This window comes from Ambystoma mexicanum, chromosome 3p (genome assembly GCF_040938575.1).
Source record: "Ambystoma mexicanum isolate Mex_15411 chromosome 3p, UKY_AmexF1_1, whole genome shotgun sequence".
NCBI lineage: Eukaryota > Metazoa > Chordata > Amphibia > Caudata > Ambystomatidae > Ambystoma > Ambystoma mexicanum.
The window spans coordinates 416733096-416805184 of NC_090925.1; positions in this window are offsets into that span (position 1 = coordinate 416733096).

Here is a 72089-nt window from a genome sequence, read left to right on the forward strand (position 1 = left end):
TGGTACCTAGGGCAGTATGGGACAATAGTTTTGCCTTTTGTCCTCAGCAAAATGTTGCTAGGAGTTTAATTAACCAAGGTATGTTTGCTTTTATGATTAGAGCTGGCATGTTCTTTAGAAATAATGACAACACTGATTCTGGTAATGTTGTTTGCTTTAAAGAAGATGGTATGTCTTTATCTTTTATGCGAAATGCCATGCTGTTTTGGAACATAAGGATTGCTTTGGAGAAGCTAATGTGAAGATATTTGGAGGAAAATAAGGAAAAATAAAGTACAAAATAAAATGTGCTTCTGAAGCATCTGCAAAAAAAGGCTCTTTTCAGAGCCAACCTCAAAGGGGAAATGGGGTACACTATTTAAATTTTCATTCCCCACTCTCAGATTTTTCAGATTTGTCCGCGGACACCGCAGTTGTCCGTGGCCAGAGCTTATTACATAGGAGGATTTTGAGGCTGAGAGGCATGCAAATGAGACTTAGCAGGGTAAGGGATTGGTCAATAAGGTTTACTGGGTGTGATGTGTAAGGAGAGACTTTGTCAAAAAGTATTTTTCTTGAGAGGAGAGCAGATAGCTATGGCTGTGTGTTTCAGAAACCAGATTGTCTGGATTTTGGGAGACTCGTGGATAAATTGGTTGGAGGTGCATGTAGATCACTGTGGAGTGGCTGCACATCTTGTATTCCCTCATGAGGAAGTGCACTGGTATGGAGTACGTGGAATGAACTGGCTGTATTTGGTACCTCTTTGTGCTACTTTGGTGACACAGTGTTATCCAGACATTATTATTATTCATTATGGAGGGATCAGTTTAGGACATGTCTCTGGAATCTCTTTGCGATTTGCAAAGAAAGAAGGACTTGGGAAAGTCATGGACATGTTTCCAAAGTCCTGAGCAATTATTTCTCGTATTTCACATAGGCAAATGTGGCTGCGTTCTTCTTCATTTGGTCCACAAATGGAGAAAGCGAGGCGCAATGTCAACAAGGCTGTTTGTGCCTTTTTGAGAGATGTTGGCATGTCCTCTTTTAACAATGAATATATTATGCTGGCAATCAGATTTTTCTGCAAAATATACAAAAAGCATGGGAACCCTTTTTGGAATTATAGCAATCCATTTTGCAATAGGTGTTGACCATATGAAGTTTTCGAAAACACAAAAAAATTCACAAAAAGGCTCTATGCAGAGCCACCACTTCCTTCCAGAGAAAAGTGCAATGGTTCTGATAGGGCAGCACCCCAAAATGTTTAGAAGTCCGCGGACTGTCCGCAGACTTCTAAAAATGCACAGGGACCTGCACTATCTACTTGCCACTTCTATTATAAAAGCAATTTCAACTGTGAAAGGCGGCTCTGAAAAGAGCTTTTTTTAATTTTTGTTGTTTTATATTTTTTTGGGTTTTTTAAATATGACACACAAGAAAAGCAAGGGAAAGGAGGGTAGGGAAGGGGCACCAACCACCGGGATAAGAAAGGGCAGGTGGAGAAAGGAAGATGTTGGGTGGGCCTTACTCAGGTAGTTGGCAATCCTCCAAGACCGCAGCCTCGAAAGGACTTCGAATGGTCTCTCCCCTGCAGAGTACTGCATCGCAGTACATACACAATACTGTGACCTTTGAAAGCTAAGGGTCTACAGCATCAGGATTGGCTGCAAGGCAGCTGGAGGTATGTGCTGCCCCACATGAGTGTCTCTTGTGGTGACAGGAGCGGAAACAGAGGATGCTGCAGGGGAACTCAACCTACTACGTTTATCGTAAGGTACAACCTTACGAATAGCCCCACCGTGGAATGACCTTAGTTGTCGCTTCATTGAGGTAGTACCGTAGCTGTACAAACCCGGTTTGCCACGGCTCAGTACCAACTGGCACTGAGTGTAGCGCACCTTGTTTGCACAAGCTTTCGGTACTCCATCAAGCGTGGCAAACAACCTCCACACCCAAGATTCACGGTGAGAACTAGTAGTAGAGACTTCCACTTCCTTATCCTCATCATCCTCTTCCTCACTCTCCCATGCATCCTCATTTCTGTTCCCCTCTGCAGGCCCTTGGGGAGGTGGTGGTGGTGGTGGAGGGGATAGTGCTGAAACAGCAGTAGCACCAGCATCAGCCATGGATGCCATCAGGACAGCTGTCAGGAATGAGGAATAGCAAAAGCAGGTCCAACAAGGAACAATCTCCAGTATTGCTGTGTCTTAGACAGAAAGACAGAATGAGGATCAGCTCTGGGGTGTGGTCTTTTATAGGGGTGCTGGGGCGTGCTTCGTGGATACCCACGCCATCTGTGAATACTGCGAACACCAAGAAAAGGCTCAAAAAGTTCCAAAAAGTATGTAGACTGCCAGGGACATTGTCTGGGACATGTCCAAGGGTGAACTTTCACTGGAAAATACCTTGGATTGCTCAAAAAATCTTTAAATGTCCAATCGCCCGGACTGTGTTCGCGAACAAGGAGCATGCTTAGCGTGGGTGCGGTCACTTGATGACATTGTAGACACGTTCACGAATGGGACGGCTGTCCGTAGGACACCAAATGCACAGGGTCGATTGTGTGCATGCACGCAGGTGTTATACGGGCAGTGTTCGGGTTCCCAAACTAATTAAAAGTGCGACACACGTGCGGCGGACAGTTACAGACAGGCGCGATGTTTGTACGCCCCAAGGGTGAGATACGCATGCGCGCGGGTGTTCTACGGACAGTGTTCAGGTCCCCTAACAAAATAAATGTATGTCACAACTTTGCAGACTGGATATGTGTTCTACGGACATATTCATTCTGGTTGCGGACAATGCGAACAGGGGGAATGTACTTAGGACACCTTAATTTGAATAGTTGCGGACATGCGGATGTATTTAGTATTCTGCGAAAAAAACCCATGTTCACTATGGACAGTGCAAACAGGTATAGTGTCCTTAGGACACCCCCATTTTGGTTAATTGTGGACATCCCCGACACCCGCGCTGTCCGCGGACACCCTAACTGCTTAAAAAAAAATAAGACACAGAGGATTATAGTAACACAACACATACTATTTTATTATTGTATACAATTATGAAAGAGAGGGGGAAGCAGAAATTGATACAAATACAGGGGAATTATGAATTTGTACATGTTGGATGGCAGGGGAGGAAGGGATTGAAGTCTCATCATAAGGTTTTTCTTGCTGGGGAGTTTTTGGGGACGGTGGGCTGAGACATGGAGAAGGGGTACAGGTACATGTAGGACAGTGATATTTAACTTTTTCCCTTTATATGGACCTCCACAAAGTTTTTTAAAAGAATGAAATTTGTCATTAATAGATCAATTCTTTTGCTCCATACGCTGCAGATGATTTTCCAAGGTGTCTGTTTCTGTATTATGTTTAATGTCTGTATGGTCTGTTACAAAAATATGTTAAGTACACATAAAGTAATGGTTATTAATTGGTTTATTTAGAGAAGTGTAGTGTCTACCATTAGTATCACTGTTTTCACTCATTTCATCCCGAGGAAAATTTTCTTCTAGCCATTCCAAAGTACTAGACATTTCTGTGTAGAAAACAAAAAAAAATACTTTTCGTGTACCTAATACAGAAAGTTCATAAATATATGAAGTTAATGTAGTGTACTTACTAGTTTCTTTTTAAGTTTTGCTGTAACTGCTGCGTAGGTGTGCTGTTGATTTTTGCTGTGCACTTTCTGTGAGGTAATTCTGCTGGAGGCATATTTATTTTGTTTTGGTATGTTCCATTATGTTGCATATGCTATGTAATTGGACTGTTGGTGTCTTACATATACAGTTTCCACTTCTCATTCATTATTTAATGTAATTTATTTATGTGCTGGTCTTTGAACATGTTCAGTGTTTTTATTGCATGATATAACAATCTAAGATACCCCCTGAGTTTTTGGATAGTGTTGCTGTTGACTGAGTCCATCCGCGGACATGCGCACGGTCCGCGGACATCACAACCTCTAGCATGGGACAGGGGGTTCAGTATGTTCTATGCTACATGTATTTAAACTAAGGGAATCCTACTAAATACCTATCAAATTCATGCTATCTATATCTATATATATTCAGTGAAAAAACTTTGTTAAAGGGGCGTTATGGTTCAGTTAAGATACTAAAAACCTATGAAATTCAGTAAAAAAACTTTCTTAAAGGGACGTTATGGTTACAAGTAAAACCGAAAAACCCCTGAAATTCGCCGGTTATGGTAAGCTAAGCAACCATAACTCGCGCCACCTCTGTGCACTGCTAAGACTAACACCCAGGACATCAAAGATGGCATCACAAATGTCACAAATACATATATGTACCTCAAAAGCACTTTATAGATGAGTGAAAATCCACTACGCACATGAGCAGAATTGAACAAAGGTTATTAAAGGTCTCAAGAGGAGAGTGTTGCAGCAAACAAATTGAGAATTAAGACGGAGAGAAACCCAGCTGAAGGTAACCATGCCAAGAAGCCAAGGTCATATCGGGCTGCAATAGGCCAACAGTGGATACAATTAAAGAGAAAAAGAACAAAGTATCCTGTTCAGAAAGGTCAAGATAAGCCACAGATGGTCGAATACTAGCAGAATTAAATCAAATACACAAAAATGCATGAAGAAGAGGCCGATTTCACGGTGTCTGAATCACATGACAAGGCAGGCAGGAAGGGATGAGACTTTCACACTTACGCATGGATCCCTGCCATACCCATACTCCTTAACTTTCTCAGACCAAGAAGCAGACTCGAGGCCAAACTACAAAGAAGTAATTGACACATGACCACTGAGGTGATGAATGATTGTAACATAATTGGAGGGAAGCTGAAGTGTAGACTAACTCCCTGCACCTGGCTGGCTGTTCTGCATGCTGCTAGACACAAGTGGAAAAGTATGAGTGGGGTTGATGCCAACCCAATCATAGTGGACCGTGTAATCTAGGGTTCTATAGTGTGTAGAACAAATGAGAAGTTGTACTTGTAGTGACATTTATAGTTGCCATTTTGAAGGAAAGACTTAGTTGGCCCACCTGCCATTGATTATCCAATCCCCTCTCCCCGTTACCACACACAGTTATAGCACCTATGTTAAAGTTACCTTCATATAACCAATCATATTGCATGCTAGGTTTTTGATATAAATATTTGTGTTTTTTCTGAAAATAAGTGGAATTGAAGTGAGAAGGAAGATCGAGCGGTTGCTGATGTTCATTGAACTCCCCGTCTTTTGTACTTGTGATTAAACGCACCCCCTTTGCCAAACTATTGAGTTGTCATAGTTATTTGGTGCATTAGTATGAATCTGCACCCTCATCTATCTTGAGGGTGCTGCTGCTCATCTTAAATGGCTGTTTGGAGACCCCCAGTCTTATGGGCCAGCTGGGGTCCATCCAGTTCAGGGTTCATCTGCTCGACTTTCATTTGGCTCCTCAATCAGTCGTAAGCATTTCTGGGGTGACAACTTTTGAACTGATTGATGTGGACCAATTTTTCTTCTGTTTGTTCTCCTTTTGGGATTCAGATCTTGTAGGCAAAAGGTGCTATTTTATCTACAATTTCAAAGGCACCACACCACGATGGGAGGAATTTCCGCTCCTTGGCCTGATTCCTTTGTAAATTGTACAGGGAAACTTGTCCCCTACCTCATATTCTTTCTTGGTGGTCTTTAGGTCATAAAAGGTCTTCATTCCTTCAGCCGACTTTTCTAAATTTCGCTGAGCATAAGCAAAAAGTATGCTGTAGGTGCTTCCTTAAATTTTCAATGGACTCATGAGTAGTGGATGCGAAGATGGTGTAGACCTAATAGGCATCAGGACAAGTGATAATTGGATGTCCCAACTGGGTCCAGAGTCTGCCACAAACTTTTTTAAGATACTCACAATTGTTTTGTTGTATCTCTCTACCCCCCGCTTGCGGCCATGCAGTAGGCAATGTGGAGTTTTGTTTTACCCCTAGATTCTCCCACATCTTCACCATGGCCTCACTGGTAAAATGGCTTCCTCAGTCCGACTCAATCCTTTGTGGGAGGCCAAAACAAGAGAAGATGTGATTGATCATTAGTGCAACAGCTGTCTCCGCCTTACGATTCAGGGCTGGAAGACATTCTACCCACTTTGTGAGCAAGCATGTCACAGTCAATGTGTACTTGGTTCCTCTAGAGGAGCAAATCACTGGCCCGATGCAATTGACTTGCAAATATGACCACGGCAGTGTCATTCCCCTTTATTGTAGATGAGCTCTGTGTGTGAGTGAACGGTTTGGAATTGAATACACACAAGACACCCCTTTAGGTAAGTGTCGAGGTCCAGGCCCATGTGTGGCCAGTAAGCAACCTTGGCATGTCTCAGCATCAGGCTTCGAAATGAGGTTGGTACCACCCATTGGTCACAGCCATATAGGTCTCTCCTTACCAACAAACTGTCTTGGATCCGGAACATCTTGGAAAACTTCATCAACACCCAGAGATTTGTACGTGACTTCAATTCAGCACCCCAACTAAGTCAATGCCTAGTCTGGTATGCCCAAGGGAAGCCCTTATTTATATATTTCTATGACAAGTTCATAGATCTGGATGATAAACCCTTGTATAACGCCCCTCTCTTTGAATCCCCCTGACCTCACTGAGCCAAGAAGTAGGTTTGTTTTGCAAATTAAAAGATTTATTTGAAAAATTAAACAATACATATATATCACACTTTTATAAATAAATTAATATTTGATAGCACACTTATGAATATGACAGTGATCAACAATGGATAATATTACACTAGCACACTTTTTAATTACTTAGGAGTTGGTATAGAGAGGATAAGGTAGCTGAGAATGTTTTTATGGTTTCAAGGAAATGCAATGATGGAAAAGAATGCAGCACAGAAATAACTAAGATGGTTTCCACAAGTGATAATATGATCACTTTTTCTTTTGACAATTCGCTCCCCCCCTATGCAATATAAGGAGATGGAAGGGGAGCACACAATTTTCAGGAATACATTCAAATGCAATACCAATTCAGTTCCCCCCTAGCAAAGCTTAGAGCAACCGGTATGCTTTTAAACAGGCAAAAATACCTTTACATGTGATTAGCAAAGAAGTGAAAAATATGCTAAAAATGATTTTAATTCCCTATAGGAGATTCAGGGTAGGTGACAGCTACTTTGAATTAGCAATGATTCATGAGGGATTATCAGGTTGAAACCGAATTTCAGCAATGCAAGCAAAAGACAACGATTTTTGACAGGTGGAGAAATTGAGTCAAATTGCAATTCGCTGCACTTTTTCTGAGTGCGTCGATCGTGATTACGGAACAACTATAGGGAGATGGGATGTCGTTTGGGGTTCGTTGGAAAGCTGAGGATCTTAGCTTTAAAATGTAAGTTAAATCACGTTCCTAGCACGTGCGGTTCCAAAGATACAGATGATTTAGTGGAGGTATATTCTCAGAAATAAAGTAGGATTCAAATGACAAATGACACTTTCACAGGTTTGAAATCACAGAATGGACACACAATTTCTATGCAGTTCTAAATAGGTGGAAATGGATGGGATGAGATTATTTTAGACTAAGAGATTGGTTCTGGACAGTTCTGGTTGGATACTCACACTATAAATTTGAAATAGGCCGTCAAGATCTGGCCAACAGGTTTAGACTGGACTTCTGCTCTTCTGGTCTGGATCTCTGGTTCTGGCAAAAGTTCTGGCACTGCACAGTGGTCTGGTCTGGTCTGCAGTTTGGATACAGCTCTGCTTTCTGGGTCTGGTACTGGGTTCTAGGCCAGAATCAAACAGTTCGCCCCGACTGTTGAATAGTTTGGTTAGGTTGCTGGATTCTGAGGCCTCTGAAGGATTCAGCTTGTGGACTAGGCCTCTCTGCTACAAGTTCTGAAGTCTGGATTCTAAGTTCTGGTTCTGGAGTCTTCTGGCAAAGCGCTTTGCAAGAAATCAGTTTGAAGTGGAAAATGAATGTGTCTACCTGGGTCTCAGTGGCTCTTTTTATGTCTCTTGAAAATGGGTGGGAAGGCCAACTTTCTATGACCAACCCTCTGAGGATCCTGGTAGGCTATAGGATTCTCTGTCGCCTGACTGGGGAACTGAATTGTGAGTCATCCCATGTCATCAGGCATCATTTTTATGGCATACAGAAAGAACACTCCCCTTGTCACTTTGCACACAAATCTATTTTTGACTTAAATGCATATTTATCTATGTACAATTTTTCTAATATTACATGTCCAGTTAACATATTTTCTGTAGCGCCAAACCATCCGATCCCTGTCTTTGTAAGATGTTGTGTTCACTTCTGACAGAATTCTGCCCTTTTCATCCAGAATACAACCTCTAAACTTTTCCAGAATTTACACAAATGTGTGCAAGGAATATGGGCATCAGATGATGAAGTGTCAGATTTTTAACATACATACATTTGGAATGATACCCTATTTTCCGCTACTACCTCCCAGAACATACCACAGAGACCTAACACCTCTTAAAATGTGCACAGAAAAATCACAGGAATTATGATATTATTGATATAATTTTGACAATTATGTACTATGAATTATCCATCTTTCTAAAATTATGCTGTGGCTCAGAGGGGTGTGGTTTCCCAAAGCACATGGGGGTGATTCTGGTTTGTCCACTTCCTCCAAGCTCAGCTAGCTCACAGAGGCAGTGCCCCTCCCATTTCCTTCCAAGAGGAAGCCATTTACGACCCCCTGATTTAACATTTGCCTGAGCCAAGGAAAGTTCATTGTTCTGTTTCCTGCAGTCCCTGGTACTCCTCCCCTAATTCAATCAGAGAGGTGTGATCTCCTTTTGGTGGGGCAGCAGAAGGGAGGCCAGGTCTGTGAATGCAGTTGCTGGGCAAGTTTCAACTCCTTTCGGGGGTAGTTGCGGGCTGAATTCAGTCCCTTTAAGCCAGGCTTCAGCCAAAGAACGCTGATTCTAAGTTCAAAACCATGACATTTAAGCAGTTGCAACCTATGTGACACTCAAAAGTGGGTCACTCATTTATTTTAAACATTTCGATTTTAGTGGCTTTAAATCCCATTTCACTTATGCTGCTGACATCCACAGCTCAGCCAGTTTTGTTATGAACATTATTTTAGGCTCTTCATCTTTCCAGATTTGGTATGCACACAAGACTTCTTTCTACCATACGTCTGCTGGTGTTCAGTAACATTTCTGAATATCTTGCAATGTTTGAAATAGGCATCTTGAGCTTGCAATTCAGAGAAACAAAGGTGATTTCAAAGCGCTTTTTGAGCTAACAGGCACTGCTGTTTTTTCTTTGGCATCACGTTTCACTCATGGCGCTTCTGGCCCATCACGCTGGCACTGGTGGGTGGCAGGTCAGGCGACCATTTTGGTGTGTGCAAAAACTGTGCGGTTTTCCTGGATTCTGGTGCAATTGTGGGCTTTTCGGGCATCTTGGATTTTCTAAACCCACAGCACCAAATGTTGCAGCATAATAACTTGAACGTGGGTCGATACACCTGACAGATTCTCTTTACCGGTATAATCCAACTCTGTTAACGGAAGCTCACTGGGAGTTTGATATGTCGATAACATTTCCCAATGATTGGGTCCTCTTTCTGTGCAGTGATCAAATCTGCATCTGGGGTATCTTTAGTCCACTGGGCAGTTGAGAATTCTCTATCCACAGGAGTGTGTGACCTGGTGACAGCAGCAACTCGGATTTCACCCAGCAGCAGGGGTGTTGCTAGGTCTGGAAAACATCCTGGGCTACACTAATGTCGGGACCGTCAGGACTTGGGGCTAGCTAGCCTTCTGCTTGTAGCCCTTGAGCTTCTATCCGGGGCTACAACCAAAAGACCCGGGGCTATAGCCCCCTCAACCCCCCTAGCAACACCCCTGCCCAGCAGGGATTCTGTTTCTATGAAATCCCCCTGCAGATCTCTGGTATTAGTCAGCTGGTCAGTCAGGTAATTCCCAGTCTTATCTGGCCCCTCTATTTTGGAATTACCCCTTATTTAGTTCCAATAGATGGTCATCTCATTGGAGGTCACCAGATCGTCTATTGACTGGATCAGTTTGGCATGCTTTAGGGGATTGTTGTTGACACAAAGCGTGCCTCGATTCTTCCAGTTAATCTGATGCTCCACGAACCCATTCCTGACTTAATCGAAGTAAGTGATTATGACCAGTTCATTGAGTTGGTGGTGCACTGCAGTGAGGATATCTTGATGAATGGCCATCAACTCTGCAACCTGATTACTTTGGGGTTCTATTTTACAACCAGCAGGCATTCCCAATGCCAGCCACCAGTTCTTTTTCCCCTTTGTAATTGGTTATTTATAACACGCTTAATACCCACAGGTTTCTAAGCGCAGACCCAGGGATTGAACATGTGTTGCTACACGTCGTTTTGCTTCCAAGGTGAGCGAATTGCCCCTGTGCTATCCTCCTGGCAATGTTTGATATCAACATGGTAGGATCACCCACCCACATAAACTGTGGGTATCCCTTGACATGTGTCTTCTTCATAGACCTTGTGTGGGGAAGTTAAGTACGCCTCATGCTGCTGTTGGTCGTTAGACTTTCTTCAGCACAATCATACAAGTCTGACAAACCTTGCACTAGGGGACTCTTCTTGTTTTGGCCCTATCTTACCTCCACAGAAATGCCTTGCATGGACAGAATCCAGGAAGTAATGCTGGAATTACTAACATTCCCTACCCTGATTCTGTAACTTTGGAGATATTGCAAGCGTTGGTGAGGAGTCTCAACAATGTTGTGCTCCCCATGGCTGAATGGGTAGTAATTTTTCACTGCCCACACTGTTGCCAGGAGAGCCTTCTCATAGTCATTAATTTTTTCCTCCACAGAGGATGAAGTCTAGCTCGCATACGAGATTACTTTGTTGACCTTGTCATGCTTTTGATACAACACAGCTGTTAGGCAAGTATCTGAGAACCCTGACTCCAAGAATAACTCCTTATTCTTTATGGGGTAAGCCAAACAAGATGCCTGGGAAAGGCTTCTTTTAAGTTATTTAACTGCCTCACACTGTTCCGGACTCACTCTCACTTGACTACGGCCTTTAATAAATGGAAATTGGGTGACCTTTGCGTAGTCTTCAATTAATTTCTGACTTGAATTAGTGATGTATAGATAACACTGGCTCTTCTGAGTCCAAGAAGGATTCTTAATTCTCGCAGAGTTGTAGGGTCTTTCAATTTCAATAAGGCTTCCACCTTCGTCGCCTTGGGATGAAGACCCTCAGGGGTGATCTCGTGCTCTAAGAAGTTCACTCTGGTTTTACACCACTGTACCCTCTGAAAGGACAGTTTTGCTCTGACTTTCTGCAACTGGGTCAGAACATAGTGGATCTCTGCTATATGTTCCTCCACAGTTGAGCTCTTGATCAAAATATCATCCACATAGGCCAGGTTTCCCCTTTTGCTCAAATCGGGCATAGCCTATGAAGGAAGATGTCAAACTCATTGCCGGAGTTTATGTATCCAAAGGGGGTTCAGGTCCACGTGTACTGCTGCCTCCGAAGGTAAAAGGCGTTTGGACTGGTCTTCTCTACTCACGGGTACTATCCAGTAACCGTTGGTCAGGTCAATGGCAGTGTACACCTTTGACCCTTGGATCTGAGCCAGTCCCTAATCGATGTAGGGAAGGAGCCATCTTGACATGTGGACCCATTTGTTCAACTTCCTCATGTCTGCACATAGTCTCCATTGGCCGTTTGGTTTGAGTATCTCAAGTACTGGGTTGTAGAAGGTACTGTTGATGGGACAAATTATCCCACAGGATTCTTAATTCTTATTCATCTCCAGTAGTGACTGCATGGACGCGAGAGGTCAACAGTATTGTTTTACAAATACTGGTGCCTTCTCGGGTCTGTTGGAATGGTGGTTGAATGAATGGATGTGCCTCCACAGTCGTATGATTCTACTGAAAAGATATCTTGGAATTCCAGGAAGACCTGTTTCAGCTTTTGTCTTTGCTCCTCGGTCTCACAGACATCAGCAAGATTAATCCTTTCCTCGACCATCTGCTTGAAATGTGGACAGTCCTCCGGCTTGGTAATTTCAGTGGTATCGTCCAGTTGGGTGGAGAGATCTCTTTTGATGGTGTTGACCTGAACAGGGGATTGAAGGTAGTGTTCCTTGACTCTAAACACTACCTCCTCCCTCCTAAAGTCACAGGTCACCTCTTCCACACCATAGAGGCAGGAAGAGTACACCAGAAAAGTCCCCCCATGCCTAGGAATAATTTTGTCTGGAGGAATACCGTCGCTTAGGCCGAACAGTCGTTTGGTATTGGTCCCATGATTTCATGACCTAAATCAATAGAATCATGTTGGGCATCAACCGCTACTCCAATAAAGGTGTCAGCGCCCAAAGTGATACTTCGAGGGTCACTATTATCCACCAATATTTAAAAGGTGTTGTGTTCTAGGTCTACTAGAGGTATTGGATTTAAATACAAACCTTGTTGTTTGAGATGGGAATTTAGATTTATGTAGGCGTCCTGATATTTGAGGTTCTGTCCTCACTTAATTTTGAGGGGAAGAGTAAAGTGGCACACCTGTCCTGGGATGGTAACCTCCTCTCACACTTGAACCTCAATGGCATAAGGCAGCAATTGAGTTGACCGGAATGCTTGTTCAATGTTGTCAAAGCCCATGGGGTTACCCCCCAGTCGGGACAAGGTTTATTATTAATTAGGTCCAAATAGTTTGCAAATCGGTTGAGAATGTCACATCCCAAATAAAGGCGAAAGGGACATCTCTCACGACCCAACAATTACCCTCTATGCTTTTGTCACCAATGGGCATTTTTAGCTAACTCTGGCTAGGCAGGAGATGTCTAAAATTTGGGGTATCCAGACCTACTTCCCATTTGTCAATCAATTTAAATGTGGGAATGATCTGATCTTTTGGGAGTTTCCTGAATAATTCTTCGCTGATGAAACTCCTTCCATTATTCATGCATACACTGGCATGCACCAGATCCTCCCCACATTTACCTGAATGGGTAAAAACAACTGGTTGCCCTTTTTCTGAATGTCCGTCAGGACTTTGAGGGGGTTCTTCCTTGTCTGGTTTCATGGGACTCAATGTTTCTTCTCATTTTGGACTGGTGTAAAATCTTAAGGTGTTCCCTTCCAGTGTGGATTGCCACTTAAAACTGTGAGGAAGGTTGATTTTCAAGAATGGTGAAGGGTTTCCATCACCAGTTTGTTCTCCTGCAGAGATGACAGTGATGCCTGGTACTTGGTTATTCCTGAAATGGAACTCTATATTCTCAGAGCGTTGATCAATTATGTGACAGGTACCATTCAGGCTTACATAATTGGTACTCATTATTAATTTTATAGGGCAGTTAGTCTCAGTCCATGGGACCTTGTTTTTACAGTCGATCAGAGGTGATAACCTCCTCAGGAGATCATTCCCCAGTAAACAAGGTGTGCTCTCTGCAGTCACAACTATCACCGGATGTTTCAGTTGATGCTGACCAATTTTTATTTCCAGATCCACAGTCCCTTCGACGGAAATATCATTACCATTGAAATTTTGCAGTTGTCCGGGAAGTTGTGTGAGTGGAATTTGGTGGCCCTCCCCCATGCTGAGTTTAATTGGTCAAATGCCTTTTTGGATATGATGGTGGCTTGGTATCCAGTATCCACGAGAGCTGATAATTCACACTGGCCCTGCATCATGACCGGTGCATAAAATAGGCCTTCTTTGTCCTCCAAGGTTTAAAGAACGTGTGAGATATTTCACAGCCCGGTGGTCATGTTCTTAATATTGACTTCGGATACTGTGTGATCATGGGCAATTTTCTGTGTCCGAGTTCAGGAATCTGTAAAAAAAAACATTGTAACTCGCAATGGGATTTGTTGGGGAATCCTCCTTTTCCCCGGCTCCTGGCTGTCCCCCATTACCTGGTAACAGTTCTCAGAACCTGTTTGGAGAAAGGACACCCCCTCCGTTTCATTTATGTCTGCCTCACGTGTTTGGGATTGAATATTTTCTGGTTCTGAGTCAGTCTCCATATTTACCCTGTCCCACTCAGGGTCTTTTGGGACCCCTTTTCTTTAGGAGGGATCCCACCAATTTTTGAAAGAGAAAGTGTGTTTACCTGAAGCCTCCAGAGATTTTTCTCTTTGAAAGTGAATAATCTGGTGTTCCTCCATAAAGTGGGTTCTTCTTTGGCCTCTCCTACTTACCCTTTGCTCTTTGGGTTCTAACATTTTGGGTGTAGAAGAGACTCTTTCAGGCTGAAAGGTTTTTAGGGGTTCTGTTTGGGTGAGAAAGGAAGCTTCCTCTAGGGCTTGGTATCTCCCCTCCACCGGGTCCCCTCCTCAGGGACCTGTGCTTTTTCAGAGGTTTCCTCTGGTCATTTCCCCCCTGTGGCATCAGACCTGGGTGTTGGGGAATTCTGGGAAGCAGGGTTAGGATGAGAGTTGGACTGACCCCTCAGCATGAGCCCCAGATCATCGGTCAGTTTCTGGACCTGTCACTCCAGTTATAAGGGAACAATGATTACAATTGAATAGGTTCAAGAGAAATAGGTGCCATCAGAATACTCCTGTTTTTTGACAAAAAACACGAGTATTCTGATAGCACCTATTTCTCTTGAACCTATTCAATTGTAATCATTGTTCCCTACTAACCCTCCTAGGTAGAATAGGCTACCAAACCAGGAGCCCTAACTTTTGGCTTCAGTTATAAGACCTTGGGCCTCGTCACGACTTTGGCGGTAACCCTTAAATCCGGCGGTCGCGCTATTACCGCTGGATTTAAGGGTCCGCCAAATCAGGACTTCGGCGGATTTTGCCCCAGCTCTTGGCTGGTGGGAAATCCGCTGAAAATTCACACTATTATCGCCGGCGGGAAATCCGCCGCGGTAAGAGCACGAATTTTCCCCATTGAGCCCAATGGGGAATGGGGCATTCCCGAATGGGCTCAATGGGGAATGGGGAATTACATTACCGCCGAACTCGTGATCCGGCGCTATTAGCGCCAGGGAGTTCGGCGGTAGGGCTAATACCGCCGGCAGTAATACTGCCGGCGTTACCGCCAAAGTCGTGATAAGGCCCCTTGTCTGGGTGGTGTGGAGGTCTCAAGTCATACCTCTGCTGCTCCTAAAAAGGGTAACTCTCCCTTCTCAGGAGTAGCTCAGGTACTAGAAATGTACTCTATAATTTTCTATCCTGAATCTCTTTTCTCCCGGGTTCAAGGATCTATTGTCCTGGAACTGGGGAGAGAGAGGATTCTTTTGGATTCTTTTGGAAGTTCTGGTTTGGAAGATATCTGGGGAAAAAGGTCAGATTGGGAGGAGAAGTGATACTTCTCTCCTGAGGGACGTTTGGAGGGAAGTTTCCCGGGGCATTGCTTACCCGATCATTGCCCACCACAAGGCTCTTTGCAAAGACAATGTGCCTGTGCCCCCCACTACCAGTTCAGAAACCAAAAGGACAACACTCTTCGAGTTCAGGGAAGTTTCGGAGACAGAAGTTCGTAACATCATCCGTCAAATCAAACCATCCAAATGCAGGCGAGATATCAGCCCAGCCAACTTGATAAAAGAATGTTCTAATACGCTAGCACCCCTCATGACAGCTTTCATTAATGCCTCCTTCAAATCCAATATTGTCCCTGGATGCCTCAAAGAGGCATGGGTCCACCATTGTTAAAAAAACAACACTAGATCCAGAGATACCTAATAACTGCAGACCTATAACCATGGTCCCATGCCTTTAAAAAATCTTGGTCAAAGGCGCCTATACTTAAATACAGCAGTTTCTGGAAGCAAACAGCATCCTGGGCAAGAGGCAATCCGGTTTGCTGCCCAGGCCATGGGACAGAGTCTGCCTTATTGGACCGCTAGATCCATCTTAGTGAGATAATGCACAAATGGAAGTCACCACTTCTCCTTCTTCTAGATCTCTCGGCTGTTTTTGACCTTGTTGACCATGATACCCTATGTAAAGAACTCAAACATGCTGCTCAATTCTCCCCTGATGCCACTTCTTGGATTGCCTCTGTCCTTAAAGGAAGACATATGAGGGTGTTCTCAGATCATGCCTGCGCAGCACCCACCACCATCCACTGTGGTGTTCCACAAGGATCTTGCACCGCACCCACACTCTACAACATTTTTACACTACCACTATTCAACAACCTGGATGACCATGGCATAGGGTACACAAACTATGCTGATGACACCCAAATCTTACCACCCCTTACGGACACTTATGTACAGGATTCGCCACCATAGCCACTATCTACACGGCGATACATGCATGGATGGCAGCGAACGGTCTGTGGGCCTCATCAAGAGTTGGGCGGTAATGCCGGCGCTCTTAGCGCCGGCGCTAATAGCCCTACCGCCAAACCCCCAGCGCTATTAGCGCCGGATCACAGGTTTGGCGGAAGGGTTATTGCCCACTCCCCATTGGGCCCATTCGGGAATATCTCATTCCCCATTGGGCCCAATGGGGAAAATTTGCGCTATTACCGCCGGTGGATTTCCCGCCGGCAGTAATCGCACCCAAAATCACCAATTTTGCCACAGATTTACCCCCAGCTCAGAGCTGGGGGGATATCTGCCACAGCCATGATCTGGTGGACCCTTAAATGCAGCGGTAATAGCGTTACTGCCGTATTTAAGGGTTATCGCCAGACTCGTGATGAGGCCCTATGTCTCAACAGAGATAAAACCGAGATTCTCCTGGTAGACTCCAAAGACACTCTCAATGAGCTGGACCCACAATACAGTACATTTAACATTGACAATACGATGATCAAAGTGTCACCAGCAGTCAAAACCCTAGGGGTCTTCATTGACTCCGCTCTTTCCATGACACGCCAAGTCAGCGCATTGCCTCATTGGCAGCGCTCACCACCAAAATCATCAATGCGGTCAAACCTCTTTGTCAACCAAAAAGTTCCTCACAATAGCCAGGGCCACCATTGGGACAAAATTGGACTATTGTAATGCACTCTTCATGGGTACCTCTGCCAGAAACCTCAACAGGCTACAAATCACTCAAAATAATGCCTTTAGGGCACCGCTAAGCATTCCTAAAAGAGAACATCTTTCAGAAGCCAAAAGAGGTGCGCACTGGTTGCCAGTAAAAGAGCGCATTCTATTAAAAACCATGGGCATCACACACAAGTGCCTCGCTCGCTCTGCCCCCTCTTACCTAGCATAGAAAGCAATACCTACCACCTCCCCCAGACCCATTCAAGCTCACCTCTCCAACCAGATCTATGTCCCCACATTCAAAAGAACCAAAGCGGGGGGCTCAAGCTTCCAACACTTAGCACCGAAAAACTGGAGTGCCCTGCCTACTTCACTCAGAAATTAAGTTCTTACAACGTCTTCTGTAAAGCCCTCAAGACAAAGCTCTTCAACTAAGACTAGCTTGCCTACTAAGACCTGATTCCACTGTAATCAAACAACAGCTTGCAAATGTTAACATGCAACCATATCTCTCACTGTAGTTACTAACCTTATTGTTAGGTATTACCATCTTTTATTCCTACAAGTAACAAAGTTAGCATTCTGTAACTAATTGCAAATATTAACTGCTGTCTGTCTGCCAAAGTGAACTCTCGGGGTCACTCTCCCTGGAGTTCCTTTTATGCGCAGGATAGAACACTGTTTCCTCATCCCTCCGACCAGGGGATGGGGAATTCCCCTCTTCCCCTGACTATACAGAGGTTTTTAGAATGCCCTTCCTAGGTTCAAGGTCTGGCTTTTCTCCTTCAGAGAAGCAGGCAGGGTGTTCTCTTTGCAGTTGCATCTTCAGCCAATCTAACTCCCTGACGTTCTCCTCATAAGAGATTGCATGGTCTGAAGTACTTACAGTATTATTCCTTTCTGCCCAGGACACACTGGTCCAGCCCCTTTCCCTTCTCTGTGTATAGATTAATATTCATCCTTATCAGACAAGGACTGGCCTTCTGGATCAGTCGGGCTAAACCTGGGTATGTCCCACTGCCTCATGTTTCGCTGTTCTTTGTCGGTGGCATACATGAGGTCAGTTCCCATTTGTATTTGGGAGGTTAGGGATTCATTCTACCTCTGTGAGCCTGGTATTCTGCATGAATATTCAAGGCGCATTTCCTGCAGGAGACTAATCTCTTTCTCTTGCTCATCCCTACAACTCGCTGCCTCAGATAGTTCAGCTTCTATTTGTCTCACATGCCTTTCTAGCTCATTCCTTTGTTCTCTAATTCTGGTCAGTTCCTGAGAACCTGACCGTTCCTGTTCTACCTCCATTTCCAACTGATTTATCCTTTGTAATAGGAAGTGGTTATCCTGATTCAAGAGGTCTTTTTCCTGAATCAGCTGCTCACTCTATTGTTTCAGAGTACTTATACCTTGGTGCATTTCATCAAACTCCTTTTGTGAGTCTGTTTCTTTAATGATAAACTGACTATTTTCCCTTTCTAAGTTATTGATCTGTTGCTTGAGTGCCACAATTTCATCTAACTACCATCTATTATGACCAATGTTGTCATTCAATTGGCTTTGGAGGGAGTTTACGGTATCTGTGCCCTCAGTGCATACATTATGCAGTGCAGCAAACTGTATCCCTCCCTCTGCACTGGCTTGCTGTTGTGTTTTCAGCTCTTTTTAGAGTTGTTGAACAAGATCCATGTGGGGCCTGTGACAGGTCTCTAGCCTGATTCATCCTACTAGCCTCACTATTTTGCCAATGCTCTTCCACTAAAATCAAATGAAAATATAACTGAGCAATTTGTATCTGTTCTTCACAAGCATCCTGGGTCATGTAAAATGCCTCTAGTGCTTTGTGCAATATTCCACCTTCAAGCCAAATGTCATTGATTACTGAAGTAACCTCCTGCACAATTCTAGTTTCACAGTTTCCAGCATCGCCCTCAACCAATTCTCCTTTAAGAAATAACGTAGGTAGGAGATGCTCCTTGGTGTCACCAATTTGTACAGTAGTCCTTTTCGCAATGGCTTTTTGCACCTTAGTAAAACTTTCATTTATTCCGGGGCAAAATCACCCTCTTCCTGCTTGATTTTCTCACTCAAATCAATTCTTACACAATCTTAATTTTTCACCTATACACCTCCCTAGAATTCTTGGGTCAAGTCCTTGTTGCACTTTAACAAAACAAAGATTACTTTCCCTGCACCTTAATGCAATTGCATCAAAATAAATAGACTGTGACTCTACTGTTCATGGGTCAGGAATAGGCAGCTAAATCCTGGACGAACACCTAATTTGTAACATTTTATTGGGAGGGCACCTTCAACTCGGGGAGTTCCTTCCCTCCCCACTCAAGGTGTCATGCAACAAACAAACAGATTTTTTATTCAGCCATACTTCAGATGCATATCATGCCCCTTGGATCCCCCCTCCCTTGAGCTATCAATGAGTCCAGTATTAAACTGGTGTACAGGAAATATATTTGTATTTATTTAAATTAAAAGTAATAGAAATCACACAACTACACATGCCACCTTCTTTGTGGCTCACCAATAACTCATTGTTACACAAATCAATTACAAATTAGTTAAGAAAATAACACAAATAACAATTCTTTACTTTCTACCAATTTCATTTCAAGAAATAATCAAACTGAACAATAACCAAAACAATTATAAATGTAGTGCTGTGCAAATCAGATGTTCCTGTGGGCCTGACAGGTTACTATTAGGATTTCAGGATTATTACAAATACATATGGCAATTATGAGTTCACCCAAACGTTTGGTTTAAAATAAACACAGGGTGATTTAGCTGTTTGTTTTTCAGACCACCCTACCTTGGTCTGTGTTGGGGAAGTCAGACAGCAAGATTGGAATGATTTGAGGAACTTTTGCATTTCAGAACCCGTCCACTGAAAGGGCTGTGATAGGGGAAAGTTGGACGAAAAGATTGGACTGATTTAAGAACACAGGCATGCCTCTTCCTTAAAGAAGTCAGGATCAACAGGACAAAAATGATAACTTAATTAAATTATAGGCTATCCTTTTTTAGCGTACACTGGGAAGTGAGCTTTGTTAATTTTGAATTTTAACAAAAATAGCCCTGTAGTGTTCCACCAAATGGAGAATTAATTTAATTAATCTTTTTAGTTAAGTAGGCTAAGGATCTACAGAGTTTTTCCCCCACCCACTATAGAGGGAAAAGTATTTAAGGCAAACAAACTCCTCACCTTTTGGTTTCCCAGGGCTCAGTTATGATATGATATGATATGATATGGCATTTGTAACGCGCCTATACACAAGTGTTTCAAGGCGCGAGTTCTACTTACATAGAAATCCTCTGTTTAAAGTTCAGTACAGCCAGCTACATGCCAGGACCCTCTGGAAAGATAGGGCAGAGGTCTGGTCACTCCACTCTCAAGGATGGCCTCCTAATCTCCACCATAGGACCCAGTCAGCATTTAGGCCTTCCTAGCAATAGACAGCTCCACCCAGATGCACTATCAGCAATTTCCTCTCGTGTTTCCTTGCAGCTGTGAGATTGTAAATTGCAGCAGCAATCTTTTGAGGGTAAATCTCAGCAGCTCTGCCCTTCCTCCTAGTACAGTCCCCCGTATATAGCAGAAATGACACCACCAATTTTACAATCTTGGGGGAGTACCCTGCAAGAGGTTACACAAATAGGATTGGACAGATAACCTTCTCTCTCTTCCCAAACCCAGCCTTGCAGTCAGGATTGGTTTAGGGGTCTGGAGCAACATATGGCAGCTTAATTTACAAGCCACACTTGTTCTCATGTCATATTTTTTGCAAAAATCTAGTTAAATGGCAAAACATCATAATTTCACTAGCAACTGCCATAACATATATATTATCCTTTTCAGTTAATCCTGGGGAATTAAATAAGATGACAGCCAGGTCTGCACCATGTTGCATGGCCATGTGACTATTTTCTGCCATTTCTGTAAAAAGCATAACAGTTATGAATATTTAATTTATTACCCATATTCCTAATTTTACCCTCCACCCATTCACCAACTCTCACATTTGAAACATTTTCAGATCAGCCAGAACCACATCTTAGATAGCCATTACAGTTCGCGGAGTCATAGGTGGATGAATTTTATATCTCCATAACCGCCTTGAAATTACCTATAAAATGGTACATAAATTCAGAAAATCTGCCTTATGGTTGCTGGGAAAAAGTCATAAATGATAATAGTCATTTAAAATTAATAATAAATCTTCATGTTGGACAAATGGCAATTATCCTACCTTCAGGCCATATGGTCTCACTGGGCTTGCCTGTAACCAGATTTTTTTCTTTATCAGTACCTTTGAAGTGGATTACCTGTTTAAAAGTTGGAATTTCAGGCTCCCTTAATCGAATCGTCTTCACAGCTCCCATCTTCACACTTACTGCCTACATTGTGGTCATGCATTAGCCAAGCAAAATGGTCCTGCAGAGACAGCCAGTCTAAAGAAAACTTGTCCTTCCACACGTTCCATAGCGAGGCACATTTATTTCAGTTGTAAACTCTAGGACGCCAGCCTTCCAGTGTTGAAGTTCCTTGGAACATGTGTCCAACAGCTAGCAAAAGGGTTTGCCTACTGGCCTACAGAAATGTTCCGAAGGAAAACAAAGTGGCTTTTCAAATGTCTAGTATTTTGGATGTGAAGCATAATGTACATAACTTTTTGTCAACACGCAGCATGTCTTTTTCCCTGACATTTTTCCTGTTAGCAGTGGTACAATGTTCACATTTAAAAAGTAAATACACGCGCTTAGACACTTTTGTGACAATGTTTCAAAATTGTGTTTTTCATCTGAAGGAGACCTTTGATTTGTCTTCTTACTTAGTAAATTAAAATGCTACTTTTCCTTGGGTAAAGACAGGTAGGCCTTTTTCGCATGGCCCTTCAGTTTTCATTTGCAATCCCACATGCAAAGCCATTTTTGTGTCAGTATTGGCAAATCCTGCTTTTCATGTGAAGGGGACCCTTGATTTTCTTCTTACTTTATGAATTAAAATGCTGCTTTTCCTTGGGTAATGATAGGGAGGCCTTGTTCACATGGCCCTTCAGTTTTGATTTGCAATCATACATGCAAAGCCGTTTTTTGTGTCACTATTGAAAAATCCTGAATTCATGTGAAAGGGACCTCTGGTTTGGGGCCTTTGAATGCACCCCAAATGTACGTTATGTTATATTATGCCACATGGGATTTGAATAGCACACCTCTGCCACTTACACAACATTGAGGCATAGTAATACATTTTGAAGCACTTATTTCAATGATTGGTGGTGGATTCTACCAGTGCTTGTGAGTCTTCATCACACATGTTAAAGCATGAATACAGATTGATTGCATTCTTGATTCATTCATAAATAGATAATGAATTACACTGATAACTTGAGTGCAATCCAGGGAAGGTTTATACAGACCTGTTTGCACCTCTGGATTTTCCCCTCATATAGAGAGGACAAAGATGTACACCAATCTTATAATTTTGCTTCATACCATCAAAAAAGTATGTTTTTGCAACACAATAGAACACACACAGGGACATGAGCTCCAAACACTCCTTCCTGTCAAGCTGGAAATGGTTTAAAAGGAGGATGAAGAGAGAATGTTCTCAAAGGATCCTGGGGGCCATGTTATCGAAAGTATTGGACTTCACATGAAAATCTTAAGAAAGTCGCCATCGTTTCAGGAAAGACATGAGGCCTTTCTGCTGACTCTGCTGCATGCCACTGCACTATGGTCAGACAGCTGCCACAATACTCCAAGCGGCAGGCAGGGCTCTGTTATCTTTACCTCTGTGTATCTCCCAGTTCAGTCAAACGAGTTTACCTGACGGGCCCCCTTTGCAGACAGCAGTTTATCGCGAAACAGCACCTGAGCATACTGGTGATATGGGATGGGTAAATCAGAAAGTTCCGATTAGTTAGTGACGATTTAAGGTAAGCAGGGGACTAGGGTCATGCATATGCAAAAAGAGTGTGTTTGAGAGGGCGTGTGTGTGTGTGTGCGTGTGTGTTTGTGTGTAGACCTGGGAAAGCCTGCTGGCCGGAGCCCCACCTGGGGCTCTGGCCTGACCTTCCTCTCGGGCCAGTGCCTGCCCAAAGCAGGGGCCGGCCACAACCCTCAACTATTTGCCTTTATTTCGGCCGCCTGACCCAAACGTACCCTGCCGGGATAGCACGGCCTTCGCCACCACTGTCATGGCTTCCTGTATCCAATAGCTGTCAACCTCTTCTGCCACGGCATCTCTCCGCTTTTTTACTATGGCTGCACTGTGCTGCTGTGATGCTACGGACCACAGTCTGTCTTTTTTCTTAGGTTATTTATGTTGTTAAAAACCTTTATTTAGTGACTGCAACTTTATTGTTTTGCATATCAAGATAGTAGAGACATCATAGATATAAACATATGTTTAAATGGGCGCTTTGTGTCGCTCACTTTAACTTTTAACTAGCACAGATGTGCACAGTAACTGGTGCTTTGCGAGCTCTTTGAGTTGGAAATGTTCCATCATGAAAAGGAAAGGCTCTGACTGCCACTGATAAAAGAAACGTGTTTGCAACCTGAGCTCCTAAACGACCTGCAGAGCCACGGGCGCTGTGTGTGTGTCTGCCTAGCTGAGACCTGGGGAACTGGCAGCCCTTGAAGGTCCATCCTGATCCAATTCTATATTTGGCTCAAGGGAAAGAAAAAGTGTCAAGGATGTGTTTTTCTTGAGCCTTTGAACTAAAGGTACGCTCTGTAAAAATTGAAAGAACTAGTGGTACAGTACCAATGAATTATACTACACTTCCATCTCTGAATGTTGGTGAATTGCTGCCCCCTCTCCCACTTTTTGCAGGCATTTAGGCTTCATTAACACTGTCCATGAAAATGCAGTGGACAGCACAAAATACATGTCCTGCAAACGTACTTTTAACAGTTAAGGTCACCACCACCTTATTTATAAACTCAATACTAAAGAATAATAGTGAGTGTCCTTGTTCTATACCATAGCTGGTAAGATAGCTCAGCGGGTTGAGCATTTGCTGCAGCAATCTGTGTGTGATGTGCAGGTTGCAGGTTCCCATCCCGGCAAGACTAACTCAGCCTTTCATGCTTCCGAGGTAGATAAATGGGTACCTACTTCAGTACACATTTATCGACATTCAAATATGTTGTATGTACAGCACTTTCGAGAAAGCGTTTTGTGCAGACATTTCCTGGGCTCGCCCCGTGGTGGGCTACTAGAGCCAGGCCCCACACACAGGCTCAGCCCTGGCTCGGCCTTACCCATGAAAACTCTTGCTCCCCACCTCTATGTGTGTGAAGTGAGATGCAGGAGGGGGAAACGGAACGGTAAGGGAAGGGAAGCAGGCCAGGAGACCAGCGATTGCAGTCCCCCACAGAACACAGGGCAGGGGCTGGGGGAAGGAAGGCGTGGAGAAAATGGGGGTAGCTGGGGGATACACCCCATTGCAGGAGGACAGGCAGGGGGAACTTGGAGAAGGGATGTTTCCTGGCAGCACAAAGACTGGATTCGGGAAACCGGGCTTCGGTGATAACGGCATGCGAGGAAACATCATAGTTTTAACCACTCAACTCAGCCCTCTCTCCATCATGTGAATATGCAGGGGAATTAAAGACCATGCTGCAAAACACTCAACATTGGCATGCGCATGTGGGCGTTCCTAGCAGTGCGTTAAATGGAGTATGAGAGGAAGGATGAGAAAAGGGGGCGTGACCAAATTGGGCTGGGCATGGCCTATAGGACAGCAGGTGAGCAGGGTCAGCCTTAGAGCAAGGCAGGCCGGGCAACCGCCCAGGGCGCCATGCCCCCCAGGGCGCCATTAGACCCCCACCACGCAAGCTCGGGGGAGTCTTTCAAGGGCTCCCCTGAGCTGGCGTAGTGGGAAAAGGCACAGCAGGCGCCCTTTTTTTATTAAATGCGCCCGTGGCGCCCACTCCGAGGCAGTAGTGAGACGGTTTTCATTGGAATAGGGCTCATGAGCACCCTATTCCAGTGATTAACTGTCTGCCAGACGCCGGAGCGGGGAGAGATAGAAACATTTTTAAAAGTGGCGCACCTGACCCCAACCCTCCCCCTGCTGTCCAGGGGCGCGCGGAGAGTGGGTACTCTAATTCGCCCAGGGCGCTGCTGCCACTAAGGCCGGTCCTGCAGGTGAGTTAGGCAAGGGTCACCTGCCACGAACAAACATGACATCATGAGGTCCCGCACAGACACCTTGCACCAAGCAGCCTGCTCTCAGATGGTCTTGTTTGTCTCCCGTCTGCATACTGTAAATAAACCCCCTCTGGTTCAATTTCCAAATAAACTGCTGTCCGTAAATAAATCCCTTTTTGACTCGATCACCATAATTCTGTAAATAAACTACATAGGCCCAGTGTGCTGAAAGGCTGTGAAGTGCTCTCTGCCCGTACCGTGATAATCTGTAGCTATTAACCCCGGCTAATAGAATGCGCTCATTCCCGAGGGAGCCATCAGTCTTCCCAGACTAAGGGTTGCGTCCTTTTAAAGGCGCGTTTGCTGCCCACAGATAGACCTCGAGGTGTTAACGCATCCCCACACATCAACAGCGGGCCCTAAAATCACCCTGGAGAACACCGCGAGAAAGGGGAAGGAATTGCCATTTGCAACTGCGGACCAGTATCGATTGCTGCCCGAGACAATTTAATGTCCATTCAGACCCTGGCTGTCCTCTTAAGCAGCTGGAGCTCGAGTGCTGCCTTTAGAAAGACCCCTGAGTAATAGCATGATGAAGTGGGCCCATAAGTCTGCGTCAGATATATGTTTGCAACGTGCTCGTTGTTGTAAGTTCGAAACCAGCTGCGACCAATTCAGATGTCTGATTTTTTAAACACCTTCCACACCAATTGCGTCCATGCTCGCATCGATTGCGACCATGCGGGGCAATTTTGCATCAGTGCTGGGTCATTTGGCACTGGTTTCAGGCAATTTTGCACCAATGTGTGTACCTAACAGCCAGGTCACAGGCTGCACTGGGTACCGCCGCGGTGCAAATGTCAGTGCGCCATTGGCCATATGCATTCCGATTGGAAGCTAGCAGTGCAGTGCATGTGGTCGTGCTCCCCGTTGGGCAAGTCATATCTCCTGGCATTGTCTTGTGTTCCTTTGCCAGAGGACGCTGTGGAGCCTGCCAAGAGATGGAGCCTTGTTAGGGCTGGGATGGCTGCCCAGCCGTCCCTTCTATCCTCCCCCTTCCCGCCTCCAGTTAATAGGTAATTGGATCTGAAGGTAAATGAAGTATTTTTAGTACATTTCTTTCATCGTGCGCCATTGATGGGAAGCCTCCGAGTTGTGATATTTTTATGACAACGCTTGTCCATTATAGCGCTACAAAGCTGCTACAAAGCTGCTACAATGCTGCTACAAAGCTGCTACAATGCTGCTACAATGCTGCTACAACGCTGCCACAAAGCTGCCACAAAGCTGCTAGAAAGCTGCTACAATGCTGCTACAAAGCTGCCACAAAGCTGCTACAATGCTGCTACAATGCTGCTACAAAGCTGCTACAACGCTGCCACAAAGCTGCCACAAAGCTGCCACAAAGCTGCCACAATGCTGCTACAAAGCTGCTACAATGCTGCTACAAAGCTGCCACAATGCTGCTACAAAGCTGCTACAAAGGTGCTGCAAGACTATGGGAGCAAGCATTTTTTTAAAGTCTGATTGCACGCTGGGGACCAATAACGATAGCACTTAGGTGATCTGGGGTCCTTTGCGTGCAATTTCCTACTTGTGCAAAATGGAGTGGAAAAGGAGAGGTGAGTTAGTGGTCTTCTGTGGCGCCCATCTGCCAATAATGCTGGGTTTGTTAAGCGTGGCTCTGTAGGGAGGGCCGATGGGTGATGCTAGTGGGATGGCGGGAAAGGCAAATTCGGGATCCCATAGTGATGATGGGTGCTGGTCGGAAGTGTCCATTACCTGTGTGCCAATATGAAAGCTCTGTGTTCTTTGTGATGGGTAGGGACTGGCGCAGGTAAGCCGTAAGGGAAAAATCGATTGATAAAAGATGTGCCGGGTAGGAGTAACTTCAGCACACTAGTCCTGGTAGGTTGCCTGAAGAGAATGGGGGTCATTACGACCCCGGCGTTAAGGGGTTAATGGCGCTGTAAAAGGCTGCGGCGCCGTTAACCCTTTAACGCCTTACTACGAGGTCCCTTTGTGGCTCCCGACCTGGACGGCTGGTCTGGACCAGCCGTTAAAGTAGGGACCCGCAAAGGGACCTTGATGGCAATTACGGAACCACAATTTGCGGTACCGTAATTGCCGACTTCCCCATTCCCACTGAGCCCTGTGTGTAGACCTGGGGCAAAAATGGGAATGGGGAAGGGCCATGGAGAAAGGGGGAATTACCACCCCGCCAACCTTGGAATGGGGTGGTAATTCCCCCTTTCTCCATGGCGAACTCCGGCATGGACCATGGTGCTAATAGCACCATGGTTTAGCGCCGGAGTCCTAATGAGGGCCAATGGGCGAAGCATAAACTTGCGAGATTTTAAGAGTAAAAACAGGTGAAATCTTCTTTACCCTTTACTTTTTCTCCCATTTTGCAAAAGATGTAAATGCTGCCTTCAAATAATCAATCAATCTAAACATTTGTAAAGCACATTTTCTTGAATGCATCATGGCGCTGTCTAGATGCGAAGAAAGAGCGCATTTAGGCAAAAAAAGTGGGTATTTAGGCTAAGTCTTGATTGTCGTGCAGCCCTGCCGGCAAAGCACTGTAGAGTTTCGGGTCAGCAACGGAAAAAGGCCCTGCCTCCAACCCACTCCTGACGATTAGCAGGTATCTTTAGCAACACTGCATCCGCGGAGCGTAGTGCACGTCCTGGGTATAACTGGATCCAATCCTACCAGCTCTGCCTACTGCATTTACAGGGGATTCCTCTGGAATCCGCCTGCTTTTAGCATGTGCTATATGCAAGCTAATTACATAAGAATGTGTCTGCATGAAGATCTTATGAAGACATACAACAAAGAAGTTTTGCAGACGGAGAGGGAAGGACGGGGAGGAAATGGAGTCCCTGTCCTGCCTCCGATTATGCCTGCAAAACCTTTTCAAAATGATCTGGAGAGATAAACCAAGGCATAAACCCAGTGATCGAAGTGAGCGGGAACGGTCAGGAACAGTGTTCAACTACTTTTTTTAATCTGTTCACTATTCCTCTACTTTTTACGACCATATTCGCCTTTATATATGTCCATTCATGTCCATTCATGTCCTTGTGCAAGTGTAAAGTTGTAATAGGAGCCTTAGTTACTGGTCACCTAGAATATTGCAATGCCCTGGTCGCAACACCTTGTCACATGTTGCACTATGCTCCCGCCTACCCTCTCCCCTACTGAGACCACAGTTTCACTACTTTGTTCGGTACATTTCTACCACTGTGTAAACCGCTTTAGGTGTTGATTTTCCAGCTTGTTTTACTGCACCAGACCATAAAAAATGAGCCCCATTGTTATGATTGCAATGACCAGGTACAAAACACCATATAGTTGGTCAAATCCATCATCATGGCACAGACATATGCATAACTGAACAAAGATTAAAAGGGAGGCTGTGGAAAGTTTCTGTTTCAAGAGCAGACAGGACTTCCCTGCAGGCTTCCTTTTCTTCCCACAATCTCTATGTCCTTACCCCCTGTCCTTAAAACAGAAGGCCTTAGAAACCAAAGGTAACATCTATCTTGGGTTCCTAGACATTGAACAAGCTTTCGAAGGGATCAGTGGAGAACTACTATTGGGAAAACTTAAGAAATGGAATTGCCCCAAATATCTCCTGGAAGCTATACAAGCTCTATATTCTAAAACCACGATCCAAGTACAACTAACAAGGACCGGCTTCATAACAAGGAAGATCTGCACCTTTAGGGGAATAAAACAAGGGTGTGCACTTGCTCCCTTCTTGTTTACTCTCTATCTAGCAGATTTGACTGAATACCAAAGGAATGTGAGAGCCTTCCCACCTAGGATTGGGTCAGCCACCATATCATGGATCATCTATGCGGACGACTTGGTGTTCATCGACCAGACCGCTATAGGTCTCCAGAGAAGAATTGTTGCATTTAAAAGCTATTTAGATCTGAATGGTATGAAAATGAAAATAAAAAAATCAATGGTATTGGTAATGAAATCCTTACATGTTGCCCGAAGAAGAAAGGCGACATTCAATTGGAAGATCGGAAATCAAAGCTGGAAGTGGTTGAAACTATTGTCTATCTGGGAGTAAAGATCAATAAAAATATTAACGAGTTGGGACATTACCAGCTAATTAAGGAGAAACTGTTAAAGCTAACATATCAAGGGAGGGTCATACGACGACGATATGGAACTTTATCCATGATTCCCATAATCACATTCTACAAACAAAAGGTGCAGACAGTGCTAACGTATGGGGCAGAATCCCTTCTGAATTTGTCCTGGAAAATATGGGAAGTTTGTGAAGCCTTTTTTTGGAGGAAAATTTTGAAACTGCCAATTTGCCTCCCAGCATATTTAATCCGATATGAATTAAGGCTCCAATCCATGACTTCAATAGTCATGTGGAAAACTATTTCCCTTTTCCGGAAATGCATTCTAGAATCACCCCCAGCTCCCTTTGAGATCTTGGGGGCATCAGGGCTGCTAGTGGATAAGAATCGCATGGAGTGGAAAAGTAAGTGTGAACATTATTTAAAGTCCCATAATATTAAACTGGTGATGCTAAAAACAAATCCGGAAAAAGTCAAGAAAAGACTTAAAGAGAAAGATTGGGGTGAAACCCTAGAGTTGAAAAGGGAAAATAAACTCTGCGCAAATATTATATGGGAACAAAAGCCTTTAAATGAATTACCAATCTATTTCCAAAAATGTCCATCACCATACTATAATAGTATGGAGCCTTAATGCTGCGATGTAGGTTAAATATTCTACCAACCAAAGAGGTGCAGCTGAATAGAAAGCAGATAACCCGACGAGAAGCAGCCTGTAGTTTCTGTAAAGAACAGGACTCTGTGGAAACTATTTGTCATATGCTGCTAACCTGCCCTGATTTGGGGGACGTAAGGAGGAAGCTTATGGGTGAATATATACCACTTTGTGACTTGGGTGGGACTGAAGAACACTGGGAAAGACTAATGACGGTTGACAAAATTGGACACACAATTGACACTTTAAAATTTGTAGAATTTGTGTTGAAAGACTCAAGTCCGAACACTAGTGTAAAGTGGAAAGGATCATGAATTTGGCTGGGGAAGGAGTGAAGGGTCATTTGGATCTTGGTTTGGTTTTGTAGATTTTCTATATGCTAAAGGTTGAAATGTGATTAACCAATAAAACATTAAAATCTTCTTCAAGGTGTCAAGTTAAAGTCCACTCTACTCATCTGCATAAATGGCTTGGCATGATGGTGTTTTGGTAAGTTGGTTCAGTGGGTTCAGCAGCTGTTGCCTGAGCGTAGTGGGGGTGGGCATGGGCTAATGTTAATTTCGCCAGTTGGTCTGTCCTTCATTTATAAGTGAACAGGGATTCGAGTTCCAGTAGAACGGACTTTTTTCGTTTGATCACAGTGCCCTTGAGTTGGATAACAGCATGCGCCTCAAGAGTATAAGCATGTTGTGATCCCGGGGTGAATTGGGGTGAACTGGGAACCAAAAGTGGCTCTAGAATTGTTTTCCAAAGTGGCCTCATACTACACTGTGCAAGAAAACCCAACGACTATAAGAAGGGTTTGGGGGGCTCTCCAAAAAGAATATTTCTAAAAACAAAAGGGGAACAATCGAAATAGTGAATTTTAAAGCATTTTTGTCTCGAGTTAAGGATTTAAACGTAGTTAAACAAAACAATACCCAGAGATCTATGAATCAGGCCCGTAGCATTTGTTAAGAATGATCAATGAAACAATGAAATAACTTTTTTGTATTCATTTTTTCCTAAATTAGGCCTGTAAGTGAATTTGTTGAATGAGTAAATTAAGGGAATGCAATTTATTTTGAGATGAATGCCCAAAGTAAAGAAATGTAACCTAATGTTATTGTACCATTTTATATCTTCCCTCCCGCCCCTCCCTGCTCTACCCAGACAAGTGAATGCGGCCGGATGAAAACGCTGCTTTACTGCACACAGTGACAAAGAAAGCCATGGCGGTCAGATGTCGCTGGCTGCAGATGCGAGCTTCCAGCGCCGGCCACTGCCTCAAGCAGGGCGCGTAACAAAAGCAAAACCAACAAAAAACAGCGCTCCTTGGCAAACAGGCGCAGCATTTACCTGCTGTCACCGCTGACGCGTTGCTTAATGTCAGGCGAATACTTTCGGCAAAGTCGTGTCGTAATGGAGTCAGGCCCACAAGCTGCAACATGCCCGCCAATAAATCAGAGAAGGGCTGGAAGGATCGTGTGCGCGCCACCACAATACGCGGATTGTTTTGCCAGTGCAGGAAGGTGCATTGTGTCCTTAAAAGCACTTGAAGACTTCACAAGTCAAACAGTTGCAACAGCGCGGCCTTGTTCTGTAGCCACACAGGAAGAAAGGCAAGGTTTGCAAACGCGGAATACCGTTGAGAAACCAACCGGAAAATCATTAGTGAGCTGAACTAAATGGGAGAGGAATTTTAGTGCGAAAATCGGAAATAGGCCGCGAAAGGTGCCCACATCTGTGCAAGGTAAACCGACCCTGTGGTTGCATTTCTCGGCTAGCCTTCTATAGACCTGGGTTCTAGTCCCAGCTACAGCACTTGACCAAGAGAAGTACGTTATTCTGAACAAATTGCCCGTCTTCCTTTTAGTACATATTTGTAGATATGTATGTAAAAAAAAACGAAACAGCATGGAATCCTACCCAGCTAGATGTTGCTCACCCGTCCCACCTACACGCTGGTCTCTGTAATCTGGCTGCAATTGGACTGCCACAAAGACAGCATATTTATTTTATGTATTGGAAATTAAACATACTTCTCCAAGAAGCACCACTGTAAATTGAGGGGCTCCTGGTGCCGTAAGCACAGCCTCCATTTAGGACATCCACATTTTTCCTCCTTTTCCTCCTTCCACTATTCCTCCTCATACATCAGTTGTCACCCTTAGTCCCAATGAGAGAGCATTGTGGTGTTGGGAAGCAGAATGCAAACTGAGGGTTAATGACGATGGCTGAGAAATGAGAAGGCGGCCTGAGTGGGACACCATTGTCCATTTTAAGATGTACTTATTTCTAGTTCCCCTTACCTCCTTCTCACTCCTCATTCATCCTCTTCACTCGTCAGATTTCACTCTTCTTCTTAACAAGTGAGTTGGGTGAGGCGCCTCATGTGCCTCCTGGCTCCTGGCATGGCTTCCTCCTGGTTGTTACCAATGTCAAAAAGTGGTCCACAGAAAACACAACCAACAGATGAGAAGCTCACAGATTTACTCAGGACAACAGAGGTTCTGGAAGCAGCTGCCATGGAAGGGGTAACTCCAAAAGGGGCGTTCCAAGGTCATACGCAGTGTCGGGATGGAAGGGCCAATACAGTCTAATATAGTAGACATACCCAAGGTCCTGACTCCAAATAATACAGGCCTTGTTCTAGATAACATGGCCCCTTGGCGGTTTCCCAGGTCAGTGTCTCACTGAACTCCTTCCTTTGGTGGGGTCCAGCCCCGGGAACCTTGGAGCCACTCGCAGTCTGTGTGATTACCTGTCTCACCTTCTGGGATGCTGGACTGGTCTCTGCCAATGATTGAACCGCGCAGGGCTTCCAGGGTTGGATAGTCTCTGCAGTGATTTGTTGCATACCTTTTCTTCCTGCTCTAGTGGTCTCTGTAGGTTGGTGCCCTGCAAGGGACAACTGATGTAGGTCTCTCCCTACTAACTAAGAGAGCAATCTAGGTCTCTTAGGGTCGTGCTGATGTTATATTCTCTTCCACCCTAGTCTATTCCCACCCTGAACTCTCTGCTCTCTCTGCTCATGGTCACAGGGCTAGAGGGTCCACTCGCTCTGCCAGTTTTAGCGGCCATAGTGCCCCTTACTTGCTCACCTTTTCTGTCAGTCTCTGTCAAGCCCCTGCCATAGCCGCTGCCTGGATCTCCGACATGCTTTCTGTTCTTGCCTGGACTCACAACGTGGGTTATTCCTCACTCTGGCACCCTGGAATCACCACCCACCTGTACACTGGCCTGGTCCCTGGTGACCCTCCTGGTTTAACAACAGCAGCTCAGGTCTGCCGCCTCATACTCCTATTCATATCTGTACTCCTCCTCTTCCTCACGAATGTGCCCCTCCTCTACCTGCACTTGCTCCTCTCTTGCTGTCACTCTCCCTGCACTGCATCGGTTACTCTTTCACATGCAGATAGTGGGTTCAGGCTCTTTTTATATTGTGGAAGGGAAAGTGATTGGAGTAAAAAGTGCCCTGATTATCTTGCCCATTCCTGCCTGGCTTTTCTTGGCCCTTAACAGCCATAGCCCGGTGTGCCCACCTCCTCCTTTTGTGGGTCAGCCCCCATCCCTGCTTACGCTTGGGTGAGGGTCCTTGTGGAATATTTGAGTTTGGCCGCTGAGCTCAGGCATGGGAATCATGGAAGTGCCCTAAGCAGTGGATCTGCCTGCCTGTTTGTGGGGAATTGGCTCTCCGTCTTTTTCTCTCTGTACAGGTAATTGTCAGCTGTGGTCCATGATCATACGCTGAGCATGATTGTCCACCTCCAATCTCTGTTCTGTTTGCTGGGTGTTGTGCCTCAAGGTCCGGTCAGCAATCCATTCTGGGATTTGCATATTTAATGTGCATGGATCTGGAACCCCTGATCGAAACATGGATCAGCAGACGGTACCTTGATCACGAGGCAAGTGTTTCCTTCTCTTATCGGCCACCTATGAACGTGTATGTGTGTGTTTGTGTGTGTGTGTGTGTGACAAATCCCCTATGCACCGCCTCTAGTGGTCCCATGAAAGGATTGGGTGTCTTCCCCCTTGACCCAGAATTCCACTGTCTCCCTCTACTATAATGGCCAAAATCTATTTTGTGACATACTTTCTCCCCTTCCTTGATATGATATGATAAGGCATTTGTAATGCGCCTATACACAAGTGTTTCAAGGCGCGACGAGGCAGGGGGGGGGGGACAAGGGGAGACAGACAACGATCTTACTAGGCCAGGTGTCATTCAGATCGCGCAAGTGCAAGGGTAGAGGGGAAGGGAAAAGTGCATGGGGGAAAGGGAGAGGGGAAAGTGCAGTACAGGGTTATAAGCATACAGCATACAGGATAAATAACAAGGGCCAGCTGGTGGCAAGTGCGAGGTAAGTGCAGACAAGTGCTGGGAAGGGGGGCTGTATGGATACAGACACAGTCCCGTAGTGCAGGGGTTGCCGTGGAGGCAGTGCAGGGGAGAGTTGCTGGGCCGAGAACGGTGAATGGCCCAGTTGCAGATTCAGTGCAGTTTCAGTAGATTTAGTAGGTGAGAGGGGGAGAGAAAGCGGAGGCAGAGAGGAAGGTTTTGAGGTGCTTCCGGAACCGGAGGTGGTTCTCCTCAAGTTTCAGGGAGGTAGGAAGGCTGTTCCAGAGGGAGGCCCCTGCAGTGGAAAGAGATCTGCCCCCAAGTCGTTGTTTGGAGAAGCGGCTGACCCTGAGGGAGTTGGAGGCGGATGAGCGAAGAGCTCGAGAAGGAAGATATTTAGGAAGAGAGAGTTGAAGGTATTTTGGCCCAAGGCCCCAGACGGCCTTGTGGACAATGCAGAGGGTTTTGAACTTGATCCTCGCAGTCACTGGGAGCCAGTGTAGTGATTTCAGTCCTGGAGAGATACGATCCCTGGGCTTGAGGCCAAGGACAAGTCTTGCAGTCCTGTTCTGGATGAGTTGTAAAGGGCGGAGAGTAGAGGCGGGCAGATTAAGATAGAGGCTGTTACAGTAGTCCAGCTTAGAGAGAACCAGGGCTCTAGAGACAGTGAGCTTTTGGGGGACCGAGAGGAAAGGAAGGATACCTCTGAGGAGGTGTAGCTGGTAGTGTGACTTCTTAGATACGTCGGATATGTCAGGAGAGAAGGAGAGTGGGGAGTCGAAGATGACCCCAAGGTTTTTTGCCTTGCAGGTAGGAGTAGGAAGAGGGCCCAGAGAGGCCGGCCAGAGAGCAGCAGGGAAGGAGGGAGTGGGAGTGCCGATGAGTAGAATCTCAGTCTTACTGGCATTAAGGCAGAGGTCGTTGGCGGCACACCATTCCTGGATAGCAGAAAGACAGTCAGAGATGAGGGAAGGAGAAGAGGAGGCCGAGGGTAGCCTGAAAATGAGTTGGGTATCATCCGCATAGCACTGAAAGTAGGGGCAGAGAGCGGCGATGTGGTGGGCGAGAAGTGCCAGATACTGGTTGAACAGCCAGGGAGAGAGGTTAGATCCCTGGGGGACACCACAGGTAGAGAAGAAGATGTCAGAGAGGAAAGACCCCAGTTGGACCTGGGAGGGTCGATTTGAGAGGAAAGAGGTCAGCCACGCCAGAGCCTGACCAGTGATACCGAGGTTATCACGGAGACGGTTGAGCAGGATGGTATGGTTGACAGTATCAAAGGCAGAAGAGAGATCAAGCAAAATGAGAACACATGGAATGTTAGAGTCAAGGCTCGAGAGCAGGTCCTCACGGATGTTCAGGAGAGCAGTTTCCGTGCTTCTGGCAGTTCTGAAGCCAGACTGATGGTCATGAAGACTACCAACACATTCAGCATGGAGATTAAGCTGGGAGATGGCCAGTTTCTCCAGGAGCTTGCCCAGGAAGGGAGTGATAGAGATTGGGCGATAGTTAGCTGGGCAGGAAGGGTCGGAAGAGGGTTTCTTAAGAATGGGGTGCACAAGGGAGTGCTTGAGAGGGGATGGGAAGACTCCAGAGGCGAAGGAGTGATTGCAGAAGTCAGCAAGGGCAGGAGCCAAGGAGTCAATGTGGTCCTTGATAGTTTTGGAGGAACAGGGGTGGACCTGTTTTGATGAGACTTTCATAGATCGGACTTGTCTTGAAACCTCGTCAGCAGAAAAAAGGGGAAAGGAAGAGAAGGAGAGAGGAGGGGTGGCTGCAGAAGAGCCAGAGGAAGGGCAGGGAATAGAGGGGGGAGGTTATAGGAGGAGAGTGAGGACAGGATTTCCTGAGTTTTTGAAATGAAGTGAGAGGCCAGTGCCGTGCAGAGGGCCTGGGAGGGGACAGGAGAGGTAGAGACTGCAGCAGGGTTGGCCAGCTCCTTGCAGATTTTAAAGAGTTCGGCGGAATTGTTAGATGCCGCAGAGATGCGGGCTTGGATAAGGGCTCTCTTCTTGGTGAGAACGGAGAGCCGGTATTGCCTTTGGAGCAGGCGACAGGCCAGTTTGTCAGAGGATGAACATGAAGCACGCCATTTCCTCTCTGCCACCCTGCACTTGCGCTTAAGGGTGACGAGATCCGAGTCATACCAGGAGTTACATTTGGCTTTGGGCTTCAGGCGGATTCTCATGACAGGGGCAAGGATATCAAGAGTATCAGATATAGCGGAGTGGAGAGTGGAGAGGGCTGTGTCAGGGTGGGAGTCAGCCGAAGGGGGAGGAGGGGGCAAGAAGGTGGCAGCGAAAGCCTCAACTGACACGCGCTTCATTGGTCGGATGACCGAGAAGGAAGGTGGCAGTGATGGGGGTGGCTTTGCCTGTGGGGTAGGGAGGGTGAGGTGGGAGGAGAGGAGAAAGTGATCACTCCAGGAGAGAGGAGTGGAGAGAGGGACAGAGAGGGGAAGGTCAGAGGAGATCAGGGCATCAAGAGTGTGCCCTGCAGAATGAGTCGGCCCAGACGGGAGAATAGAGAGTGAGAGAGAGTCGCAGAGGTTGCGAAAGAGTCCAGAGGGGGGACAGGAGGCATCCAGGTGGATGTTGAAGTCTCCAAGAAAGAGGAGTTGAGTGGTTGAGGACAGGAGTGAGGAGGAGAGGTCCGCCCACTCGGAGAGGAAGGAGGAAATTTGACCAGGTGGCCGATAGATAGTAGCCACGGTAAGGGAATGGCTAGGAGAGAGAGAGAGTCGGCAGACAAGACATTCAAAAGAGGAGTAGGTCTGCATGGGAGTAACAGTGGCAGGAATCCACTCAGGGAAGATAAGGGCCACACCTCCCCCCGCACGGTTGGGCCTGGGCACAGAGAGGATCTTGTAACCGTCGGGTAGGAGTGTGTCAAAGCTGGTGACAGAGCTGGCCGTGAACCATGTCTCAGTGAGACCGAGTACGTCAAGGTCAAGTTCCTCAAGAAGGCGGCAGATATCAGAGGAATGTTTGACGGCAGAGCGAGAGTTAAGAGTGGCAATGTGGAGAAGTTTGCCATCTTTGAAGGACTTCCAGGGAGGGGTACAGATCAGAGGTACGCCCTGCGGAGGTGAAGAAGGAGCATGAGAGGGGGTGGGGAGGGAGGGAAGAGGCAAGTTAGTCGAGGACAGAGGAGGGGGCACAGCAGGAGAGGAGAGGAAGTTGATGAGGCGTGGGAAGCGTCTATCGAAGAGGTGAAGGTTGGCCTGAGGGCCTTGGACCAAGACGGTCCCATTAGCATAGACATTAATGATGGCCTTAGAGGAGTGGAAGGAAGCCAAGAGGACATCCCAACGGGTGCCACCATTAATGGGGGAAGAGGAGAAAGGAGAGAGCACAGAGACCATATGAAGGGTCCATAGGTCAGGTGAAGGCACGAAAAAGAGGATGTCAGTGAGAGTTTCCTTGGAGGAGGCACTAGTGTAGGTGTCAGCGATAGGGAGGCCTGGGCTGGAGACCAGGATGTCCTTTTTAAACTTTTTCCTACCAGATTTAGTGAGGAGAGCAGGATAGTCAATGGAGAAGCAGTTAGAAAAGATTGGTGAGATAGAGAGCACCATAGAATAGGAGGGAGTGGGTGGGGGAAGACAGGACAAGCGCAAGTGGATAGGAAGAGAGCGGCAGGCGTTCGTTTACCACAAATTCAGAACACAGTAAGGGGTATCAGGTACACAGTGGAGAGGCCACCTAAGTTTGAAAATCCTGCAGAGGGAGAAAAACCCTAGTTTACCACAAATTCGGAACACAGTGAACACAGTAAGGGGGTATCAGGTACACAGTGGAGAGGCCACCTAAGTTTGAAAATCCTGCAGAGGGAGAAAAACCCTAGTTTACCACAAATTCGGAACACGGTGAACACAGTAAGGGGGTATCAGGTACACAGTGGAGAGGCCACCTAAGTTTGAAAATCCTGCAGAGGGAGAAAAACCCTAGTTTACCACAAATTCGGAACACGGTGAACACAGTAAGGGGGTATCAGGTACACAGTGGAGAGGCCACCTAAGTTTGAAAATCCTGCAGAGGGAGAAAAACCCTAGTTTACCACAAATTCGGAACACGGTGAACACAGTAAGGGGGTATCAGGTACACAGTGGAGAGGCCACCTAAGTTTGAAAATCCTGCAGAGGGAGAAAAACCCTAGTTTACCACAAATTCGGAACACGGTGAACACAGTAAGGGGGTATCAGGTAGACAGTGGAGAGGCCACCTAAGTTTGAAAATCCTGCAGAGGGAGAAAAACCCTAGTTTACCACAAATTCGGAACACGGTGAACACAGTAAGGGGGTATCAGGTACACAGTGGAGAGGCCACCTAAGTTTGAAAATCCTGCAGAGGGAGAAAAACCCTAGTTTACCACAAATTCGGAACACGGTGAACACAGTAAGGGGGTATCAGGTACACAGTGGAGAGGCCACCTAAGTTTGAAAATCCTGCAGAGGGAGAAAAACCCTAGTTTACCACAAATTCGGAACACAAAGAAGTGTAGCCACACTGCGAGGAAGTGAACAGGTAGGGGTGGGGTGGGCCGGGGGAGCAGGTGGAGCTCACAAGATGAAGCGGTGGAATGGCCCTGGCGTCCCCTGCGGACACCTGCAGACACACCCGGAGCCGCAAAGGAGGGAGCCGCCCTTTGCCTAAGGGGGCCCTTAGCCGCTGGGGCTGCCGGGCAGGGGCTGCCCTGGTAGCACCAATAAGAGGAGGAGGAGACACGGGCCAGCAGCCAATCAGGGGGGAGCTGGGAGGATTGGAGGCGGGAGGGAGGGAGGGGACCAAGGAGAAACACGGAAGGGGAGGGAGGGGGGCTGGGGAGAACACACGGGGAAAAACAATGGCAGCAGCCCAAGAATGGGCAGAAAAACAAACGCACGGCCCACGGAGGGCTCAATACCTTATCTGGGGGCCTGCAGTCACCGGCTCTGCCTGATGGAAGTGGCGAGCGCGGTGGACTGCAGGCAGCCTAGCCTAGACAACACACGGCCCGGCAGCCAATCAGGGGGGAGCTGGGAGGATTGGAGGCGGGAGGGAGGGAGGGGACCAAGGAGAAACACGGAAGGGGAGGGAGGGGGGCTGGGGAGAACACACGGGGAAAAACAATGGCAGCAGCCCAAGAATGGGCAGAAAAACAAACACACGGCCCACGGAGGGCTCAATACCTTATCTGGGGGCCTGCAGTCACCGGCTCTGCCTGATGGAAGTGGCGAGCGCGGTGGACTGCAGGCAGCCTAGCCTAGACAACACACGGCCCGGCAGCCAATCAGGGGGGAGCTGGGAGGATTGGAGGCGGGAGGGAGGGAGGGGACCAAGGAGAAACACGGAAGGGGAGGTAGGGGGGCTGGGGAGAACACACGGGGAAAAACAATGGCAGCAGCCCAAGAATGGGCAGAAAAACAAACGCACGGCCCACGGAGGGCTTCCTTCTGGTCCCCCCTTCTTTCTTCAGGTTCTTGTACTGGGTGCCTACTCAAGTAATCAGTCTTAGCCTGGTTTTCCCCCTCTACGTGCCACAGTAAATACGGAGGGCTGAAGACTGAAAATCACTTCTGATTCGGGATTCATATTTGTACTGAAGGCCAGACATGTTAATAAGGCATGGCCCATAACTAATCAGACTTTCCTTAGGAAGTGGGGGTGGGCATGGGCTAATGTTAATTTCGCCAGTTGGTCTGTCATTCATTTATAAGTGAACAGGGCCATTAAGGGTGAACAATTAGGGATAAAGCATCATATATTTCACAAGCAGGAGAAACCTTACAATTGGTTCTCAGCAGTGGGACAAGGACATGTCTGCACTGCCATAAGCTATTTGGCTTCGGGCTGCACCTGGCTGTGTCTTGTACAGAACCCCAGTTATTTTACCCTGGATTGGGTGAGTCAACAATTAGCAGGATTAGCGAAGAATGTCCACTATCCTTAAAGATTTGGCTTCCAAATATAGGTGTCTCATGTGTTCTTCCAAGGTATGACCGTATAAGACTATAACATCTCTATAGGACCAGGCAAAACATCTGTATGACCTTAAGACCATGTCCTTTAAACCCTAGAATGTTTATGGGTCCTTGTGTGCTCCAAAAGACAGGACTGTTAACTGGAACAACCCCTCCAATGTGAAGAAGGGCATTTTTTCTTGTCCTCCAAGGCAGACAGTGTTTCCTGCCAATAACCTCATATAGGGTCTAGGGTGAATATCACAGTGTAAGAACTGATTTTTGTATTAGTTTGTTAATTCAGGAAATGGGAATGGCGTAGAACTGGGACAGTTCATTGACATTTCAGAAACCTGCACAAAATCGACTGCTGCCATCTGGTTTTCCCACCAGCGCAATTGGGGATAACCACTGACTATAAGAATGCTACATTCTCCAAAATCTAACATATATCTGATTTCCTCTGTCACTACATGCTTACATGTTTCAGGCAATCAGTATGGTCTAGGTAGAACTGATTTCCCTGGGTGAGTGTCAATGTCATGGTCAAAATTCCAGACTCTTCTGAAGTCAGATAACTGTCCCACAAAGTCATCCAAATCCTGAATCTGTTCTACAGGCAAGTTCTCAGGGATCGGAAGACAGATTAGATTTGAAGGGGTCCCTGGGTCCTGCATGGCTTTGTGGCTGGCATAAGAGTAAGATTAGGGCTTTCCTTCTATGCCCTAAATCGGTTCACATGCCATACTTGGCTCTTCTTCCGTGTGTCAGGTCACTGAGCCATATCATCCAGATCCCCTAAGACTTCTGTGACTACATCTTGCCCATGCCACTGGCCCAGGAGATTATTGTTGGTTGTGGGTAGCAGCACCATGACCTAGCCCCTTATTTGGAATGTCCATAACAGGGCTTTCTGGTGATAAAGGGTGTTCTGTTTTTCTTGTGTTTTGTGTAATTGTCGCTGTACTAAGTGTCTAATGAGGTTAATTGTTCCCCAGTTCTTTGGAGAAACTGGGCAGTGTTAATGCCAGAGTCCCCTTCTAGTTCGAAGCTCACCTTTACCATGTTCAACTAATCACTGAGCTGTTTCCCATACACTAACTCAAATGGTCTGGCAAACAGGGACAATCGGATAAGCTCATCACATATTTTCTCATCCTCCACCACAAGTTCAGACTCTTAGCGTTCCATCGAACATTCCCACCAGCCCATCGGTTTGGTACCAAAAGATGTAGATGCATAGGGCCTGAATCTGGAGTAACTCTTTGACCAACCTCCCCTCTCCCATAAAACTGGACATAAAGCCTGCGCCTTCAGTTAAGATCTATTTAGGGAAACCAACTTGATTAAAGTAAGGCACTGGATGCTTAAGAATCTGTTGGGTGGTGTTAGCCTTAAGAAGAAAGGCCTCTGGATGTTCGGTGGCATAATCAACAACAGCCAGATTAGGCCAATTCCCAGCTCTGGAGGTTTCCAAAGGATCCAAAAGGCCTGTCCTGAAAGGAGAAAATGGGACGTCAATAATGGATAAAGGCCTCATTGAGACTTTTGGAACATATGATCTGAGGTTTTGTGCCATATGGGGATGTGGTGCTATATTCTCTCAAGTAGGTGTACATTACCAGCCTTTAAAACCAGGACAGTACTTAGCCCTACGTTTTGGCTACTCCCTGATGGACTGCTGGAAGGTAGGAGTGTGCCATCTTCGTGAGAGTACGCAAGAAGGACCTTGTTATCAAACATGTTCACCCTGTCCCCTCAACCCATTCAGCACTGGTTTTTGCTCTGTACAACACTCCCTTCTTTTCTAGAGATTAGGGATCTTGTCTGTCCGTCCCTTCGGCCTCTGCAATCACCTGGTTGAAAACTCCCCGTAGAGCAGGGACCATTTTATGACTGGCAGCAACATTACGGAACTCTTGCAACATATTTTCCTCTTGCTTGAGAGGTTTCTGGGAATTAGTGGAGCCAAACCGCTCTACCTCCTATCATGTGGTAGGAATGCAGATGGCGAATACCTCAGGTATCTTTAGGGGCGGTTCAGATGGTTGAGATGGAATTTCTATGGTGTACCCTTTTTCAATTTCTGTGAACCTGACTTCTGATTCCATTGCCACATAGGAGTGCACTAAACCCGCAAACACTGCAAGTGAAGTTAACAGTTTTATTAAGGAAAAGGGAGGTCAGGGAAACGCCCTCCACAGTCAGTGGAACACAAATGTGGGGCGTACTACCATTATAACAGTTTTGGGAGGGGTGAACCTTCACTAAACGGATTTATGAACCGGAGTCCAAAAAAAGTCCATGCCCTAGTCCAGAAAGGAAGGTGTCAATGTTCATTCCCAGGTCAATATCCCACAGAATCACTCTCAATCATTTTCAGAGAGTCACTTTTTTACTTGGTGGGTCCTGGTCATTTTGGACCATGACCTCCGTGTGCAGTCAGTCTGTGCGTGTCTTGGAATCCACTCCTGGAATGTTAAAGAGGCCCCATCATGGCTGTATCCCTTGTGTCCTTGGGAGTCGGATAGTCTATGCAGTGGTCAGGTGCATAGTTCTCTCTCCTGCCCTAGGGGTCCGTGGTTCATATAGCCCCCCATCTGCGTATTAGCTCTAAGGTTTGTGGGGCCATGCCACTGGCCTATTCTCACAATCACAGCCTGCCCCTAACTCTCACTGTCTGGTCTCACTCTCCTTGGTCCTGGGGCTATTGATCCACTCACTCTGGTAATGTTATAGGTATACTGCCCCTGACTTGCTTCAGCAACTTGAAGGGGACATAATGCTCCAACTCACTTCACCTTTTCTATCCGCCTCAGTTGGATTACTGCCGGCTTCTCTGCCCAGGTCTTTCACAGACTGACACTGACTTAGCGTACAGGTGACCCTCCTGGTCTAACCACCACAGCCCTTGCTCTCCACCTCCTGCTCTTGCTCCTTCTTCACTTACCAATCTCACTTACCAATCTTTTGTTCTTGCTGTCATCCTAACTGAAACGCTGTCCTCTCCCCCAGACAGCTATTGGTGTTATGGTACCTTCCATATTGTGCATAATAAGGTGATTGAGGAGTTAAATGCCCAGCTTTTCTGGACTGATCCTTCTGCATCTCTCCTCTCCATGATTAATCCTGGTCCTGCATACCTACCATCTCTCCTTGTCGGGAATCCCTCCCCTCTTTAAGCCCTAGTTGATTAATCTAGGGAAGTTTGTGTCAGGCTCTCTCGTGTGGGCCTGGCATGCACAGGTCAGACAGAGGAATCATGGTGGTGTCCTGCATCGGTGATCTGCCTGTCTGGTTTGTGGGGAATTGCCTCTCTCTCTCGGATCCTATGTGGGTAACTGACAGCAGCAACTTGTGATCCCTCCAATCACTGATCCTGTTGCTGTTTATTTTGTCTCCAGATCTGGTCTGAGATTCATTCCAGGCTTTGTCACCTTTATGCACATAGAGCCACGACTCCTGATCTACCTGTGGACCGGCAGATCCAATCCTAATCATCCAGTGAGTGTTTCCTTTTCTCATTGGCTACCAATTATCTTCAGAGGTCACATGTCTTTTAATACCTGCCGACTGCAATGCGAGCCAGCACCCTGTCCCCTTTTGGTCTGCATGACAGGATCTCTTTCCCTCTGCCACATGGTGTTATCAGCTGCCTCCTCAAATTGTTTTGCATGGCCCGTGCGAGTGACAGTATCACAGTGCAATTTGATTCTGCATGTTGCTACATAAATTCACAACCAACTTGTCTGACAATATATTACAAAACTATAAATGTCCCGCATCACTGAATGGTCAATGCTTCTGTCAGCGGTTTCCTGAGGGATTTAGTGTGATTGTTGGTGATCTGCCTTTACCTTTCTGCTCTGTGCATGTGATGTCTGAGTTTTCCAGAGAGGAGAGTTGTGTGAGTTCCCTGCTGTATAGTTCTAGGAGTCACAGTTGATGTGAGAGATGCGCTCCTTGTGCACTTGTGTCCTTTTCCTATTACCTATCTACTTACCTATAACTGGAATGAAGCAGGCTTTCTTTTCCACAAGAGGCTCCTGTGCTTCTGTGAGACCCCCTCATCACAGTGATTCACATCAATTTTCACAGCAGTGAATGGGACATGATCTCCGTGATCCAAAAGGTACTGTTTGAAAAACCTTCTGATGGCCAACATTCACTGATGTGAAATATGGGTAAGTGTCAATTTAAGGATGTGTAAAACTTATCATGAACAGAGGATTGGGGTGTTCTCATACAAGCATGGAATTTGTCAAATAGATTTGTTCCCACTCCATCAATCTGTATGAATCGCATTGCTCGCTCCCAACCACAATTCCCTTTGCCGAGGACATACATGCACCCACCATTTTATTTGGGAGATGCTTGATCAGTCATGGTTTTTCATTGCATTCTGTGAATTGTAGTTTTACCATTGCAACTCTAGAAGTACCATTCCCTAAGTGCCTGCTCAAATGAGCACAGTGCATGGGCCTGCCAAATGAAAGCACACAATCCATGATGCGACATTCCAAATAAGGATCAGCCAACACCAGGATCTCAGGACATTCCTGTTTTGAGACAGGAACAGGACCTTGCCAAATGATCTCACATTGAGGTTTCCCACTCCATCGCATATGTGGACTTTTAGTGTTTCAATTCAAGTGGACACATACAATTGACTGAAGTTCGAAACCTGTGTTTGCCTTTATAGGAATACCACTGATAAGACATGCTGATTTACTGTAATGATGGGGGTGCACATACAACTCTTGTATAATGGCACAACCAGTTGTCATTCGAGAGACCACAGTCCCATCTATACACAGTGTGCGGTGGACGTGGTAAACTTGCATAAAACTCAAACTCCAGTTCGCCAACTGCTCAGGTGCCAAAAGAGAGAATGGGAATCACACATGCATGCCTTACTTCGTGTTGCCTGCTAGTAGCATGCAGAGTCCACAGAGATCAGTTACACTGCCCACACCCGTTACAGATATCACGCATGTGCGTAGAGATAGAAGTAGATATGCAGCATCTTCCGGTATGAGACACAATAAGATAGGATACAGGAATATTTCCATGCCTAACAGTGCATCATGCAGTGACTCATCAGACTGCGTGAAGAGCATGCACCATAACGCAGCAGCCATTAGGTTCTTCCCCATGGATTCTAAGAACTTGTGCTAGTCTCAAGACAGCATCAAGAGAGGATATAGGAGTTAGCACAGCATGCAAGTGTATTCATGCATACCTACAGATCTTGCAATCGGTGTTCAGTACTAACCTTCTCCTCCTGCCTCCAGACCTCCACTCCTGCAGTGCCACCTTTGTCAATTACTTGCAGGGCTTGTTGATTCAATGGCCGCAGCTCCAATAGCGCCATTGGAGAGCCACCTCATGTGATTAGCTACTTCTTGCAATGTCCTGTGACCCAGATGTGGACGCACCTCTTGAAGTCTTGTCAATATCTTGATGTCATCCGTTCTGTGAGGGGAGGAGTGGGAAACTACCTTGTTCACTTTGGCATGCATGTCCTCTCATAGCTTGGAGAGAAGGTTTTATCATGATCTTCCCCCAGACTCAAAGTGCACCCCCTTTCTCAGTGCCATACACCAGGACACAGATCTCAGTGTCAGGAAAAGTGTACATTTTAGGGATGATGCTGCTGAATACCCCAAATGTGTGGGGTGGAGGGAGTGCAGCAGGTCAGGCAAGGAGCGGGTTATAGAATCCGGCCACAGGAATAGGGAGTTGGAATGGCAGGAGATATCGGCACAGGGCGAATTGAAGAGAGCAATAGGGTGCAAGTAAGCAAGTTTCCTTCAGCAGGAACTCGGTGGTTGGGAATGGCGGCACAGCAGTCCGATAAAAGGGGTTGTGAGCTGGGTTTTTAGAGCCGGGTCCATGAGACAGGAATTTTTCTGGGCTTCAAATGTGGTGGAGGCCTTCTTTCTGCAGCTCTAACAGGGTCAGGGTCCTTCTCCTGAGCATCTGCATGTGTATGGAAGCTTCGGTTGAGCTCTCACGCTCTGAAAAGACAGAAGAGCTCTAATGCATGTGGGGAATGTTTCCAATAGGAACTCTGTGCATTTTCACAGCCCACATGGACTTTGCATGCGGGAACTCAGCACTGCATGCAAAGTCCATAACACACGGTTAAACATGAGAAAGGCCACAGGCGACAGGATGCAGAAGTGCTAGGGCGATATGTCTGACAGATTCTCTGCCCACATCAAAATGAGACTATATTTTTAAAAAACCATAAAAAATAGCATAACACAAAGCCGCAATATCTACCCATATATTCTCATGATACAGAATTCCGAGTGATATTTAAAGTTGGAGATTCTGTTTAGATATTATCTGGATATTACTGCCCCTGTGTGGTAGTGGTGCATGGTATAAATCAACATAACATGACAGAATGTAATCTTAAGTATTGTTTGTTAGTACTGCTGTTAAAAATATAACCAAACTGGGTTCTAGCAATCTTGTAGCCTTGTATTTCATTCAATTCACATAGATTTAATGCATATTCTGATATGATGAACTTAGGGTAATCACCCGAGGTACTCACCAAACCCAGGCGATCAGTAAAAGCTTCGGTGATCTACTACTCTGTGGGAAGGAGCTTTTTCAAGTAAATCCCCAGACCTTTCCCTAAGACACCCCACACAATAGTAAGTAAATAGAGTTATGTTTAATCACCTTTGACCTGACAGCAGCTCATGCTTCCCAATTAGAGGGGTGATCTACAAACAATGACTTTCTTGCCTTAGCAAATGTAACAAAAGGTCAAACAACTTCCCAGGCAAACACATACAAAAACTGTGATACATCATCTCTGTTCCATTCTTTAAAATCCTGAAGAAACACGTATTCCATTCATATTCATGACCATATGACTGCACCATCGGGGACAAAGAGGGTAGAAATTAAAGAAGGCTACAGAAAAGGCAGATCCTTGCAGCATGAAGAGGGCAGAGAAAGAAGAGCAGAGGCGACACGAGAGCAGAGCAGAGACAGAAGAGCAGAGACGACAAGAGAGCAGAGCAGAGCTGAGTAGACAAGAGAGCAGAGCAGAGCTGAGTATATGAGAGAGCAGAGACAGAAGAGCAGAGGTGACAAGAGAGCAGAGCAGAGCTGAGTAGACGAGAGAGCAGAGATGAGTAGATGAGAGGACAGAGACAGAAGAGCACAGGCGACAAGATGGCAGAGCATAGCTGAGTAACGAGAGAGCAGAACAGAGCTGAGTAGACGAGAGAGCAGAGCAGAGCTGACTAGATGAGAGAGCAGAGATAGAAGAGCATAGGCGACAACAGAGCAGAGCATAGCTGAGTAGATGAGAGAGCAGAGCAGAGCTGAGTAGACGAGAATGCAGCATGCAGCTAGGACGTCGAAGGAAAGGGCAGAGTTAGTCTATATCTCCATTGCCTAATCCAATTCGAAGATGATTTTCAAGCACACACAGATCTTTCTCAAGAGTAAGCCATTGAAACATCTACAACTTACAACAGGCCAGGGGTGATATGATATGATATGGTATTTATAACGCACCTATACACAAGTGTTTCAAGGTGCGACGAGGCAAGGGTGGGAGAACAGAGGGAAGATAGAGTCAAAGATCTTACTGGGCCAGGTGACATTGAGATCACGGAAGTGCAGGGGAGGGGGGAAGGTGGAAATTGCAGGGGGAAGAGGAGGGTTACTGCAGTACATAGGATAACAGTAATAATTAAGACAAATAAAACGTGTGGCTAAGTGGTGGCAAGTGCAAGGGTGAGTGCAGACATAAGATGTCAAGTGCTGGTAGGGGCTGTAGGGATACAGAAAAAGTCCCTGGGTGCAAGGGTAGCGAGGGGGGCAGTGCAGGTGTTCAGCTGGTGGGGAGGGGACCTGGCCCGAGATCAGATCAGAGGGTAGCCAGGTAACCAGTACAGTTTCAGTTTCAGCCAGGAGATCAACAGGGCAGAAGAGGAGAGAAAGCAGAAGCAAAGAGGAAGGTCTTGAGGGGCTTCCGGAACTGGAGATGGTTCTCCTCAAGTTTAAGAGAGGCAGGGCGGCTGTTCCAGTTGGAGGCCTCAGCAGAAGAAAGAGATCTACCACCAACCCATTGCTTGGAGAAGCAACTGACTCTGAGGGAGTTGGAGGCGGATGAGCAAAGGGCTCGAGGAGGAAGATATTTAGGAAGGGAGAGTTGAAGGTATTGAGGCCCCAGGGCCCAGAAGGCCTTGTGGACAATGCATAGGGTGTTGAACTTAATCCTCGCCACCACTGGGAGCCAGTGCAGAGATTTCAGTCCTGGAGAGATAGGATCCCTAGTCCTGTTTTGGATGGGTTGCAGAGGGCAGAGAGTAGAGGCATGCAGATTTAGAAAGAGGCTTTTGCAGTAGTCCATCCCAGAGAGAACCAGAGCTCTGGAGACAGTGAGCTTCTGGGGAAGGAGAGGAAAGGAAGAATACCTCTCAGGATGTGCAGCTGGTATTGTGACTTCTTAGAGATCTCAGAGATGTGAGGAGATATGGAGAGATATGGATAGAGTGGAGTCGAAGATGACCCCGAGGATCTTAGCCTCACTTGTGGGAGAAGGAAGAGGGCCCAAGAGAGGCCGGCCAGAGAGGGATAGGAAAGGAGGGAGCAGGTGTGATGATGAGGAGAATCTCAGTCTTACTGGCATTAAGGCAGCAATCGTTGGCGGCACACCACTCCTGGATAGCGGACAGACAGTCAGAGATGAAAGAGGAGAAGAGGTGGCAGAAGGGAGCCTGCAAATGACCTGAGTGTCATCCCCATAGCACTGAAAGTTGGGTCAGAGAGCAGCAATGTGATGGGCAAGAAGTGACAGGTATAGGTTGAACAGCCAAGGAGAGAGGGTAGTCCCCTGGAGAACACCGCAGGTAAAGAGAGAGATAGAGGAGAGGAAGGACCGAGTTGGACCTGGGATGGTCGATCAGAGAGGAAAGATGTCAGCCAAGCCAGGGACTGATCATTGATACCCAGGTTATCACGTAGACGGTTGAGCAGGATGGCAAGGTTGACTGTGTCTAAGGCAGAAGAAAGATCAAGTAAGATGAGGACAGAGGGGTGTTGGAATCAAGGTGGGAGAGCAAGTCTTCACGGATGTTCAGTAGAGCAGTTTCTGTGTTTTGGGAAGCTCTGAAGCCATAGCGAGGGTCATGGAGACAACCAACAGATTCAGTGTGAAGATTAAGCTGGGAGATGGCCAGCTTTTCCAGGAGTTTGCCCGGGAAAGGAGTGAACAAGATTGGGCGATAGTTAGCCGGGCTGGAAGGGTTGGCAGAGGGTTTCTTAAGAAAAGGATGCGCAAGGGGGTGCTTCAGGGTGGAAGAGAAGACACCAGATACAATGGAGTGGTTGCAGAGGTCAGAGCAGGAGCCAGTGTGTCAATGCGGTGTATGAACAGGGGTGAACCTGTTTTGACGAGACTTTCATGGATCAGACTTGTCTAGAAACCTTGTTTGGGAAGACCAGGGGAAAGTCAGAGAAAGAAGGAGGAGAGGTGTCCAAAAAAGGACAAGAGGAAGAGCAGGGAGTAGAGAGAGGAGGGGGAGAGGAAGAGAGAGAGGACAGGATGGCCTGAGTTTTAGAGATGAAATGAGAAGCCAGGGCCATGCAGAGGGTCTGGGAGGGGACAGGAGAGGTAGAGACTGCAGCAGGATTGGCCCTCTCATTGCAGATTCTAAAGAGTTCAGCCGAGTTGTTAGATGCCGCAGAGACGCAGGCTTGGATGTGGGCTCTCTTCTTGGTGCGGTCAGAGAGCCGGTATTGCCTTTGGAGCAGGAAGCAGGCCAGTTTGTCAGATGATGCACCGGAAGCATGCCATTTCCTCTTAGCCACCCTGCACTTGCGTTTACGGGTGACGAGGTCAGAGTCGTACCAAGAGTTGCACTTGGCTTTGGGCTTCAAGTGGATCCTCATGACAGGGGCAAGAGCATAGACAATATCAGATATAGCGGAGTGGAGCATGGAAAGGGCTGTGTCAGGGTGTGAGTCAGACAAGAGGGAGAGAGGGGGAGAAAGTGGCAGCGAAAGCCTCAACTGACACATGCTTTATGGGTCAGATAACCGAGAAGGTAGGTGGCAGGGCTGTAGTTGGCTTGGCATGAGGGGTAGAGAGGGTGAGCTGTGAGGAGAGGAGAAAGTGATCACTCTAGGTGAGAGGAGTGGTCAAAGGGATAGAAAGGGGAAGGTCTGAAGAGATCAGAACATCCCGAGTGTGCCCTACAGAGTGAGTCGGGCCAGATGGGAGAATAGAGAGTGAGAGAGAGTTGCAGAGGTTGCAAAAGAGTCCAGAGAAAGGACCGGGCACATCCAGGTGGATGTTAAAGTCTCCAAGAAGGAGGAGGTGAGTGGTCGAGACCAGGAGGGAAGAGGAGCGGTCCACCCATTCAGAGAGGAAGGAGGAGATGAGATCTGACGAGGAGGCCGATAGATGGTAGCCACAGTAAGGGAATGGCCAGGAGAGAGAGAGAGAGCCTGCAGACGAGGCATTCGAAAGATGAGTAGGCCTGCGTAGGAATGACAGAGGCAGGAATCCACTCAGGGAAGATCAGGGCTACACCCCTCCAGAACGGTTGGACCTGGACACAGAGAGGATCTTGCAGCCATCAGGAGAGTGTCAAAGCTCATGACAGAGCTGGCCATGAACCATGTCTCGGGGAAGCCCAGGACATCGAGGTCAAGTTCCTCCTGGAGGCGGCAGATGTCAGTGGGGTGGTTGACAGCTGAGGGAGAGTTTAGAATGGCAATATGGAGAAGGTTGCCGTCCTCGAAAGACTTCGAGAAAGGGTACGAATCAGAGGTATGCCCTGCAGAGGTGTAGAAGAAGACTGAGGGGGGCAGAAGAGGAAGGAGGAGAGGGCAAGGTAGCCAGGGAGGAGGAAGAGGGGTGAGGTAAGGAAGCCAAAGAAGGGAGAGAAGGGACAGCAGGAGAAGAAAGGAATTTGATGAGGTACGGGAAGCGACGATCAAAGAGGAACAGGTTGGCTTGAGGGCCTTGGACCAAGACGATACCATTCAAGTAAGCATTAATGATGATCTAAGAGGAATGGAATGAGGACAGGAGGGCCAAAGAGGATGTCGGTAAGGGTTTGCCTGGAGGAAGTACTGGTATAGATGTCAGCGATAGGGAGGGCTGGTTTGGAGACCAGGATGTCCTTTTTAAACTTCTTCCTACCAGATTTAGTGAGGAGAGCAGGATAATCGATAGAGAAGTAGTTAGAAAAGGTAGGAGGGACAGAGAGCACTGTACAGTACCTAGGGAGCGGCGAGAAGAGGAAGGGGTGGGAGGGGGATACGCTAGGGAAGGACACAGGGAGGGGCGCAAACAGACAAGACAATAGTAAACAACTGGACAAGAAGACAGGAGCTCAGACAATGGTAGAAAAGTTTGCTAGATGAATGCTTTGCTAAGAAGGCAAAATCACAGAACGGCACTACTTACACAATGTAGTTTAAATACCAGAGAAAACACACCTAAGTCTGAAAGTCCTGTATAGTGGGGAAAAGGCCTAGCATTCACAATGCAATTTTAAATACTTTCACAAAGCAATTATAAATACTTTCACAATGCAATTTTAAATTGTGCTTCTTAAATGACAATGATAGTGGTGCAGTAACTCTGACAACTGGGAAATAACCACTCACACTGAGGCGTAACCACTGAGAGACAGTAAAGCAAGTTACATCTTGAGAGTTGTGATTTTAACACTCCGTGCAGATAGTGCAGTGCGACCATTGGCGTTTACAGGAGTCAAATTTAGAGGGGCCGGGGGGCACAGAAGGGGCCACTTCCTAAACATAGACTATGTGAATGTGTTCCCCAAATTGACATGGGTGAAGTAGCCCAGAGTGATCATGGGGAGGTAACAATGCTGCATTCTTACAGCACAATGTTTGGGGAAGTTGGATAAAAAGACATTTATTAAATATTGCAATACTTCTGATGCCAGTGCATCAACTGTAAGAGCAATGACCATTACGCACTATAGATCAGTACAAATGACATCAGATTTAATATTGTACAAGGATATCATGCAGCGCGAGGGATGGGTTGGAAGGTGCCAGAATAGAACAGAATTAGTTGCAAGGGGTTATCAAAATGCTTCAGGGTGCTATTGATTCCGGATGACCTGTGTTTCTCTATTACAGGGAGCTGCTAATAAAAGTGCCAACCTGTCGTGGTAATGTTTAAATAGACCATGGTTCTCTTAAAAACTGCAATATTCAGCAGTTATTAAGAGAATCATGTGCCAGCCTGCCAGTTAAGCATAGACTTGCCAATTTCAAACTCTACTTAATCACAGTCAACATAATGGGCCTCATTACGACCCAGGCGGTAAGTTACCGCCTGGGCCGTGACTTTACCACCATGGCGTAAACTATGTTTACGCCATGGTGGTAGGCGGACTTACCGCCCCATTCCGAGGTCGGCGGGGCGGTAAGTCCCCAATCCCCATTTACCCTTCCCCATTCCCATTTTTGCCCCATAGGGCATAATGGGAGTGGGGAAGGGGTTAATTACGCCACCGTAAATTACGGTGGCGTAATAAACAACATGGTCCCTTAGCGCCATGGATTTTAACACCTGCTAAAAGCAGGTGTTAAATCAGCCATGGCGCTAAGGGACCTCGTACTCAGGGGGTAAGGGTCGGCGCTGTTTACGGCGCCGTAAACCCCTTACCGCCTGAGTTGTAATGAGGGCCAATGTCAGTTGTAACTGTGCTATGCCATCCTTGCCCACACCTGCCCCAGTATGATATTCTGATGTAAGGGCAGCCACAAACCCACCAATAATTTCATCATGTGCCTTGTCAGCTACCATGTGTAATGTAATGTATAGCCTTGCAGGGGCTGCAATAATATGATAAGTACAGCTTCAAATGCCCCAGTAAAGCAATGTTATGGTTGGCAGTCACCATTTGTAAGGTACAGCCCCACAAGTCCAAACTCAAATTACCCAACACCGCCCAAACCCAGAGCACAAGCCCTATACCTGGCATCCTGCCCCCACCACCAAGATTACAAACCCCTTACTTGGCATCCTGCCCTCCACCGCCCAGAGCACAAGCCCCATACTTGGCATCCTATCCTGCAACCCACCATCAGAGCACAAGCCAGAAACCTAGCATCTTGAACTCCCCCACACAGAACACAAGCCCTATACCTAGTATTCCCACCTGCCCACCACCCAGCCCACATGCTCTATACCTGGCATCCAGCCCCCTCCACCAACATTGCAAGCTCCATACCCGGCATCCTTCCCCTCCACCAACCAGAGCACAAACCCTATGCCTGACATCATGCTCCACCAACGCCAAGAGTAAAACCCACATATCTGGCATCCTACCCTCCTACCCAGAACAGAATCCCCCCATTCCTGGCATTCTGCACCCCCAGTACTGAGAGCACAAACCCTGACCTGCCATTCTGCCCCCAGACCACCTAAAGCACAAGCCCTATACCGGTCATCCTGCACCCTCCCACCCAGATCACAAATGCCATCAGTGGCATCCTGCCCCCCCACCACTCAGAGCACAAGCCCCATACCTGGCCTTCTGCCCCCAACACCCAGAGCACAAAACCAATACCTGGCATCCTGTTCCGCACCACCTAGAAAACAAGTTCTATAACTGGCATCCAGCCCCTCTTCACCATGATTGCAAGTCCCATACCTGGCATTCTTCCCACATATCTGACATCCTGCCCCCCACCTAGAATACAAACTCCATACTTGGCATCCTGGCTCCCCAGCACACAGAAAAAAAGCCCTATACCTGCCAACCTGCCCCCCACCACCAAGATTGCAAGCTCCATGCCTGGCAACCTGACCCACACCATTCATAGCAGAAACCCAATCCCTGGCATCCTGCCCCCCTCCACCAAGAGCACAAGTCTCATACCTGACATCCTGCTCCCCATCACCCAGAGAATAAGACTCATACCTGGAATCCTGCTTCCCCACCACCCAGAACACAATCCCCATACAGGCATCCTGCCTCCCAATGACCCACAGCAAATGTCCTATACCAGGCATCCTGTCCCCCACCACCAAGATTGCAAGCCCCATACTTGGCATTCTGTCCCCCCACAACCCAGAGCACACGCCCCATACCTGGCATTCAGCCCCCAGGCCACCCAGAGCACAAGCCCCATACCTGGCATTCTGTCCCCCGAACACGCAGAGCACAAGCCCCATACCCAGCATCCTGCCCCCCACCACTAAGATTGCAAGCCCCATGTCTAGTCTCTGTCAACCCATTGCACAAACCCAAAACATGGCATCATGCCCCCACCACCCAGAAAACAAGATCTATACCTGGAATCCAGCCACCAAACCCCCACCACCAAGATTTCAAGCCCCATATCTGGCATCTTCCCCTCCACCACCCAGAAACCAAGCCCTATAACTGGCATTCTGCCCCACCACCCAGAGCAAAACCCACATATCTGGCATCCTGCTCTCCCACCCAGAACAAAAGCCCTGTTCCTGGCATTCTTCACCACCCCCCACACCACTCAGAGCACAAGCCCTATACCTCGCCTTTGCCCCCAGACCACCCACATCAAAGTCCCATATCAGGCATCCTGACCCAACCACCTAGAGCACAAGCCCCATATATGCCCCCTGCTCCCCATCACCAAGATTGAAAGTCCCATGCCTGGCATCCTGCTCCCACCATCCAGTGCACAAGCCCCACAACTAGAATTCTGCTTCCCCAACACCCAGAAAACAAGCCTCATACCTGGCATTCTGCCCCCCACCCCCACAATCATGAGCACAAGCCCCATACCTGGCAACCTGTGCCCCACTACCCATATCACAAGCCCCATACCAGGCATCCTGTCTCCGCACCACCCACAGCAAAAGTCCCATACCAGACATCCTGACCCCCCACCATCAAAATTGCAAGCCCCATACCTGGAATCCCTCCGCTCCACCACCCAGAGCACAAGCCCCATCCAGGCATCCTGTCCCCCCCACCACCAAGACTGCAAGCCCCATACCTGCCATTCTGTCCCCCCACACCTGGAAGCACAAGCCCCAAACATGGCATCCTGCCTCCCCACCACCCAGAGCACACGTCCGATACCTGCCATTCTTCCTCTCCACCACCCAGAGCACAAAACCCAATGTCTGACATTCTGCGCCACCAACACCCAGAGCACAACCCGCATATCTGACAACCTGCCCACAGACAGAACAAAAGCCCCATTCCTGGCATTCTGCACCCCCACAACCCAGAGCACAAGCCTTATGCCTGGCCTTCAGACCCAGACCACCCACGTCAAAAGTCCCATTACAGGCATCCTGCCCCCCCCCCCACCACACAGAGCACAAGCCCTATATATAGCACCCAGCCCCCCACCAAGATTGCAAGCCCCATGCCTGGCATCCCACCCCCACACCATCCATAGCAAAAATCCAATGCCCGGGATCCTACCCCCTCCATCCAGAGCACATACCCCATACATATCCTCGTGCCCTATCACCCAGAGCACCCACCCCTACCTAGAATCCTGCTGCCCCAATATTGCTAAATCAAGCCCCATACCTGGTATTCTACCCCCCCCCCCCCACACAACCCAGAGCACAAGCCCTATACCTGTCATCCTGTCCCCCCTACCTAGATCCCAAACCCCATACCAGGCATTTTGGCCCCCCACCACCAAGATTACAAGACCCATTCCTGGCATCCTTCCCCTCCACCAGCCATGGCACAAGCCCCATACTTGGTATTCTGTCCCTCAATCCACCCAAAGCACAAGCCCCATACTTGGCATCCTGCCTTCTCATCACCCAGAGCACAGGTCCCATAACTGGCATCCTGCCTTCTCATCGCCCAGAGCACAAGTCCCATAACTGGCATACTGCCTTCTCATCGCCTAGAGTACAAGTCCCATAACTGGCATACTGCCTTCTCACCGCCCAGAGCACAAGTACCATAAATGGCATCCTGCCTTCTCACCACCCAGAGCACAAGTCCCATAACTGGCATCCTGCCACCACCCAGAGCACAAGTCCCATAACTGGCATCCTGCCTTCTCACCACCCAGAGCACAAGTCCCATACCAGGCATCCTCCCCCCACACCAGCCAGAGCAGGAGCCCCATATCTGGCTCCTGTTGCTTCTGAGGCGTAAACCCACAAGAGCATTTCTCTTCTATTCTATGTTGGCTTTCTACATAGCAAGGCAGCAAGCATGGCAACCCGAGTCAACACCTGCCTACTGGTGGATGGGTGGAGGGGGGTGGTGGAATAAGGTGGCACAACACTTTGTAGAGACTCCAGTGAGCGTCACTGACAAGAAAAAGAGAATCAGAGCCAGTTGCACGTGGGCCGTTTAGGTCCTAACAGATAGTTTAGTGGTGCGGACAAGAAAACACGTGAGCCAAAGAAAGCTTTATGGTGGTGGCTGCAATACTCTATGAAGGCCCTGCAGTCATACCGGCCAGCGAAAGGGAAGCAAAGGAAGTTCTAATACTTTAATAGCCTGGACCAGGTGTGCGGACAAATAAAAGAGGACCAAAGCAAGTTGCATGTGTATAAATTGTGGCTCTTCTATTGCACAGCAATCGCGCAGTGGTGCTGACACCTGAGAAAGCACCTAAAGATGCTGACATTTGGGGATCGTGGGATAAACATCTGAAGCCGTATTGGTGAGGTGCTGACAAGAGAGAAGTACTGAGGAAGTTGAGTAATTACAAAATACACAAGATATCTGGACGCTGTCCTTTGTGGTTTTAATACTGGAGCACAGCGGTGCTGCTTATCATTTCAGAAATACTAAGCGCATTGGATCCTGTGAACTACAGTTCAGGAAACCCTCGTAGCAGCAATGAAGAGGTGCTGACAATGACTAGCAAAAGACAAGATAAAGCAGGGAATTGTGCTTCTTAAATGACAATGATAGTGGTGCAGTAACTCTGACAACTGGGAAATAACCACTCACACTGAGGCGTTCATTGTAGCTCTGATCCCCAGAGAGAGTGGAGCAGAGACACTGACTGAGAGAGGCCAAGAGATCCCTAAGGAGCAGCGATGCACTCACGCAGAGGAGGCAAGACTGAGGCAGCGAGAGAGAGCCAGACGACCTGACCACTCAGAAGGCAGCAAGGAGCAGCAATGCACTCACGCAGAGGAGGCAAGACTGCGGCAGCGAGAGGGACTGACGACCTGACCAGTCAGAAGATGTCAAGGAGCAGCAATGCACTCACACAGAGGAGGCAAGACTGCGGCAGTGAGAGAGAGACAGGTGACCTGACTACTCAGAAGACGGCAAGGAGCAGCAATTCACTGACGCAGAGGAAGCAAGACTGCAGCATCGAGAGAGAGACTGACGTCCTGACCACTCAGAAGATGGCAAGGAGCAGCGATGCACTCACGCAGAGGAGGCAAGGTTGCGGCAGCGAGAGAGAGACTGACGACCTGACCACTCAGAAGACGGCAAGGAGCAGCGATGCACTCACGCAGACGAGGCAAGAAAGTGGCAGCCAGAGAGAGACTGACGACCTGACCACTCAGAGGACGGCAAGGATCAGCGATGCACTCACATAGAGGAGGCAAGACTGAGGCAGCGAGAGACAGACTAACAACCTGACCACTCAGAAGACGGCAAAGAGCAGCGATGCACACACGCAGAGGAGGCAAGACTGCAGCAACGAGAGAGAGACTGATGACCTGACCACTCAGAAGACGGCAAGGATCAGCGATGCACTCACGCAGAAGAGGCAAGACTGCAGCAGCGAGAGAGAGACAGATGACCTGACCACTCAGAAGACGGCAAGGATCAGCGATGCACTCACGCAGGGGAGGCAAGACTGCGGCATCAAGAGAGAGACTGACGACCTGACCACTCAGAAGACGGCAAAGAGCAGCGATGCACACACGCAGAGGAGGCAAGAATGCAGCAACGAGAGAGAGACTGACGACCTGACCACTCAGAAGACGGCAAGGATCAGCGATGCACTCACGCAGAAGAGGCAAGACTGCAGCAGCGAGAGAGAAACAGATGACCTGACCACTCAGAAGACGGCAAGGATCAGCGATGCACTCACGCAGGGGAGGCAAGACTGCGGCATCAAGAGAGAGACTGACGACCTGACCACTCAGAAGACGGCAAGGAGCAGCGATGCACTCATGCAGAGGAGGCAAGAATGCAGCAACGAGAGAGAGACTGACGACCTGACCACTCAGAAGACGGCAAGGATCAGCGATGCACTCACGCAGAAGAGGCAAGGTTGCGGCAGCGAGAGAGAGACTGACAACCTGACCACTCAGAAGACGGCAAGGAGCAGCAATGCACTCATGCAGAGGAGGCAAGACTGCGGCCGCGAGAGAGAGACTGACGACCTGACCACTCAGAAGACGGCAAGGAGCAGCGATGCACTCACGCAGACGAGGCAAGAAAGTGGCAGCCAGAGAGAGACTGACGACCTGACCACTCAGAGGACGGCAAGGATCAGAGATGCACTCACATAGAGGAGGCAAGACTGAGGCAGCGAGAGACAGACTAACAACCTGACCACTCAGAAGACGGCAAAGAGCAGCGATGCACACACGCAGAGGAGGCAAGACTGCAGCAACGAGAGAGAGACTGACGACCTGACCACTCAGAAGACGGCAAGGATCAGCGATGCACTCACGCAGAAGAGGCAAGAATGCAGCAGCGAGAGAGAGACAGATGACCTGACCACTCAGAAGACGGCAAGGATCAGCGATGCACTCACGCAGGGGAGGCAAGACTGCGGCATCAAGAGAGAGACTGACGACCTGACCACTCAGAAGACGGCAAGGAGCAGCGATGCACTCATGCAGAGGAGGCAAGATTGCGGCAGCGAGAGAGAGATTGATGACCTGACCACTCAGAAGATGGCAAGGAGCAGCGATGCACTCACACAGAGGAGGCAAGACTGAGGCAGCGAGAGAGGGACAAACGACCTGACCACTCAGAAGATGGCAAGGAGCAGCGATGCACTCACGCAGAGGAGGCAAGACTGCGGCAGCAAGAGAGAGACTGACGACCTGACCAGTCAGAAGACGGCAAGTAGACAATATTTACCTACTTATGCACCAACTCGAGGGACACACAAATGTCACAATAGTAAGGTGGGGCATATGTAAAAGGAAATGCAAGAATGAGATTAGTTACAAACCCAAACGCTCTACTTAGTTAGGGTCAGTTCAGGGGTCTCAGCTGAGACGTGCGTTACACAGAATGTTTGATGCTTTTACTGAGGCACCATTGGTTAATATGCTAAGCCCGTATCCTTCTAATATAAAGTTCATAGTGAAAGTTATCAAAACAGAATATAAGAATTCAATCAAACAAAACTTACAAAATATTACTTAGCGTACCATATTGATTAAACCTTTATTACACATTATTTAACATAAATCAAGTTGTCACTTTACAAATCATAACAAAGAGTGTCTTCATCTAAATGAGCCTTCACTTATAACATACTTAACATAACCTATCATGGCATCACGTAACTAAACATCGCATAACTTACATGCCATATAGCATGACTTACCAGTACTTAATATGAAGTACCATAAAGTAGGATGCCCCATAATGTAATAGCACTTAACATATGGTCTGTAGATGTAACATTATAGAATTTGCCCCTACCCCCCCTCTTTTCAGCAGCTGTTCCATAGCAGAGACAGGCCGATGGTCTCATGATGCGGTTCAGGTGCAATAAACACAGTACACATAGCGAACATATGCTCTGCACCTGTTTGCTTTGTTACGAGGCCTTTAGGGCGCACAACTAACTGCACGTCATAGAATGTATTTTTCATGTAATATTTAGAAATAATAAATATTGCATTTTTTGCTATATAGGTGTAGCAGAAGGATGCTATGTGGGCACTGCAAGCTGGAGACAAGCATAGGGGGACAAGGTGATGCATTATTGCACTATTTAGTTCTTCTAGGCAGCACCCTCACCCCACCTGTCTCACGCGCCCTGTGCTCCTTGTAGCCGGAGGATCATCTAAGGGTCGGCCTCTGTGGGTAGGGGGCTGGGAGCAGGAAGGCAGGTTAGTGGAAAAGCAGGGAGCAAGGAAACGGACCCAATCCCCTATAGAAAGTAACACACTAATACAGGATTAAGCCATTAGGAGACAGGCTCCAGGCAGTGCTATTCCAACTTTTTCACACCGAGCCACTCCCCCCCAGTAAACATATTGTTTCTGCCACCCCTCCCCCAATAAAGGGTTGGCCCCCTAGGGGTCCCAACGGATGTACAAGGGTGCCCCAGGCTCTTTAAAATATAAGCACAATTTCTACTGCTTGGATTTTCTGTTAAAACAGTCATCTTAGTCCCTTTTTAAAGAGGTTGGCTCCCCTGGTCATCCTTCAGGCCCCGCTATGGGGGCCAGCCCCCCAGTTTGAAGCCCACATTGTCGCTGGTGTACAGTTTCTTTTAGTATTACTTATGATCTTACATGGTCTCTGGGTTTGTCCTAGATGTATAGGGACAAACACTCTTTAATAAAAAGGAGGGTGACCCATAACTATCCCTACTTAACAGAAAATGCCACTAACTAAGCAGCTTTATGAAGCATAGACAAGTCCTTAAAAATAATTGCTGTCTATAAAGTGCACTTCATATGGGTAAAGGTCGTTACTTGTAGGCAGCCTGGCCTGGGCTGCCTGGGTGGTGTCATTGGTGGGTGCTGGGTCCACAACATTCTTAGATAGCCGGCCTGTGTTAGGGAGAGCGTCCCGGCAAGAGTCAGCATTGGAAGGCTAGCCCCAGCAGTTTGGTACCCCGGGCCGCATATGCCAGAAACAGCCCAGGCTGAAGGAATGCTGCGTCGGGGCCTCGGTTGTGCACCATGGCAGGTGTGGCCTGGGCTACCTGGTGCAGACTGGAGCACTGGCTGAGACTGTTCCCCTGGGCCGCATACCCAAAGCACCCCCCAGATTTTGTGGGCAGACACGTCGGCAGCAAGGGAAGTGCCCGTTGATGAAGTCCTTGCCTGTGCCTCACTGGGAGAGCTGCAGGGCTGATGGCGCCTGTGGCAATTGCTGCCCCCCGACTCACAGGTAGCTGCAGAAACAGAACACGGCTTCCGGGTCACCAGCAGGGATTGCAGCGTCCCTACTGGCCACATGGTACCTGGTAAACCCAGACCCACTAGCTATGTCAATCATAGAAATAGGGGGCCAAGGAGCGGGGCACTGGCTCCACCCTCCAAAGTAAGGGTCAGGTCTTAACTGAACTAACAGCTCACCAGTCCAGTAACCTTCGAACATTCAGTTATGTCCTTTTGAAGAGCTCTTTATGCGGCACATGCGCTGGAGGGAGCCTTCATTTTGGTGCAGCCCAGTGGCATCCCAGGCTGTACCACTGGCATCTTTTATTTTAAAAAGACTTTGGCCCTCATTCCGAGTAGGGTGGTAAGGGATACCGGGCACCGGTAAGGAGACCGGTGCCGGTAATCCCTTACCGCCCTACTACGAGGTCCCTTAGCGTGTCCCTTAGCGGTTCCCTTCCTTAACGCCTGGTCTGACCAGGTGTTAAGGACGGGACCCGTTAAGGTACCTGGGTGCAAATAACGGGCTTTGCATACGCCGGCCCGTTATTAGTGCCCTCTCCATTCCCATTGAGCCCTATGGGGGCTCAAATGGCAATGGGGAATGGTTTGGTAAATGGGGACTTACTGGTCCCTCCAAGGTCAGAATGGACCGGTAAGTCCCCATTGTACCAAACCGGAGTCGGTACCGGTATGGGAGGCAGTCATAGCACAAACAGCGCCATGACTACAAGCATACTCGGAATGAGGGCCTTTGTCTCACTAGTGCAAATCCCCCCTTTTGGGGGGCTGGATGAACTTGCCCTCTAGTTTATACATGGGATAAAGTACCACCTGCCGTATGTTATAAGGATATTGCAAGTAACTGAAGAATCTTGTGACCAAATAGCTTTGTTCCTCTATAAGGTCATGGAACTGCAAGGTGACTGCAATATCTTTTTTATGCACGTAATAGGCATTTCTTTCCCTATAATACATAGGCACACACAGTCATTCCCTATAATACCTCGTCTCTTGCATCATATAATGTAAGAGATCTTCCATTTGCTGATCAATATAACCAATACAGAATCTGGATTTAAAAAGAGCGAAAATGCAGCTCATAATGTTCTGCAGAAAAATTGGTTAATCATTTTAATAAAATGCATTGAAAAAAGGTTTTAATTGTGCACTTTAAGATAAGTAATAACATGCAGCTTCTTGCACATATGTGTTGAACTTCAGCAGTGCACACATTCTACCAGTTCGGTGGCACTAGAGAGCCCGTCCAGGATGGCAGACTCTTTGTGAGCTCTGAGTGTCGGCTCATAAAATCCTGTTAAAATAGCTGCTGCAGAGGTGGCCCTGTGTGAAAAGCGGGCATTCTTGGGGGTCTAACGGTGGCCTGCCCATGTTGAGTCTAGCTGGATGCCTGTAAGGGCTGCAGTGTCCTGTTGGCCGTGCCCCTGGTGCAGAGTTGCGGCTCTAGGTCTTCAGCCTTGCCGACGGAGTCAGGGTCCTGGGCTGGTGTATCCTGGTATCTGGGCACTTGGAGGTAGAGCGCTCGGCCTGCCAACTGTGGTGGAGCGAGTGGTGCGTATGGCAACGTCTGATTGCAGTGGAGAGCAGGAGAAGTACGAGCCCATGGGCCAGCTGGAGTTGGGCATTGGCCCGGGGTGAGACACCTGCAGGGCGCTTGCAGCAGGGCCTCTGCATGGCAACAGTGCGGGCCAGAAGGGATCAGGAGAAGGAGGCTGGGCAACGCTTCCGGGCAGCCCCAAGCGAGGCTAGGTAACTGCTGCCCCATGGCAGCAGGCTCAGGAGAGGGGCAGCAGCCCCCTCCCCCAAGGCCCAGCTCCCCTCAGCCCCTACAACAAGGAGACCTGCAGTCTCTGCGCTGCAAAGTACAGGAAGGGTGATGTGTGATAGAACACCTCACCCTTCCACAATAACAAATGGGTGCTAAGCACCCAGGGGAAGCAAGGTCAGCCAGGTAGTGGAACAACAAAGATGAGCCCCCAGAGGGGCTCAGAGTATCGGCTGCAGGCCGGCCTGGGGCCTGGTCCCACAGTCCCCACAGATACACTACAAAGATCCAGGGGCCACCCCTGGGTCCTATATAATGATCTGCTTTCAGCTCAGAGACATAAGCTGTTTGTGGACCCGTCACGGGCACCCAAATCTCCAGAGAGTTTTCTGTGTCCTCAGCGTCTCTCTCTTTTTCTTTGATTTCACTGTGCACTCAGTGTTTTCTTTCCTCTCTCTTGGCAAAGTTTGCCATGTACTCAATGTCTTTGCTTTCTTTCAGCGGCCCGTTTGAACATAGACCTGTTCAAGGCATTACCTTGCAGTGCAGCGGCTTTAGCAGCAGTGGAGGAAAAAGCCATCCAGACGGCCAGGAGAAGAAAAGAGGCCCAGCAAGCTGCGCCACCAGAGGTCAGAAGTGGATTCGCTGAAGAACGTACCACGAGAGGCATGAGCGGACAAGGATCATCGCTCGGAGCAGAAGGGAACCCGGCTTCACATTTTTTCAATATTCAAGTAAGTCAGCCCCTGCACCGTGGTTACCCAGCAACAAGGCTCCAGGGGAATGCCGGAGACCTGAGAAGTTACATTTCCCAGGTTATTTCGGAAGCAAGCCAACGCAAAGCAGCGAGGGAAAACCAGAATGCGCGGATACATTGTTATATAAATACAGCATGGTTAAAAGCAGTTGTATGATAGATGCAAACTCGAAAGGGAGCGAAAACCAGAACACATGGGGACACATTTTTTATAAATGCTAACATTTTACTAACAGTTGGTATTTTAGCAAAACGAAAGCTAAGAGAAGCAATTTATTTTATTACGAATAGTTTTTGAAAAAGAAATACAACACGGGCAAAAATGTTTTTAACGCACAGCAAGCAATAATTAAAATCAGTTCCCCAGACACAAGCTAGTGTTAGACTTAACAGGCAAGCAGGTTTGGGACAGAGGCGCACGCGATAAGAGTGCACCACACGGTAACAAGGGAATTTTAAACCGAACATGCAAAGACACACTGGCCAGAAGCAGAACAACATTTTAGTCTCGGTGGCACAGTCTGTAAATGTGTGACTCACACCTGAAAGGTTGGGGGTTTGAGCCAATCCTCCAATTTTAAAAATTCTGAAATTGTTGTGAAAAATAATTACAATTTTGGGCTCCAAACACAGCAGTTGCCTAGTACGGGCAAGAACAGAGATTTGTAATTTTTCGTGCATGCTGTCACCTGTCACAAGAGACAGACAGTTATTAAACAAATGCTGATTTAAACAGTACCCCAAAAACAGGGCATAACACAAGTTTACCGCCCTTAGGTAACAAGGTTTGTTTATTTTCTGAACAGGAGGAAGCATGGCACCCAAAAGAAATCCACAGGGGCCAAAATCAGTGGCAATAAAATCAAAATCGCAAATCTGCAAGCGACAATTGAGGCAGCTGAGCATTATGGTTGGGATTGGGTCAGAGAATATTTATACGGGCTACCAAAGGAAGGGGTGACACCACCAACAGGGGAGGAAGACAACCCCCCCCAGCAAAGAAAATCAAGGCACGAGAAGGCACTAGGAAAGGGAACTAAAACAGAAAACTGTCAATGTTGTGTGAGAATATGAAAGAGATGCAACAGATGATTTTGGAAATCAGAGACAAGCAACAGGCTCCCAATGAGCCAGAAGGGGCGCCAGGTCAGAACATACCTTTGAAACCCACAATAATTATAGATCCCATAACTCACATTGAGCCACCAGCACTAGTGGCCACACCAACATGGCCGGAACCCATAGGGGCTTTGAAAGCACGGGCAATGCCCAACCCAAACAACACAGGCCCGATAGACATAAACAGCAGCACCACCACAGATATTATAATATTTAGTAGTGCACAGCTAGATTTAAAACTGAAATCCTTCGAAACAGAATACTTAACAGGTACAAAAAATCCCTTGCATGGAACATTGATATAACAATTAAAGAGGCCATACGGGTAAAAGAATTCATTGAAATATTCTCGCTTGTCGAGGCTCAATGCAAAGGGAGGGTTTCTTTCAGGGATCCCAAAAAGATCAAGGATAAGGCCAGAACCAGGAATGCCCAGGAAGAACAGAACTGGGACAACTGGTCAAAATCATTTGCCATTTTAGCAACAATTTTTATGGAAACATTTCCTGGAGATGGGATAAAGCTATGGCATATGCGGATAAAATCAGAGAGGTAAAATTCACCCACAAGGGGAAGGGGTTGCTAGCTTACGACATAAGATTCAGAAGGAATATGTTGGAAAGAACAGAAATAGAATTGGATAAAGTTCAGAACTATCTACATATATATTGAATGCCGAGCCTCCATCAGAAGAGGAGGTTGCTCAGGCAACCGGGCAACCGGTAGGACAAATAAAAACTCACAAGGGGGAAATAGGGAAAAAAAAACAGCCATGGGGGGCTAGGTCAAATACCTGCAGGCAAAGCAAAGCTCACCACACCCCGAAATCCACTATCCCATGAAGGAATTATGGAAAAAATAAGTGCTCGTGGGGGAAGGAGTGCTGGTACAATCACAACTGCGCCAATTGCAATGGGGATCACCCTGCAAGCAGCTGCACCAGATTACCCTAAAAAATACTTAAAAGGAAGAGCAGTAAAGAAACACCCCCGCCACGTTTGGCGGCAGGCAGAACCCCCATCAACCCAGAAACCTTTAGTGAAGCATTAATGAACTATCCCAATAAAGAAATCAGCTCAGCAATCATGCTGGGGTTCAAGGAAGGTTTCACTATTCCTTTCAAGGGAAAAGGGACCCAGAAAATCCCAAGGAATCTGGTCTCAGCTAGCGACAACCCAAAGGTAGTAAGGGAAAAAATAGAGAAAGAACTGCACCTGGATAGGATTGGAGGCCTCTGGGAAACAATGCCATTTTCAGACTACTTAGTGCCCCCACTAGGTTTAGTACCTAAAAAATTAACCGAGAAGATGAGTCTAATACACCATTTGTCATATCCCGGGGGTCATTCCTTCAACGATGGGATCCCCCCACTGAATCTGCAGTTACCTACACGCATTTCCAGGAGGCTTTAAGATTAATACAGTACTGTGGCAGGAAAGCACTTATGGCCACGCTAGACATTGAATCTGCTTTCAGGTTACTACCAGTCCACCCAAATTCACAGCAGTGGCTAGGTTTCGCTTTTGATAAGAAATTCTATGTGGACAGATGCCTCCCCATGGGCTGTGCAGTGTCCTACGCACTATTCGCACAATTCAGCTCCTTTTTTCAATGGGCTTTTCAGAAACAAGTACCAGGGGTCAGAGTAGTGCACTACCTGGATGATTTTATGATGATCGGCTCAACAGATTCTGAGGAATGCAATAGGGCACTGACCACATTAAAAAAGATGGCTGCACAGTGGGGCATCCGATTGGCAGCGGAGAAGACAACCAAGCCATCCACAAACATTATCTTTTTGGGAATGGAGATAGACACAATAGACAGCGTTTGCAGAATCCCAGAAACGTAAGTAGTTGAACTGCTAGGGAAAATCCAAGAGCTAAGTACAAAGAACAAGGGCACAGTAAGGGAATTACAATCCCTGGCAGGCAGCCTCAATTTTGCAGCCAGGATCATTCCACAAGGTAAAGTATTTTCCAGGAGCCTACAGTTCAAAACCAAAGCATGCATCAAACCCCACCTACACATCAGGCTGGGCAAAGAAGTAAAAGAAGATCTAATAGTATGGGGGAATTTCCTCAGAAATTTCAACGGGACCACACTTTGGCGCACGCCATTGAACACAGGGGAAAAAAGGGTTCTCTTCACGGATGCAGCAGGGAGCAAGGGTTTCGGGGCCATACTAAGCCCAGAATGGGTGGCTGGACACTGGCCTGAGTCTTTGCACACAGCAGGATGGACAAAAAACATTACTCTTTTAGAAATATTCCCCATCTGGCTAACCATACGCATATGGGGCAGGCAGCTGGCTAACACGGAACTCATGGTTTGGTGTGACAACATGGCAGTGGTAGGCATTTTGAACAAAAGAACCACCAAATTCTATTTGGTGCTCAGAGTACTACGAGCCATCACAACGGTCACACTGCATGAACATATTTCTGTCAAAGCAAAACACATTGCTGGAGCAGATATTAACATTGCGGACACTTTATCTCGCTTTCAGTGGACAAAATTCCGAGAACTAGCGCCTCACGCCCAGGAAAGGATGACATCGATCCCAGCGGACTGCTAGGCGATAATGGGAAGCTAGAAAAATCTGCATCAACGCCTGCGCCCGAGGGCCAAGGCCGGGATGCACATCAACAACCAGGCACCTTAAAAACGGGTGCCAGCAGCATGCTGCCCACAGAAAACATGAACCGTGCTAGGGGTTCCTAGCAGAGAAGGCAAAGAAAGCCTTGGCAAGCAGCACTACAGCTCAGTACAGTAAGTGCTTGAAAAGGGTTCTTAGAACAACTGGTTTAAATCATGTGGAATTAATAATAATAAAAGATATAGAAACCTTTTTAAAGTGGGCGCACATGCAGGGTTCTAAAAAGGATTGGGTGAAAAGACACCTTGTAGCAATATCTTATTTTTCAAAATTACGGGGTGACTCAGATCCTACACAAAGCGTATTTATTTCATATGCAATGAAAGGCTGGGGGAAAATAGAGGGAGCTCAGGTAGATACCCGTTGGCCACTAGATTTTGATAAACTAGTAAAAATAGTAAGCCTATTAGACAACATATGTTCTCACCCATATGAAACATTATTATTTAAAACAGCATTCTTTCTTGCTTATTTTGGGGCTTTCCGAGTGGGAGAGCTCATTGCTTCCAGCACGAAAGCCAACAATAGCTTAGGCATTATGGAAACCAGGGTTAGATGAGACAGCGTCAACATCGAAATACAACGATCCATAACGGGGGCAAAACGGGTAATCAACATTTGCTGCATTGACGACGCACCAAATTGCCTGGTGTGCTTCACCAACCTCTACTATGCACAGTGGCCCAAAGTGGGGGGGGGGGATATTCCTAATCCACGGGGACACAGCAGCTTTGAGAAACTACCAATTTAAGGGGATGCTGATGAAAACAATCGGCAAAGCTGGGTGGAATCCAAAGGATTTCGGTACCCACTCTTTTAGGATCGGGGCAGCAACCTCAGCATGACAATGAGGTCTAGGCATTCAACAAGTAAAGAATATAGGGGGGTGGAAGTCGGATTGTTACAGGAGATACATCAGACCAGAACTAATATAGTTTTGCCAACACCCCCCACCCCCACCTTTTTTCACCCACTTTTTTCTCCCCAGAAACAACAACCGAGCGGGACCCACCCTTAAGATCAGCCTGGATAGTCAGACACTCGTTTGTATTCAGGAAAGGGCGTTGGGCTGAAGAAACTGAAAATGGCCCAGCTTTCAGGAACATGATTGCATCATGGTGGGGCTACAGAGGCCTCCACTGGCCAGACATCCATGACAAACTAGCCGACCTAGTCGCATACAGAGACCCGCCGGAATTTTTGATAATACATTTAGGGGGCAATGACCTGGTAAACATGGGAAGAAAAATGTTATACTGAGAAATATGTGCCTCGCTATCAGGCATTTCACACAATTGGAGGGACACGGACATTCATTTTTCAGCAATCCTGCCTAGAAAAACATGGCAGGGGCCACCTGTTATAAACCAGTCAACAACTCCAGGAGAAAGTTGAATAGAGGGCTGGAGAAATTCTGCATAGCCAGAGGGTTGGGCTTTATAAAACACCCAGCCATAACACTGGGTGACCCCCATCTGTTTCACAAGGATGGCACCCACCTATCGGGGCATGGCATGGAACAATTTTATAGAGAAATCACCAGTACTTTAGGAACCAGAGGCTGTAAATAACCTAACTTTTGGGGGAACACAGGCAGCCGATAACTTGTCTGAGTGTGGCAGCATGGACTGTCGGCTGCCGGCCGGCCTGGGGGCTGGCGCCACGGCCCCCACAGATATACTACAAAGACCCAGGGTCTACTCCTGGGTCCTATATAATGAGCTGCTTTCAGCTCAGAGAGACACAAGTTGTTTGTGGACCCTGCACAGGGACCCAAACATCCAGATAGTTCGCTGTGTACTCAGCGTCTCTCTCTTTTTCTTTTTCGCAACCCTTCCCACCCTAGAAAAAGGGAGAAGAACAACGGAAGGGAAACCAGGACACTGTACAGTGACCACAACAAGTCGTGGGACAAAGATGGCGGCACGGGCCTGAGGGGGTAACCTCAAGACCCGGTGCCCAAACATAATATATTATTACGATATATTTACGTTATGTTCCATAACCATATCTGTAACAATAAAAACCTACACCCTTTTATTGCCAACACTTTACCAAATGTTGTGGTGTAATATTTTATGGGAAAGGATGGGGTCGGAAGGACATGACACCCACATCCCAACACAACAAATGTAAGTTTGCCTGCATATGGGTCCAGCAGTTATGCCTGGAGCCCAGCGGGGGTTCGTATTGAGCACAGTGGAGGGTCGCTGAGGTAGGCCTTGTTCTGCGTGGGGAGCTGCACAGAGGGCCTGTGGACATAATGGGGGCCCCCTAACAGGTTTGACAGCTCTGCTGAGAATCGGTGAACACAGGTGAACTTCTGTGTGCAGAGGTACAGTGGGAGCCTGGGCCTGCTAATGGCAGCAGGGAACACCCAGCTGCGGGGCTGACACGGACCTGCTGGGGGTGAGTTATGGAGGTGCCCAATGTGAATGCGGTGGCAGGCCTGGAGAGGAGGCAAGCAGGGACCCCTCAGTGACTCCCCCTGGTAAAGCCTAGTGGGGAAGGGGATAACCTCTTGGTGGAAATCCCTGTTGGAACGCTGTGCCTGTTGCTTATTTACACTGGAGGGGTTCTGGGTTGGTGCGGGCGGGGAGGAGGCCGGATCTCAGGGGCAGAAGGTGGTGAGGATCCTGAGCTGTGCAGTGAAGTGGGCCTGTGGTGGGTTGGGCACCCCCCCTGCAGGGTATGCAGGGGGAGAGTGGGTTACCTGGGACTGGCCCCCAGTGAAGAAGATCTGTTGGACTGCAGTGCTGGCTAATGGGGGTGCCAGGAAGCTTTGAGAGGTGGAACAACTCCACTCTGTGTGAGGGGCTGGTGATTTGGCTCACTGACGGGTTGGTGAGGAGAGGAGGTTTTGGCCAGTGTTCCCCCCACCCCCCATTTACATATTTCTGCCAGTTTGCCTGGTCCTGGTGCTTCGGGAGTCTGCCTTGCTTAACCCCTGACATGAAGTGAGCCTAGGTCCGTCGGCTGCCATTATGGGGAAGACGGACAAGTTGCAGGGGAACCTCCGGAGCTAACAGGTGCGGCTGCGGCACCGGCACAGGAGCTGGAGATTGGGGAAATACTCTTGGACCTAAAGGCAGACATCAGTGGGCTGGACTACATACTAGACTCGCTCTCCTCAAAAGTGTACATGCTGCTACACCGGCTGGACAAGAACGGGGATCATCTAGATGAGGTGGAGCACAGAGTGTCTGGTTTGAAGGATGGATCAGTGTCACTCACAGAAAGGGTGTCAGCCCTGGAGGTGCACCTGAAGTCGGTGGCCACCAGGAATGAGGACCTGGTGGGCCTGGCCCACAGAATAATATACGGCTGGTTGAAATCAGGGAGCGCCAGGGGCAGATTAAGATGAAGAAGTTTGTGGAAGCCCTCTTCAGAGAAGTCGTTGGTAGTATGGAGCTGTTCCCCTTGTTTGTCATTGAGAGGGCACACTGTATCCCGGTGGCTCGACCTGTGCTAGGAGCGCCCCCACATCCCATCATAGCCTGCCTTTTGAATTACAGGGACCGAGACACGATCCTCCGCCTGGCCAGTCACAAAGGGGACCTTCAGTATGACAGGGACACATTTCAGGTTTTCCCAGACTTTTCAGTGGCAGTCCATCGAGGCAGTCATTCACAGGGGGAATATGCAGACTTAGAGATAATAACATCCAATACTCCATCCTCTTTTCTGCAAAGCTTCACATCCAGCATTAGGGGAAAACACACTTCTTCTTGTCTCTGTAGACAGCAAGCCACTTTCTCGATGAGATCGGCAGGCTGCAGCATCCCAACTATCCGAGACCCTGGAATAGGGCCAGGAATCAGGGCTGGGGAGCAAGGATTGTCCCTGAAATGGGCCTAGACATGGAAAGACTGGATGCTTAGCTGCAGTAAATAGGCCTCCGGTGTTTCATCCAGTGGCTCCGGACAGCTAGATATTGTGTGATGGCTACCCTTGGGTGGCTGAGCCGACACTGCTTGGATGGGTACTAGCGCCCAGAGCGCAGCATTGTTTATGTTCATGGTTTGGATGGTGGGTGCTTCAGGTGGGTTGGGGGTTGCTTGTGGGGGTGGGGGGTAGGATGGGGGTTGCCCATGGGGGTGGGGAGGTTGGAGATGGGGCTGTGGGGTGGGGGAGGCAGTTGGGACAGGAGGGGTGACAAGGGATGGGGGTATAGTTGGGGAGGGTTTTTGTTGTGGTGTTTGTCTGCAGTTCGGACACTTGCACAGTGATCCACTGATCGGCAACAATCAGCTAAGGCTGTGCAGTTGTCTTGGTGGGACCAGGCTCCACCTGTCTGGTGTGGATGTATGTGAATGGCCCTTAGGGTAGGCACCTGGAACATCAGGGGGGAACGCCCCACTTAAAGGTTCAGAAGGTAGCACAGTGGGCCTCATTACAACCCAGGCGGTAAGTTCCCTTCTTTACCACCATGATGTAAACTCTGTTTACACGATGGTGGATGGCGGATTTACCGCCCCATTCCAAGGTGAGTGGGGCGGTAAATCCCCATTCCCCATTTACCCTTCCTCATTCCCATTTTTGCCCCATAGGGCAAAATGGGAGCGGGGA